The sequence below is a fragment of the Microtus oregoni genome, unplaced genomic scaffold (assembly GCF_018167655.1).
Source record: "Microtus oregoni isolate MIOR12 unplaced genomic scaffold, Mior012 000207F_ref0000254, whole genome shotgun sequence".
NCBI lineage: Eukaryota > Metazoa > Chordata > Mammalia > Rodentia > Cricetidae > Microtus > Microtus oregoni.
Genome location: NW_024544865.1, coordinates 131240 through 203328, shown reverse-complemented (window position 1 = coordinate 203328; position 72089 = coordinate 131240). Strand labels below are relative to the sequence as shown.

Genomic DNA, 72089 nt, shown 5'->3' with positions numbered 1-72089 from the left:
ATACTAATCCTGTTGTCTAACAGCCACCAACTTTTATCCCCACACACTCATGCACACACTTCTGTCACCACCAACTTTATCAGAATGCGAATATACACAGCCATGTGGCTTGCCTTTAGAGACCACCCTCTCCAGGCCAATATCAGTTGAGCAGCCATCAGCACTGGGTTTAACCATCCAATTAGATGAGTAGTTGTATAAAATGTCTGACCACCTACTACATGTTAGGCCTCCTGCTCTGCACTGACAACGCTGAGAAGGATAAGATAGGACCCTAAATTCAGGTAGACAATATGGTAACAGTGATTAACACAGTAGAAGAAGAATTGCTACAGAATACTCAGCCCAACTCGGGAGACCATGGAAGTTTCTTGGAAGAGGTGGCATATGGACTGAACCTTAAATGAGGAACACGCCCCACAGAATCAACTAAGCAGGGCTCTTAAGAGCTGAGAAACTGAAGCAACAATCATGGAGCCGATATGGGCCGCTCAGGTCCTCTACATGCATGTTATGATTATTAGCTTTGTGTTCTTGTGGGACTCCTAACAATGGGAATTCCGGTTGGTTGGTAAGGGGAAGAAGGATGTAATTCAGGCAAAGGGCACATTGTTGCAATGACACAGAGCTAGAAAACAGTCCAGTATGCCAGCCACCCCACTACACTTATCCTTCACTGGTTCTTTCTATGACAGCATGCTAGTACACTTTGAAACATACTAAAATTCAGTTACGAGAGTTGTCTCGTCTGACATGGTAATATATAGTTATTAAGAAGTTAATGACAAATTTGCCTGACGTGACTAGCCATGAGTTTGTCTGTATCAGCCTCTAATGTCTAAGACCTTGGAGCTTATGTGACAGGCATCCTGTAGACCCACCCTGGGGCCGTGACAATCCTGGAGGTTACAGTCTCTCCCAGCTCCATATGTGGAAGGTAATCTTTCTTGACTCCTGACACTAGCAAAGGAATAGAAATTCTTCAGAGAACGGAGTTGGCCTTTCTGTCTTGTCCTCAGATATTTGGGTTCATATCCCCTTGAGGCACAAACACTCATATCAAGACTGACAAGGCAACCAAGTAGGAGGAAAGGGGTCCCAAAAACAGGCAAAAGAGTCAGAGACACCTCCACTTCCATTGTTAGGAGTCCCACAAGAACACCAAGCTAATAACCATAACATGCATGCAGAGGACCTTGCTCAGACCCATATCGGCTCCATGATTGTTGCTTCAGTTTCTCAGCCCTTAAGAGCCCTGCTTAGTTGATTCTGTGGAGCGTGTTCCTGTGGTGTCTTTGACACCTCTTGTTCCTACAGTCCTTCCTCCCCCTCTTCCGTGGGATTCCCTGAGCTCTGCCTAATGTTTGGCTGTGGGTCTCTGCATGTGTTTCCATCAGTGGCTGGACAAAGGCTCCCTGATGACAGCTGGGCTAGGAACCAATCAATGAGTATAACAGAATATCATCAGGAATCATTTCATTGACTTTAGGGAGAGAACAGTCATGTTTGGTTCTACCCTAGGTCTCTGGGCTAACCAACCTCTGGTTTCTGGCCATCGAGACACTGTCAGGCATGGGCTCCCTCTCATGGCATGGGCCTCATGTTGGACCAGTTATTGGTTGGCCACCATTACCCCAGCACATCTTGTAGACAGGACAAATTGTACATCAAAGGTTTTGTGGCTGGGTTGATGCCCTAGTCCCACCACTGAAAGCCTTCCTTATTCCCTGGTTACAGAAGATGGCTGGTTCAGGCTCCTTAGCTTCCATTACTAAGAGTCTTCACTAGGTTCACCCTCATATTGTCTAGAGAATTTCTACTGTACTAAGTTTCCACATTGCCCACCTCACATTGTGTCCCAGTTCCAGTTGTCTCTCCCAGAACTCTCTCCCTTCATCCCCCCCCCCCATTATGCCTGGTCCATCCTATTCCCATCCTTACCTGCCCCCAGCCTACCTGCAAATCTGTTCTATCTCCCCTTCCCAGGGAGATCCATATACACCCCCTTGAGTCCTCCTTATTACTTAGCCAGAGGACAACTTTTGCTTTCAGGACTTAGTTCTTTCCTGTGGCTTCTGGGCGTTGAACTCAGGCTTGTGCGGCAAGAGTTTTTACCTGGTGAGCCATCTTACCAGCCCTGTTATTTTTTTATTTGCTGTGTGCTTCTGAGGAGCAAACCGAGAAGCCCACACATGATAGGCAAGCAAGCATTCTCTAACACTGCGCCACCTTCAACAGGAGACAGACCAACCTGCATCAGCCCGAAGCTGGACTTCCCAGGTACACAGTGTTGAGCACGCGCAGCTGCAGTGCTGGCCCACCCCCTCCAGTGCTGCAGCAGGACCGGGTGTAGAGGGGCCTTTTCCACAGTAGTCCCTCGCAGCAATCTCCTAAGGAAGAAAGCTGATCGTAGGAAAGCTACAAACAAAATCGGAGCAACCTGTTCCCTTACCAACCACAGTTACCCAAAAACCAACTTCTGCCCCACACACCAGTCCTGCTGGTGACCAGCTTGGCTCAGCTATCATACAGTTTTAGGGAGCTGAACTGTTTTTGTTGTTGTTTTGGTTTTGGTTTTTTTTTTAAGATTTATTTATTTATTACATATACAGTGTTCTGCTTGCATGTATACTTGCAGGCCAGAAGAAGGCGCCAGATCTCATTACAGATGGTTGTGAGCCACCATGTGGTTACTGGGAATTGAACTCAGGACCTCTGGAAGAGCAGTCAGTGCTCTTAACCTCTGAGCCGTCTCTCCAGCCCAGGGAGCTGAACTTAATGATGAACCAGAGACTTGTCTCTCCTCAAAAGGAAACACGGGTGGTGCACGACTTTAATCCTAGCAATCGAGAGGTAGATCTCTGTGAGTTCGAGGCCAACCTCATCTGCAGAGTGAGTTCCAGGACAGCTAGGACTGTTATACAGAGAAACCCTGTCTCAAAAAAACAAAGAAACAAAGAAACAAAATGTTATTTATGGATACACAGATTTGATAAGTAAACTTTCATTCAAAGCTCCTGGTATTAACTGCTGAGCCATCTCTCCAGCCCCACGTTTTTTAAAATAATTAAAATATTTTATCATTACAGTTGTGTTGTGTGTGCACGCACGCTCACACGTGGATGAAGGTCAGAGGAAAACCTGCAGGAGTTGGTTCTGTCCTTCAACCATGTGAGTCCCTGGATTTGAATTCAGGTCCTCAGGTATGGTAAGCGCCTTTCTTCTCTGAGCCATCCCAGAAAACCTCAGTTTGATTCCCACACACAGCTCAGGTGTCTCAGAACTACCTGCAACTCCAGCTCCAGGGGAGCTGAGGGCCTCTCCTGATCTCCACATACCTGCACATGCATTCACAAACCCATGAGACACACATACATACATAATTAGAAAAAAAATAAGTTACTGGGTGTGCTGGTGTACACCTTTACTCCCAATATTAGGGAAGCAGAGACAGGCAGATGTCTGAGTTCGAGGCCAGCCTAGTCTGCTCAGCAAGGCCCCAGGCTATCCAGGGCTAAATAATGAGATCCTGTTTGAAACAAACAGGTAATAAAAATAAAATAAAACATAAAATCCTTCTTGGATTGGGAGGATCAACATAGTAAAAATGGCAATTCTACCAAAGGGAATTTATAGATTCAATGCAATCCCCATCAAGATCCCATCAAAATTCTTCACAGATCTGGAGAGGACAATAATCAACTTTATATGGAAAAACAAAAAACCCAGGATAGCCAAAACAATCCTATACAATAAAGGATCTTCTGGAGGCATTACCATCCCTGACTTCAAACTCTATTACAGAGCTACAGTGATGAAAACAGTGTGGTACTGGCATAAAAACAGAGAAGTCGACCAATGGAATCGTATAGAAGACCCGAATTTTAACCCACAAACCTATGAACACCTCATTTTTGATAAAGGAGCCAAAAGCATACAATGGAAGAAAGAAAGCATCTTCAACAAATGGTGCTGGCACAACTGGATGTCAACCTGTAGAAAAATGAAAATAGACCCATATCTATCACCGTGCACAAAACTCAAGTCCAAATGGATTAAAGACCTCAATATCAGCCCGAACACACTGAACCTGATAGAAGAGAAAGTGGGAAATACCCTACAACAGATGGGCACAGGAGATCGCTTCCTATGTGTAACCCCAGCAGCACAGACATTAAGGGCAACATTGAATAAATGGGACCTACTAAAACTGAGAAGCTTCTGTAAAGCAAAGGACACTGTCACTAAGACACAAAGGCAACCTACTGACTGGGAGAAGATCTTCACTAACCCCGCAACAGACAAAGGTCTGATCTCCAAAATATATAGAGAACTCAAGAAACTAGACTTTAAAATGCTAATTAACCCAATTAAAAAATGGGGCACTGTACTGAACAGAGAATTCTCAACAGAAGAAGTTCAAATGGCCAAAAGACACTTAAGGTCGTGCTCAACTTCCTTAGCAATCAGGGAAATGCAAATCAAAACAACTTTGAGATATCATCTTACACCTGTCAGAATGGCTAAAGTCAAAAACACCAAGGATAGCCTTTGCTGGAGAGGCTGTGGAGGAAGGGGTACCCTCATCCATTGCTGGTGGGAATGCAATCTTGTGCAACCACTGTGGAAGTCAGTGTTTCGGTTTCTCAGGAAATTCGGGATCAACCTACCCCTGGACCCAGCAATACCACTCTTGGGAATATACCCAAGAGATGCCCTATCATACTACAAAAGCATTTGTTCAACTATGTTCATAGCAGTATTATTTGTAATAGCCAGAACCTGGAAACAACCTAGATGTCCTTCAATGGAAGAATGGATGAAGAAAGTATGGAATATATACACATTAGAGTACTACGCTGCGGTAAAAAACAATGACTTCTCGAATTTTGCATGCAAATGGATGGAAATAGAAAACACTATCCTGAGTGAGGTATCCCAGACCCAAAAAGATGAACATGGGATGTACTCACTCATAATTGGTTTCTAGCCATAAATAAGGGTCACGGAGTCTACAATAGGTGAACCTAAAGAAGCTAAGTAAGAAGGTGAACCCAAGGAAAAACATATAGATATCCTCTTGGCTAAGGGAAGTAGACAAAATTGCCGGGGAGAAAATTGGGATCTTGGGGGTGGGGTGGGATGGGGGTAAGGGGAGATGGGGAGAGAAAAGTTAGAAGGGAAGGAGGGGGGGACTTGGGGAAACAGGAGGATTGGGATAAAGGAAGGTTGGACAGGGGAGCACGGAACCACAATTCTTAGTTAAGGGAGCCACTTTAGGGTGGGCAGGAGACTTGACCCTAGAGGGGCTCCCAGGTGCCCAAGCTGATGTCCCCAGTTAGTTCCTTGGGCAGCTGAGGATAGGGAACCTGAAATGACCCTATCCTAGAGCAATACTGACGAATATCTTGCATATCATCATAGAACCTTTATCTGGTGATGGATGGAGATAGAGACAGAGACCCACACTGGAGCACTGGACTGAGCTCCCAAGGTCCCAATGAGGAGCAGAAGGAGGGAGAACATGAGCAAAGAAGTCGGGACCACGAGGGGTGCACCCACCCACTGAGACAGTGGAGCTGATCTACTGGGAGCTCACCAAGGCCAGCTGGACTGTGACTGAAAAAGCATGGGATAAAACTGGACTCTCTGAACATGGCGAACAATGAGGGCTGATGAGACGTCAAGGACAATGGCACGGGGTTTTGATCCTACTTAATGTGCTGGCTTTGTGGGTGCCTAGCCAGTTTGGATGTTCACCTTCCTAGATATGGACGGAGGGGGGAGGACCTAGGACTTACCACAGGGCAGGGAACCCTGACTGCTCTTTGGACTGGAGAGGGAGGGGGAAAGGAGTGGGGGGAGGAGGAGAAGGGTGGGAGGAGGGGGAGGGAAATGGGAGGCTGGGAGGAGGTGGAAACTTGTTTTTTTTTTCTCCTTTTCTCAATAAAAAAAAAAAGCTTATTACCAAGAAGAAAAAAAAACATAAAATCCTTTTTTAAAGTATATAAAAAACATGTAGAGAAGAAAGCAAAAATTCCCCATATTAGGAGACAGGAAGGACTGGATGAAGGTAATAGACATGAGTTATGTAAGTTAACTGTTTTCTAGTTCTAACTCGTCATGAATTTTGTGATGGATAACTGCATAAAAACATATTTGATAGTGAAAGTCTAAAATCCATCATGAAGCTCCACAGCTTCCCTTTCAAATGGCTACTCTGCCTGTGTAGAACTTCCCTGAGTTCTACAGTCTGTGCATCTGATTGCTGTCAGAATGTAATCGTATTAGTATTATTAGCGACCTCTAAACAATAAATTTAAACATTTTTAAAGATGCTCTGCGTAACCACATATACCATCAGTGAAATGTAAATTAAGAGAACAATGACATACCACTATATACCTACTGAAATAACTGAAATCCAAAGTGCTTCCGCCAAACACTGAAGATGTGGCACAACCAGAACTTAGGTCCTCTGTCGCTGGTAGGAATAGTAAAACAGTACCATCACTTTGGGAAAGTGTCCCCAAAAGAAACATCCTCTTACTGTGACTATCCAGCAGTTCCATTTCTTGATAATTAACTTGTGAGTTAAAACTTAGATCCACAGGAAAATCTGCACACACATGTTTATAGAAGCCGTATCGCAATTGTTCAAACTCAGGCCTGATGGCATATACCTTTAATCCTAGCACTCAGGAGATGAGATGGAGAAAGAATTACAATTTTGAGGCCAACCTGGGATACATAGCAAGCGCTAAATCACCACAGGTACCATGCAGGAGCAACGACACAAAAGTAAACACACTTTGAAGCCATGAAAAAATTCTTCACTAGGTAAGTGGATAAAGAAATTATGGCATATCCATCCAAGAAAGTATTGGTTTTTTGATTAAAAAAAAAGAAACAAGCTATCTAGTTATAAAGAGACATGGAGCAACTTTAAATGCATATTGCTAAGTGACATCAGTCTTAAGAGACTACATACTAAATTCTTTTTTAATTTTTTTATTTTTACATACAAAATTCTAAATGGTGTTCTGGAAAAAAAAACTATGAGGACAATAAAAAGATGAAAAGATGAAAGGATTGGCCGAGGATTTAGTGGAAAGGAGAGAGAGATGGGTTGGTGGAACACAGGACTTTTAGGGCAATGGAATTATTCTGTATGATGCTATAATGATGAAAATATTAATGTAAGTTTGTCAAAACCCATTGAATGGACGACACCAAGAGAAAATTCTTTTGGGGGTGGAGAGTGAGACGGGGTTTCTCTGTGTAGCCCTGGTTGTCCTGAACTCTAGAGACCCTCCTGCCTCTGCCTCCCCAGTGCTAGGATTAGAGGTTGTGCACCACCACTGCCTGGCAAGAGCAAACTCTTTTTTGGTTTTTCGAGAAAGGGTTTCTCTGTGGTTTTGGAGCCTGTCCTGGAACTAGCTCTTGTAGACCAGGCTGGTCTCGAACTCACAGAGATCCGCCTGCCTCTGCCTCCCAAGTGCTGGGATTAAAGGCGTGCTCCACCGCCGCCCAGCATGAGCAAACTCTTAATGCATTCTACGGACTTGGTTTACATGCCAGTGTAGATAACTGGATTTTAAGAATATGTACCACTGCCAGGCGATGGTGGCGCACTCCTTTAATCCCAGCACTTGGGAGGCAGAGGCAGGCGGATCTCTGTGAGTTTAGCCTGGTCTACAAGAGCTAGTTCCAGGACAGGCTCCAAAGCCACAGAGAAACCCTGTCTCGAAAAACCAAAAAAAAAAAAACAAAACAAAAAAAAAAGAATATGTACCACTGTGAGATTGAGATAGTGGGAGAGATGGTGCCTCTGTGGGAACAGGAAGTGCATGGACACTCTGTACTTTGTAAAGCTTACCTCAATTTGCTGTGAACCCAAAACTGCTTTAGTTATTCAATTATTTGTTTTCAAACTTTTGCATGAGGTTCTTGCTATGTATCTCTGACTGGCCTCAAATTTATGGCTCTCATACTTTGGCCTCCTAAATTCTGGGATTACAGGTATGCACCACCACACCTAACACAATCCTGCTTTAAAAAAACATAAATGTTGTTTCAGTCTCTGAGCCCCTTTGAGCCTGGTTAGTTGATTCTGTCGTTTTCTTGTGGAGAGTCTCTGACTCTTTCACCTGTTTTGGAGACCCTTTTTCTCCTACTAGGTTGCCTCATCCAACCTTAATATAAGGGAGTGGGGGTGTCTAGTCTTATTGCAACTTGATACGCCATCTTTGGTTGCTATCCCTGGGAGACCTGCCCTTTTCTGAAGGGAAATGGAAGAGAAGTGGATCTGGGGGAGAGGGGAGGTCAGGGGAGGGACTGGGAGGAAAGAGGGAGGGGAAACTAGTCGGGATGTAATATATGAGAGAATTTTAAAAATTAAAGCATCAGCGAGATGGCTCAGTGGGTAAAGGCTGACGAAATGAGTGCAATCCCCAGGACCTGTGTGGTAGAAGGTGAAAACCAGCCCCACAAGTTGTCCTCCGACTTCCGCATACTCATTATGACATACATGCCCACACACAGGCACACAAAAGAAAATGTAACGATAAAAAATAAAATTTAAATTTGGCATAGTAGCTCATGGCTGTTGTAGTGGCATTTCATTTGTATTTTTATAAATAAAGCTTTCGGGCTGGAGAGATGGCTCAGTGGTTAAGAGCTTTGCCTGCTCTTCCAAAGATTCTGAGCATCTCCCAGCAACCATAGCCATCTGTAATGAGATTTGGTGCCCTCTTCTGGCCTGCAGGGATACATGCAGGCAGAACACTGAATACATAATAAATAAATAAATCTTTAAAAATATATAAATAAATAAATAAAGCTTGCCTGAAGATCAGAAAGTAAAACAGCCACTCTAGTCAACCTTACAGACCAAGCAATGGTCTTTAATCCCAGTAACCACACTAGTTTGACATAGAAACAGGGTGATAGTGGTGCTGCAGCCTTTAATCCCAGCCCTAGAAAAGAATATAAAACAGGAGGAGACAGCTCTCAGACACAGTCTCATTCTGAGGTTCCTGGAGGCAGAATTGCCATTTTGGACTGAGGTAGAGGTAAGAGCCAGTGGCTGGCTGTTTTGCTCTTCTGATCTTCAGGTTGAACCCCAATATCTGTCTCTGGGTTTTTAATATTCGTGCTACAGCCTGTAATTTTGGCATAGGGCAGGCTGAAGTTCAAAGATTGACAAGAATCTAAGGACAGTCCAAGCTAAACAATTAAGACCATCTCAACAAAGCCCCAATACTAAGGTTTTAAAAGATATGCATGCATTTATTTCAAGGAAAGGGGGACAGAGTGCAGGTAATACGAAAGGACAAGAGGGAATAATAGAACCAGGGGGTTAAATGGAATGGCAGTGTAGAAGAGGGTTATAGGGAGGGATTAATAATATTAAAGACATTTCAAAAAGCCATGCAGAGACCCTGCTGCTGTAGAAGCTTCCTACAATATGCACATATGCGTATGTAAGAGGGATTCAAATGGAGTCACCCTCTAAAAGGAGGACAGTGCCTCTTCCAGCCCTCCTGTAACAGAGTTGCTGGAGACCCACTAAAGGATGGACAAAGGTTTAATCCTCCCTCAACATGATGTGCCATGCTTTGTTGACACCCATGGGAGGCCTGCCCCTTCCTGCACAGAAACAGAGGAGTAGATTGAGATGAGGGATAGAGGGGAGATGGGGGGGGGGAGTAAAAATGCGGTCAGGACATAAAATAAACAAATAAATTTAATTAATAATAATAATAAAAGAGTGAGTAGCAGTGAGTACCCATGGTCAAGGAGGATGAAGTCAACAGAAGTATCTGCTCTTATCACTTTCTAACCTGAGGCCTGTATTAGGAATCTCTAGAGTAACAGAACTTATACAATGCTTATACAATCTCTCTCTCTCTCTCTCTCTCTCTCTCTCTCTCTCTCTCTCTCTCTCTCTCTCGTCTTAGTTTTTTGAGACAGGTGTAGCCTCTGGTTGTCCTGGAACTCACTCTGTAGACCAGGCTGGCCTCAAACTCAGAGTTCCTCCTGCCTCCACCTTCAATCCTGGGATTAAAGGCTTGTGGTGTCACTGCTGGGCCTTTTCCATGTTCTGATGTAGACTTCCCCAGAAGGCACGGCCCAGGTTAAAGGTGGGTTTTCCCAGCTCAAAAGATCTGGATTCAAGGTGTACTTGAAAGATTCAGATTAGGAGTGGATCTTGCCACTTCAAATTAAGCGCAATTCTCTCAGATCTGTGCCCTCATTTGGGGTTTTAGTGAATTACAAGATGTATTCAAGCTGTCAACCAGGATTAGCCATCACACCCTTTCTGGCTAGATCTGGGGTGACCAACTACTTAGAAGGTTGTACCTTGTGACCTTAATGAATTATCCACCATCTAAAACAAAACAAAACTCTATAGAGTAAACATCTCCTTTGACCCTGCTTCCTCAAATTTATCATCTGTAAGCACTCAGGGTGAATAATTTGCCACATGTACCCATAATCTGGAGACTATGGGACACTTTTTTCCTTGGTCTGTTTATGTTACAACCCCTGGAAAAGACAACAAAAGCAGCAGGACCCAGACCAACATGGGACAGAAACAAGAGCAGGTGGCAAGGAGAAAAAACACATTGTATCTCAATGAGAGAAAAACAGACTTAGCTATGCTGGACAGAAAGAGCCAGCCTTAAGACCCAGCAGTGCCCTCGTCTTCAGCCTCCCCATCTAGTAGTTACTAGAGCAGTTTTGTCTGATGTGCTGCAAATTTATGTACCCTTCCATAGAGGCACACGGCTGGGGAAAAGAAGCTCTTAAGGCTCCTCTAACTACCCGGGCTGATTGTTGCAGTGCTGCTGGTGGAAGCCAGGGCCTGTGTGAGCTCTGGCCTGCAGCCTCCCAGCCAGTACTCTCGCTGTCATCTTCTCCACTCACCCAGCAGCCCAGAAACCTCCACAGCTCAGTGTCTTCTGCAAGGCCAGCAGAGAGCTTCGCACTACCACAGGGACATGGGGGGAACATAAAGACATGTGTGGGGTGAGCATGTGTCCTTATGCTCCTACGTAGTACTTCAGAAGTAGCCATGTGGATTCTAGACAAACAGTTAAAGCCCTTCATGACCACTTCCGAGTCCTCCAAATTTTTCAGTCAGGTGTAGACCTGGGTAGAGGTCTTCTCAAATCCTAGATGAGAGAAATGTAATGGGGGTCCTGGGGGTTGTCTGGGAGATCTCTTAGCTCATTTCCTGGGATGGACAAAGAATTGAGCATCCAGGAAATACAAGCAAAACTGCAGAGAAAAGGAAACTAACAGATTTATCTCTTTGTATGGGAGGGGCCCTAATGCCTGAAGTCTGCTCTGGTTTGGATACTTTATAGAACACCCCCCCCCCCCGGCTCTTCCTCTTTCCCTGTTGCTCCCTTTTAGATACCTGTTCTCCTGAGAAGAAGAAGAAGAAAAAAAGGAAACCTAAGTCCTAAGGGAGAACCTAATGCTGTTGTTATTCTCCTAGATGAGCATAATAATAAGCTTCCTCCTAAGTCCTTAACTTTATACCCATAGATTAGGGCATTTTTCATCCCTCATCAGAGAAAATCTTTTCTGCAGTAGCTGTGACTTAGAGAGACCTGTGTAGAGAAGAAGAATCTGTGGCGTGCTCAGCTCTACATGGGAATGTATATCACACCCCTTCCCTCAAGGCTCAGGGATCAGCATGGAAGAGAGGGGAGAAAGACTGCAAGAACAAGAGGAGTGATTGGCAGCAGCAAAACAGGATTTGCCAGGAACAGCAGTGATCGAACATATAGACCGAAAGCTGCTGCGACTACATGCTAAAGACCTAAGCAAGACCAAATTAGCAAAAATCTCAGCACAGAAGGAGAAGGGCTCATGAAGCCCCAGCCCTAGCTGAGAAGCTATTAGCAATTGCCAGCTGATGTCAGAATGAGAATCGTTTTGGTTGTTTGTTTTTCCAAGACTGTGTCTTAAAGCTGCTCCCCATGCTCCAGCAGATGCTCCCACACCTATGCCCATACAAGCTATACTGAGTGGACAAAGTGGATTCCAAAACATAGTGTATGAAGTTGGGAAGGGAAGGTGGTGGAGAAATAGGAGAGTAATTGGAGGGGGGTAATTAGGGATGAATTTGATTGATCCAAGCACACTAAATGCAGGCTTATGAACTCCTTAAATACCAAAAACAATGAGACAGGTATGGTGGTGCACACCTTTAATCTCAGCACTTGGGAACCAGAGGCAGGTGGATCTCTATGAGTTGGAGGCCAGCCTGCTCTACAAAATGAGTTCCGGGACAGTTGGAGTTACATGGCGGGACTCTATCTCAAAAACAAACAAACAAGCAAAAAACACTTTTAGGGTCATCATTAGTTAATTGGAGATATAAGAAGCATCTCTTTGTTTGTTTCTTTGTTTTTTGTTTTTTTTGTTTTTTTTTTTTTTTTGACAGGGTTTCTCTGTGTTGCTTTATTTAGAGCCCGTCCTGAAATTCACTCTAGAACGTCTAGACTGGCCTCCAACTCACAGAGCTCCACCTGTCTCTGCCTCCCAAGTGCTGGGATTAAAAGCAAGAGCCACTAATGCCCAGCTGGTTTTGTTTTTCCAAGATAGGGTATCTCTGTGTAACCCTGGTTATCCTGGAATTCACTCCGTAGACCAGGCTGGCCTCGAACACAGAGATCCACCTGCCTCTGCCTCCCAACTGCTGGGATTAATGGTGTGCACTACTACCATCCAGCTAAGAAACATCTTTATCACATACAAAAAAGTTTAAGCATGGGCTGGAGAGATGGCTCAGCGGTTAAGAGCACTTGCTGCTCTTCCAAAGGTCCTGAGTTCAATTCCCAGCAACCACATGGTGGCTCACAACCATCTGTAATGAGGTCTGGTGCCCTCTTCTGGCCTGCAGGTATACACACAGACAGAATATTGTATACATAATAAAGTAAATAAATGTAAAAAAAAAGGTTAAGCATGATCCTTATGCAGAGCTTAAGAAAGAAAAAGTAAAAATAGGGAGAAGAAAACAATTTTGATACTGTAATAATCATAATTTAAGAGAAGGCTTCAGTAAATCTTTAAAATTTGAAGGATGCTTAACAGAGAGAGTGGGGGGTGTCTCTGACTCTTTAGCCTACTCATAGTACCCTTTTCCTCTTACTGAGTTGCCTTATCCAGCCTTGATCTGAGGTCTTATGCCTAGTCTTATCGCATCTTGTTATGCTGTTTTTGGTTGATATTCCTGGGAGGCCTGTTCTTTTCTGAACGAAAATGGAGGAACAGTGAATCTGGGGGAGAAGGGAAGCGGCACACTGGATAGGGGGGAGAGATGGGAGATTGAGGTCAGGATGCATTGTATGAGAAAAGAATAAAGAAAATGAAATAGATTTGACAATCTTTCTCAATCGTCAGATTCATTATTAGACTGAGTCTTGAATGTCTCAGAAGTAGAATCCAAACCACAAGGGAGAAAACGTACACATATACACACAAATAATGACGGATTGAGAGGAACCTCAGTGGCATGGGTGGAAACTGATTCCAAATCAGAAGAAACATAATATTAGCTTGAGCCCAGCATTGTGTGTGTGTGTGTGTATGTGTGTGTGTGTGTATGTGTCATTTTAACCATTTTTGATTGTACAACTATGTGGCAATAGTTATATTAAAAAAGTTTTGCACTCATCATTTTATCTAGTTCTAAAGTTATATTAAAAAAGTTTTGCACTCATCATTTTATCTAGTTCTAAAACTTTTCATCCCTCCAAACAGAAACCCTCAAACATAAACTGCAATTTTCCCACCATATTCCCAGGCTCTGGTAACCTCTAACCTATTTTCTGCCTTTGTGAATTTGCAAGATCAAATAATATCACTTAAATGAAATCACATTTTGTCCTTGGAATCTGGATTACTTCATTTAGAATATTTTTCAGGGGTCATCTGTGACAGCCCCACCTCTTCCTGGAACCCTCGCGTTTGCTGGTAAGCATTGTTAAACACTAGCAATACTGTTAAATGCTATTAGGAGTGTTGAGTCTTTCATTCTAAAAACCTTTAATGTTTAACATTTTGTGAATTGTTAATACTTTTGAGATCAAGCTGTTTGAGAGGTCCTTCCTTCCCTTATACCTGGCTATGGAAAACAGAGGCAGCCAAACTCTTTGGCAGCTGGATACTTTACACATGCCTCAGCCTCTTTGCTTTGAAAACCCCATGGATGCCTAAAGGAACCAACACTGTAGCCACTTACTATGGAAGGACAACTCCAGCCCCAGAAGACATTGTCTTGTCCAACAGCTTTCAAATAGCTTATGCTGGTCCTTTTATTATCACAAGCCTTGGGGAACTCCAGCAGTTATCTTCATCCATGCTAGATAGGGAGCACCTCCTCTAATGTCCCAAGTAGGCCTGTAATTTATGTCACGTACCCCCTGTGGTTATTGCAAACTGTTTGGCTCATTTTTCAAATTAGCAGGGAGAAGCCTTCCTGTGCTGTCCCTCTAGTGTTGCAACATTAAAAGTAGTGGTATAGGGGCTGGAGAGATGGCTCAGCGGTTAAGAGCACTGACTGCTCTTCCAGAGGACCCGGGTTCGATTCCCAGCACCCACATGGCAGCTCACAACTGTCTGAAAATGCAGTTCCATGAGATCTGACACCTTCACACCAACAAACATAATAAAGTTAAATAAATAAGTAAAAAAAAAAAGTTTAAATAAAAAAAAAGTAGTGGTATAGGGGCTGGAGAGATGGCTCAGGGGTTAAGAACACTGGTTGCTCTTCCAGAGGTCAATTCCCAACAACCACATGGTGGCTCACAACCATCTATAATAAGATCTGATGTCTTCTTCCGGTGTGCAGGCACAACACTGTATACATAATAAATTAACCTTTTTAAAAAAAGTAGCGGTGTGTTTTTTTGTTGTTGTTGTTGGTTGGTTGGTTATTGTTGTTTTTGAATATCATCAGGAGAGTGGCCAATGTATATTGAACTAGGTGTATGCCTGTAATCCCAACATTTGGAAGACTGAACCAGAAAGATCCAAGTCTAAGGCCAGCCTTGGATACACACAGCAAGCTCCAGGGCAATCTGAGCTACACAGAGACTTCATCTCAGAAAAAAAAGTATGTGTGTGTGTGTGTAGCACTAAGAATTTTTTTTCTTTTTTTGGCTTTTCAAGACAGAATTTCTCTGTGTAACAGCCCTAGCTGTCCTGGAACTAGCTCTTGTAGACCAGCCTGGCCTCAAACTCACTGAGATCTGCCTGCCTCTGCCTCTGAGTACTGGAATTAAAAGCGTGCGCCACCACTACCCAGATGACACTAAGAATCTTTTAATGTGCTTCTTGATATTTTTCATATCTTCTTTGGAGAAATACCTATTCAAATTGTTTGCCCTTCAAAAAATTAAATCTATGCATGTAATGGTCACCCTGTCCCTTTAAGAGAGAAGCCACGCCCCTGCCACCCCCCCACTCCTCACCCCCATCCATCCTGTCTCAAAAAACCAAATAAAGGCTTCTCTTCTGCCTCTCTCCCCACTTCTCTGCTTCCCCCTTCTCTGTCTCTTTCTCTTCCTCCTCCTCTCTCTCTGTCCTCCCTTTACCCTTTCCCCTCCACAACCCCCTGAATAAATATTCAACCTCACTCTGAAAAAAAACCCAAATAAATAAATAAACAAACAAAAGACAATTTCTCTGTAGCTTTGGAGTCTGCTCTGGAATTAGCTCTTGTATACCAGGTTGGCCTTGAACCCACAGAGATCCACCTGCCTCTGCCTGTAAGTGCTGAGATTAAAGGTGTGCACCACCACTGCCTGGTTCCAACTTCATTATTTCGCATGTGGAAATTTTCAGCATCCTATGTGAGGGAGACTATTTTCTTCCTTACTGTATAGTCAGAAACTAACTGGTTGGCTGCTGGGAGAATTTAGATGACTTCAATCTCCAGCATCATTTGTTCTTTTTCAAAATTATTTTGGCTATTTATTATATTGATCCTTTGCAAGTCCATGTGAATTTAAGGACTGGGTTTTCTATTTCTTTTTTTTTTTTTTCTTATGTATACAGTATTCTCAGTGCTCTGCCTGCAGGCCAGAAGAGGGCACCAGATCTCATTACAGATGGTTGTGAGCCACCATGTGGTTGCTGGGAATTGAACTTGGGACCTTTGGAAGAGCAAGCAGTGCTCTTAACCACTGAGCCATCTCTCCAGCCCTTCTTTTTTTTAAGATTTATTTATTTATTAAGTATACAGTGGGGCTGGAGAGATGGCTCAGAGGTTAAGAACACTGATTATTCTTCCAGAGGACCTGAGTTCAATTCCCAGCAACCACATGGTGGCTCACAACCATCTGTAAAGAAATCTGGTGCCCTCTTCTGGCCTGTAGGCACTCATGCAGACAGAATGGTGTGAACAAAATAAATAAATAAATAAAATAAATAAATCTTTAAAAAAAAAAGTATACAGTGGTCTGCCTGCATATGTCCCTGCAGGCCCGAAGAGAGTACCATATCTCATTACAGATGGTTGTGAGCCACCATGTGGTTGCTGGGAATTAAACTCAGGACCTTTGGAAGTGCAGCCAGTGCTCTTAACCTCTGAGCCATCTCTCTAGCCCCTGGATTTTTCTATTTCTTATAAAAGCTGTTTGAATTTTCATAGGACTACATTGAATTTGTGGCTCACTTTGGCTAGTATTACATTTTAACATTGTCTTTCAATCCATGAATATGAGTATCTTTTCATTTCTTTAGGTATTTTAATTTATCTCAAGAACCTTTAAATATTTTTCAGAAGATGCTTTTTGTATGAATGTTCTTTCTGCATGTATGCCTGTACACTTGCATGTTTGGTGCCCTTGGAGGCCAGAAGAGGGCACCAGATCCCCAGAAATGGAGTTACAGACAGTTGTGAACTGCCATGAGGTGCAGAGACTGGGTCCTCTGGGAAGAGCAGCCAGCTCTTACCCACTGAATTCTCTCTCCAGATCTTTAATTTTTTCACTATGTCTTTCTCCTCCATAATTAAGTGTACTCCTAGGCATTTGTTCTTTCAGATGCTACTGGAAATGGAATTGCTTTCAATTTCATTTTGAATCATTATTAACGTGTAAAAACTGATTTGCATCCTGCAACTTTTTGGAATGTTTTTTTTACATCTTTCCTCATCTGAAATGTATTTTCTGTTATGAACTGAGGTGCTCATGTTTTTTCCCTTTGTTCTATTAATGTCATTTTCTTATAACAAATCACTACGGCGTTTCTACTTGTCATTGTTGCTGGATGTGACTGAAGATTTTGTTTTTATATTCATTAAAGATGTTTTGTAGCCATCTTCTCTTGTGATATCTTTATGTTTTTGATACCTTTTAAATATGGAAATAGACATTAGAAATCCTATATACATTATACATTTAATCCTAAGTATACTGTATTAGTTGAAGCAGCTATGAGTATCTCTTATTTCTTGGGCCTTTTTAAAAACTGTTTTTTGTTTTATTTTTCCATTCATAAATTTACACTTCCTCCCCTCCTCCCATTCCCCTCCTGCTCCCCCACTCACCCTCCTCCCTCCCTCTCCCTGCTTGAGAAAGGGCAGGGAACCCTGCCCTGTGGGAAGTCCCAGTCTCTATATGACAGCTTACAATTGTCCAACTGTCTGTAACAGTAAGTTTGTAAAATGAAGTTAAGATACCAGGACTTCTGTGAACAACGTAGAGAAATGCAAATGTTTAAGGCAAAAGAATCTTAGAGTTGATTAGCTATAGAAAACCACTCAACTCACTCACTACATTACCATCCCTTTCACAAGAACTGTGGAGAGTATGAAGTGTAGCTGAGACTGGCCTGGTAGCCATTAAGTCATTTTCCTCTTTCCTGAGGATAAATTCAGACTACACTTTAGTGTCTTCTGCAATTGGGTAGGTATGCCCAGTGTCTGACTTTCTAAAAACCTCTCCCTTGGTCATTTCCTCTTTCGAATGACTAGGATGTAGATGATAAAGACTACAATGCCATGTTTTGATGATTTCAGTGGAGACTATAAGATCACCTCCAGAGGCAGATTGAGTTTGGTTTCTTTAATGGAAAGCAGAACCATTGCGGTAACCAGAATTTATTGACCCGTGTAGATCTGTAGTAATGGTTAATTCAGTACGGTTTTCCTAGCACCAAAACTTATGGCAGCCTGAAAATTTAAGTCCTACTTGTGCTATTCTTTGCTGGTCCAGACTATCATTATGGTCCACCAACTAGAGTGGGATCATATTATAAATGAAGTTTTGTTCTAAGTCATTTTATTGGCCCAGGAGATTTTTCCAGTTTGTGGATACTTTATTTAAATGCACACAATATACATAATATAAAGAAAAGAAGGGCCCCGCTAGGGGAGGAAGAGTCATTTTTTGGTATGGCCAGTTGTAGGAAGCTCATGCTCCAATGGCTGGGGCCCCACATCCATGCACATACAGGCAGCACTAACTGCACTCAAAAGTATAATTTAAAGACAGGGCTTAAGGGATGGCTCAACAGTTAAGAGCACTTACTACTCTTGCAGGGGACCCGGGTTCAAGTCTCAGCATTCACATAGTGGCTCACAACCATCTGTAGCTCCAGTTCTGGAGGATCAGATGACTTTTCTGACCTCCAAGGGCTCCTACATACAGGTGGTGCACATACATAAAGCACACACATACACATAAAATAAAAAAGATGCGAAGTTTGGAGGTGGATATATTTGGGGAGGTTAGAAGTGGTAGTAGAGGTGGATATAATCAAAATATATTGCATACATTTATGAAATTCTCAAAGAATAAATAAAAATATTATATTTTAAAAAACAAATACAAGGGGCATAGCAGAAGAACAATTAGTGAGTTGAAAGATCAGACTAAGAACTTCTGGGAATTAACAGAAAATAAAGAGATACAACATTTTAAAATTATTTTTATTACATCTATGTATGTGTATGCTCACACACAGAGATCACGATAACTTGCACAAGTTGATTCTCTCATACCACATGGATCCCTAGGATTGAAATCAGGTCACCAGTCTTGAGAAGCAAGAGCTTTTACCCATCGGGCCATCTCACTGGCCCAAGATACAACATATTTATAAGACAAAACAAACAAAAATGGAGGATAAAACTGCAAGTAGCAAGATCTCAGAAGCAAAGAAAAATAAAAATAGAAAAGCAGACCTGTTTTTTCGAATGAACATCTGAGCATATGACATCAAACAGCAATGTGTTAACTGTTGTACCAGGTCCAATAAGTCACATGCAGTTCTGGAAGCTCACACCTGCTACATTGTCATCCTGTTCTCATCTGAGAAAATGTCATCCAAGTATTCTTGGGGGCCCCTAAAGGCCAGACAACTAAGGGATACAGTATTAAAGCTTGGCTTACAGAGATGCTCTGCACAACATGCTAGCATGGCCAGGAGTGGCTAGTTTCAGAGTTATAGCTCCATTTAGGGCTGACTGAAAAAAAGTGAGAAGGAAATCCTCCCAGTAGGAAAAACACCATTACATAATCGGTCAGCTAGAGAGCTGTCAGCTGATTCATGTCTGCTTATACAGTCAGGCATTTAGAAAGAACAAGACTGAAATGCTGAAAAGATATTTGCGGGAAAAGGCCTATATGGATGGTCATCCATCTTGGAATGAACACACCGTGAGAATTTTCATGACCCACATAAACAAGCACCACTAGTGAGGAAAATCTCAGAAGAGATACTGCATTCTGGAGATGTGGTCAATCTTTATACTGTCATCTTTACTCTTAACAGATTCCTGAACAATGTGACCATGATGGCAAGCGTGAGATCTAAGTAAGGGCTGCCCTGAAGGCCAATCTGGTTATAGTTCCTGCTATAATATTCTACATGCCAAAAGCCTTCTAAGCCCTTTGTCTTGAACGGCAAATAATTACATGGACACTACAAGCCATTGGCCCTCCGAAATCCTGGCAAGGAACAGCAAAAAAAATAAATAAATAAATAAATAAAAATAAAAAAAAATAAAAAATCTCAGTTGCAAACATGTGCTACTGCTTATGAAAAAGGAAGCACAGGTGGGACCAAAAGCCCAGAGAGCAGAGCCAGGAGGATGAAAACTCATCTCCAGGTCTTGGAATCAATGAACTTCATTTGCCCCGCTGGGTTTGACTTGTTACAGACCAGTTACTCCTGCTTCCAACCACCTTTTCTGCACTGGAATGCTTCTATGTGCCTTTCCCACCATATCTATTAGGAACCGGGAACTTGTGTTTATAAGTTTCACAGTTCTACCCATAGAGAAAAACAGTACTTGGGATTATGCCCAAGGCAATTCATATTTAGCACCTTAGGGGAATGCTGTAATGGGATTTAAGAGAATTTAAGGAATAAATATATTTTATATGTGGAAGACATATGACCAGAGAATGAACCATGGTAGTTCATCTCCAAGATGACCCCTCAATGAATGCCACCCTCTAGCATCTAGTCTTAATTGCTTCCTTCTGAATATAGTCTAGACTCCCCCTTTCCCTCCTACTGGCTTCTAATGAATATTGTCAACTGCAAAAATCAATGGAATGTCACTTCTGAGATTAGATTATAAAGACTCATTTCTGTCTCTTGCCCATTTTAATTGATCTCAAGAAGCAAGCTGCCATGTTGTGAGCTGTCTTGTGAAAAGATCCACTTACATGCAAGGGACTAAGTGAATTCTGTCCAACAGCCAGTAAGAAACTAAATCCTGCCAACATCCAATGACACAAGTTCTAAGTAGATTTTTCCAGAAATAAACCTGGAAATGACTGCAGTGCTCATACCTTGATTGATGCCTGTGAATGACCCTAATAACTCAGCTAAATTGTATCCAGATCTCTAGCCCACGGATATATGAGATAAACGTTGCTTCTAAGAGTTTTAGCTGTTTTTGAGACAGGGACCCACTGTACAACTTGGCATAGTTTCCAACTTGGAATCTTCCTGCTCCGACCTCCAAAGGTTTGGTTTTAGAGATATGTGCCAGGCAAGCTATTGTCTTAGAGCAATACATACCTAACACAGGCACAGGAATTATTCAGAACCTTAGCCACATGGGCTTTTACCTATCAAGCCAACATTGCTGAGTTTCCAGTTTTACTAACAATAAAGTTCCACCATGAACAATATTCTGGTGGCACACCAGTTATTTAGAACCCTTCTGATATGAAGAGTAGGGCTTTGGATTTAAAGAAGATTAAGAAACACAATCCTAACCAGGTGGTGGTGGCACACACCTTTAATCCCAGCACTCAGGAGGCAGAGGCAGGCAGACCTCTGTGAGTTTGAGGCCAGTCTGTTACACAGTGAAACCCTGTCTCAAAAACCTAGGGGGGGGGGGTTTAAAAAAAAAAAGAATCACAGGTCACAGCCTATGCTCCCAGGGATCTAAGAACTTTGCCAAAATCTCTTACATGGAGCTTAGTACCCAGGATTTAAGTGCCCCAGAGACAAAGATTCTCTACTTTGTTTCTCTCGTCACTGTAATTTCTGGTCTTCTAGGACACATGATTAATGTTTCTCCTTTAGGGCTCTGATGACCAAAGCCCAGACTCAGGCCCCACTTCCAGAGTGTCACCCTGGAACAGTGGACATCATACAGCACAGAAGGAACAGAATTCACATGCAATGTCAGGGTTGCAACTGCTGCTTGTAGCTCTTTCTCAATCAGCTATGCAAGACTGCCACCCCCATCCCCAGCCTTGAAGTAGCAGAGGACTCAGGCCTGGTTCTTGCTTTTTTTCCTCTAGGAACTCTCAATATAGAAGTTTCAGGTAGGGGGGAAGAGACTCACTAAACCTATGGTGTTTCAGCTATGATTTAAGGCACAATGGAGGCACTGAATAGCTAGAGGCAGGAAGAAATGGACAGTTGGGACAAGAGAGGAATTTAGATGCTGGATGTGGTGGCACACCTTCAATCCAAGCACTCAGGAGACAGCAGACAGATCTCTGTGAGTTCAAGGCCAGCCTGGTCTACATAACAAGCTCCAGGATAGTCAGGGCTACACAGAGGGACTGTGTCTCAAAGAGAAGGGGTAGAGGGTGAGAATAATCTGTCTTTAGTAGAGGCAGTATCTCTTTCCATCCCCCGAATACTCAGGTGCTATCCTGACAGGAATGGAACTGTCTGGTTGGATGTAGCAGCAAGGTGGTATCTGTAAACTAAATGACTCTGAGGTAAACCTTTCCCACTCATTTTGTGCTCTCTTGAGAGAGGAGGGAAACCTCAATTGAGAAAATACTCCCAAAAGACTGGCCTTTAGGCAAGCCCATGGTGCATTTCCTTGATTGATGACTGATATTGAAGGGCCCAGCTCACTGTGGGATGTGCCACCCTGGGCTGGTGGTCTTGGGTGCTATATGAAAGCAGGTTGAGCCAGTCAGTAGTACTCTACAGCCTGTGTCAGTTCCTGCCTACTTCTCTGGATGGCCGGTTGGAAGATGAAATCAACCCTTTCTTTCCCAAGCTGCTTTTAGTCAAGGTCTTCTATCACAGTAATAGAAACCCTAAGACAGTTTTGCATCAATGACAGCTACATGTACACTGAAAGGGGCAGGTGTATGAGAAGGATAAGGCAGAAAGTGCTAAGCTGAGAAAAGCTGTCTGAAAATTGGTGAGGGATAGGTCCATAACACAAGGAACCACTACCTTGGCCTAGGAACTGCCGTGGGAAGTAGTTCCTCTTTTTCCTCTTTTGGCCGCCTCTTCTAGTGCCTGGTTGCTTGGTAGAGTGGTAGTTAAATGTCAAGATAAAGCTCCTTTGGGTATTTGTCCCAGGTGTCTCTTTTGCTACCTCCAATCCTCATTGGAACCCATGATTAATGTCAATGGGTAGGCAAAGGCCAGCCTTTTCCCCTTGATTGCAACTTAGGATCAAAATAGACCCAGGGCAAGGGTATTTACTGTTGACTGGTTCACCTTTCAACAGAGACTATAAGACCAGATGAGGCAGGTCTAAGCTATGCTCCCACCAGAGAGTCACCAAAAGAGGGTGAGATATCTCTTTAACGCTAGATTTTTAGCAAGTGGAAATCCTGGAAAGGGGAGAAATGGACCAAAGTGATCTTTCTGAACATAAAATGAGAAAGGGCACAGTAAGAGTGCCGGTATGCTGAGTTCCTGAGCTAGGGGGATCAAGACTTGACTTTAGCCTAGAACACCTTATACAACCTTGAGAAGAGGAAAAACCTTGGAGAAGTCAGAGATGCCTGGAAGCTAGTTCAGGGCCTCCAAGCTTTTGCTTCCTCCTCTATTTCATAGAGTGTTAGAGAACACTCAGAACCACAAAAGAATGCTTCTTAGTCTTTGGAGTGTTAAGACCCCCTTATAAATATGATGGGTCTTATCTGGGGGGAAATGCATACAGATACCCACAAAAAAACGTGTATAAACATACTTCAAGAGGGCAGTCCCTAATCAAGTACAGTCCCTTCATTTTTCAGGTTCAGAAGGGTGAAATCTATATTGTAGGACTATTAATAGGCCTGAAGCTACTATGCCAAGTCAAAGAAGCCAGACACAAAAGGATCATATATTGTATAATTTCATTTATATAAAATGTCCAGAAGAGACAAATGGGAGTGGGGAGGGAACACCTAGGGAATGTGGGGTTTCTTCTAATAGTCATAAAAACATTCTAAAATTTTTTTGCAGTGAAGGTTCATTCAATGACTGAAATATACTAAAAGTCACTGAATTGTATACTGAATTGGATGAACTGTATGGTACTCAAATTTCATCTCAATAGAGCAATTTAACAGTGACACAGAAATTACAAATTAACCACACATTCATTAGGGGCAGAAAGAAACTAACAGAGAAACATTAAGGATAGTCTGACTCACCAAATAACATATTTAAAACAGCCCAACTTTATAGCATGGAAACTATACTTCAATAATAAAGCCATGAAGAAAAAGTCCCCTCAGAACAGGAAAACAAGAGCACAAAGCTAGGGGAAGCTGCTGTGCAAATTCCCAAGAGGGACCAGTGCCCACCAGTCTGAAGACAGGGAAATGGCTGGGGGGAGGAAGAGATCTTTTCCAAGGTTAGAGAGAGGCTGGGAAGGTTCCGATTCAGAGCCCTGACTCCCTGGACTCGGCCCTGGCACTACCACTAGCACTGCAGCTGCTCCATTAATAGGCGAGGAAGGGTCTACTCTCCTTTTGAAGAGAAATGCACTTCAGAAACATGTTTCCAAAAAACATTCCTAAGGGTTTTATTTCTAACGAGGAAAATAATAAAATAAAATTAAAATAGGCTTTAGTTGGAACAAAGTTTCTTGTTTTGCTTTTTCTTCTCCTTTTGAACAAATTAATTACACACCAACAATCTTCTTTTATTACAGCATGAACCCAGGAGGAGGAGACGGGGAGGATGGGCAGGAAGGGTTGAGGTGGGTGTGTGGACAAGCACCAAAAGCCTTCAGACCATAGGCAGCCCTGTTCAACCCCAACAAAATTTATTTCAAATAAAAAAGTGAGGACAGCTATGTGAAGTTTCCTCCTCCTGGGTAGAACAGTAAGGGGAAGGGAAAAGATGAGGGGAGAGGGGAGTAAAAAGGAGGCAGGAGGCAAAAGAGTGTGTGGCTGGGGAGGTTAGTGTAGCATGGCCTGACCAGGGCCGGAACTGGGGAGAAGGGAGAGGTCCCCCAGTTTGCATGTGCCCTGCATTTGTCTCTGGAATGGTGCTGGCCTAGCCCCAGTCGATCCCCTGCCCACCTGTGTCTATCTGCCTCTGGTGTCTGGGAATGCTGGTTAGAGGTTACCAGGGACGCAGGACTCCAGGGGCCGGCCCCCAGGAGCTGAGGTCTGAACAATACCTTGGAGTCAGAATATAAAAGTCACGGTCTTAGGGATGGTGGTGAGGGGGGAATCTCTCCACCTACCCGCCCACCTCCAAGAAGCAGGCTTGATGGTCAGAAAGGATCCTTGAGGCCAAGGAAGGATCTTTGCTGGGGTCTGTGCTAGGCTCAGCCACTGTCACAATTGTTGCCGAGATGGCTGCTGTGGGCAGGACATCAACAGCCGGGAAGTCAGAGTAGAGAAAGGGGCTGAGGTGTCTGAACCAGCCTCTAACACTGGTTCTAAGCCATCCTGGTCCTCCTGGGTGCTGGGGCTGCCATTGGTGGGGAAGGGTACAGGAGGGACCTCACCCCCAGACTCCTCCTCCAGTTCTTCTTCCTCCTGGACTTCCTCGGCTTCTGGTTCTGAGCTCCGTACCCTCTTTGGCTCTAGCTCGTCTCTGGCTGGATCATCAGCCTCCCCACCCCGATCCACCTTCCTTCTCCGCCTCCTCTCTAGGGCTCGGCCTCGCGTCCGACTCCCATGGCGCTCTGCCTTCTCCAGCTGTGAACACAAAAGGCCAAAAGCCAGCTTTAAAGAGATGCCTGGTAGGTGGTGCATGACTGTAATCCCAGCACTTCCAATGCTAAGGAAAGGGTCAGTCTGGACTATATAACAAGTTAAGTTACCAGGCCATTCGGGGCTACATAACAAGATCCTATCATTGCCCCCACCCATCTCAAAAGACAAGCACAGGCAAGTAGTCAGGGCCCTGAGAGCTCTCTGCCTACTTGACCTGACCTGGCCATGTCAATGACTCCTATTCCTTACCTCCAGAAGTGTGTGGACTCTCTCCAAGTCTGGAGGCTGTCCAGCCTGCAGCAGCTGCCAAATGCTTTGATTCTCATCTAGGGTCACCTCAAGTAGATCCCCCTCCATCATAAGTTCCTCTAGCGGGGCTCGGGTTGCCTCAGGCAGTTCTAACACAGGGCCAGTCAGCTGTGGTAATAGTGAGGATAGCAGTTCCAGATCTGAAAATTGTGGGCGTAGGCTGGATTAGAGGCTGTCCTTGGTCTTATCCTATACCAACTAGAACAGAGCTGAGGACATTGGGGGCCACACTGGTAATAGCCATTCAACACCCCACTCATACTACAGCTAGACCTACCTCTCTTACCTGAGCCCTCCTCTGTGGCTACCTTTTCAGGACTGGTCACACTGTCCCCATTCTCCAACAGCCCCTGCACCTATCAAATATCAAGATCAGGAAAAGGCAGGGGGTAACTGAACTGAAGAGCCAGGCCCTACTCTTCCTTCACCCACACCAAACCTCAGAGACTCTACCTCCTGGAGGAAGGGCAAGCATGGGGCACCAGCAGAGAGCAGGGTCTACGAGTATGGACAGATATAGGATGGAACAAAAAGGCTGGGCCAAAGTGTTAAAACTGGAGCACAGGGATAGAGCTGAAACCTATGTACAAGTCAGGGGACAGAAATTTGAGGCTAAGAGCTGGGCTAAGAAGCTCACCTTCGGCATATTGCCAGCGCCCTCTCCAGCGTCTGAAGAGTAAGCAAGGGATTCCTCAGGCTTGGATTCAGCCTGTAGCTGTTGGCGGAGTTCAGCCAGCCGTCCCAACAGAGCAGTCACTTCCTCAGAGGCCAAAACCTGTCTGGCACGGCCTTGCCAGCTGATGGCTCTCTCTGTGAGACACTGTAGTGCCTCACCCTCAGGCAGCCGTACAGGCAGTCTCTGTAGGGCTACCAGCAGTGCCAGGATGGTTTCCAAGCGTGGGCGCCGTGAGCGCATACAAAGAGGGCACAAGAATTTGGTGTCCCATTCCCACCAGGCCAGCAGTGGGGATGAGGTAAGACTGGGCCTCTGGGAGCCGAGGAGGCGGGGTACTGTCACACACCGCCCATGGAACCAGTCCTGACACAGGTCACACTGCAGAGCTCCCACCCCAGCTGGCACTTGCCCACACACGCAGATAGAGGCTGTAGAGGAGGGTGTGGTCAATGATGCCAGTGGACTTGGCTTGGCTGAGTTGGTGCGACGAAGCTGCAGGATCCCTTCCTTCTCCTTCTGCTCCCCCTCTTTGAAGGCCACGATCTGCCGTGCCCGGGAAAGGGGAAGAACATAAACAACCTGATTCCATTGCTCTCTGGCCTCCTCAACACCCCACTCCCAAAGCAGGAAAACTGAGCTCAGGGAGCAAGTGGTCTGCCCACGGTCACAAGGTTCAGACAATCATCACCAGGCTCTTTCCCCATCTGTATCTAAGCTTCTTACCACAGAGCCTGGGTCCCTGAGGTCCTGCGCAGACAGCCCCAACAGCTCTGTGTCAGATTTGTACAACCCCAGCTCCTTCTCCATCCACCGGCTGCGTTTGGTGCTGTCTGAGCCGGCGTCTGCACACGGGCAGAGCACCTGAGGCAGGCAGACAGAGGCAAATGACCAGGCTTCCCTACCTCCCATATCTTCTCCCCTCCCCTGTGCCCCCTCAAAAACTCTTATTCTCACATAAACTACCTCGAAACAGCCAGTCTAGGCAAAATAGAATATAGGTAAATGCGTCAGGCCTCACCTCCAATAATGTGTAGCAGGAGTTCTTCTTGAGGAAGGTCTTGGAGGCCTTCTCTCTCCAGGAGTGTGCTGTCAGTACCTGCAGCTCTAGCTGTCTCAGTTCCTCCAGCCCCACAGGGAGGTCCCGACCCACAGCTACTAGGCCCTCCAAGTCATCCAAGCAGGGGTAGTGGTCACCATTCTAAGCACAGGCGAGAGAGAAAGGCAAGATGAACTTGCAATTATCTACTAATTCTCCATGTCTGACCTACGATAGGAAGATGCTCTGTCTAAGTAGAAACAACTGACGCTGTCCTCAGAAATACCCTCTACCATGCATGACACCTGTATCTACTAACTGGGTCGGTCAAAGCAGTCAGTCAGTCTTCAGAGGTACCGGGCTAGCTATGCTTTTGTGGTCTTCCTTTCCAGGTACCTATCCTTTTGTACTCACATGTTCTACCGTCCTCACCCTGACCAGAACCCTACTTCCTTCAGGCCTCTCTCATGAACAATTGCCTCCTCACAATATGTGGGGCCTCATTCCTCTCTAGACATGCAAACACAGCACAACCTTGTATGTCATCCCTTCCAGCTACATGGAAGGTCTAAGTGTGGATGGGGAGGTCCTTACTTGGATCTCATCCACATCAGCAATCCATGCCCGAGCCTTAGCAAGAGCCTCCTTGAGAGACTGGATATTGGGAAGGTGAACAGGGATGTTTTCTGCTTCATGGATTATGGCCTCAAGTGTGGCTGGTGGATGCTTCTGCCTAAAAACAACAAAAGAAAGGGCGGGGGAGCAGGCCAGTTTGGCACATAGCCTATGGATCAGAGTCCAGTCTGATCAGTAGCTATATACAGCTGGGCTCTTGTTATTCCCCCTTGTTACACTTCTGTGATTTTATGTTGGTAAAAACAGTTGCCAGGCTTCTGCCATAGTTCTTGCACCCATGTCTGATACTCTGTCAGCCTGCTAAAAGCTCACATACTAACCACTTGCGTATCCTGTAACTGAAGTCTATCAGACACCCCATATGTATGGTAGCTTTTTACCTATATTCACTCATCCACTTGTTTCCTGTGCTTCTGAGCATGTATACATGCTGGCCTACTGGTACTGGGTGGGCTACACACCCACATCTGTTCTCAGCTTTTCCATCAGCCTACCTCTGCCTCTACGTATACAGACTTCAAAAGAAAAAAAACGAGACAAGGAACAAAAGAGCACAGAAACTCAATGGGGGTAGGTGTGATGCCCAAGGCCACCCACAGCCATTCTCTTCAGATTCTCTACTAAATTTTGAAGGTAAAGAATGGCAGGGAAGGGAAGGGCTGAACTTACCTGGCCTCCAGGCAGAGGTGGGCTTTCTCTTCCCAGCGTTCAGCGATGGTCAGCAGCTCCTGAAGCTCTGCCTGGGCCTTATCCACAGCAGGGCTAGGGGCTACACTGGCGCCCGCAACCAACAGTCCCCGCATGATGGCCAGGGTACCCCTTCGGGCAGAGGGAGCCAGCGTGCGTTTTACCTCATCCAGCCACCGTGCCTGTTCCACTTGCCGCTGGAGCTGCTGGGCTTCAGGTACCTCCACCCCCAGTTGCTGCCCTCTCTCCAACAGGGTCTGAAGCAGCCCTGGACTGGAGGGTTGTGAGACCAGGGCCTCACGGGCCTCAGACTGATAGGCTTCCACCTGTTCCAGAATACCCTACCAAAATAGAGGGTGAAGAACGAATCCTTCAGTTGAGGCCACTTAAGAGGTCCCACTATATATATAGCCTTGCTCCAGCATCTCCCAACACAACCTCTGAGAAAAAAAAAAAATCTACCATGGACTGAACTCTGGTTCTCTGAAATCTAAAACAGCAGTTCCTGTTAACACTTAACTGCTCATTACGATGCCCTGGGGGGTGTATTAAAATGGACATTCATAGGCAATTTTATACATGATTGATCAAAAAATCTGTACTTTTACTTTATCTTTACATGGGGTTCTGTTCTCAAAGCACTAACAGATCCTCTACCCTAAGAAGTACTATGCTATATAAACCCTCTTGCTCACTCTGGGGTCCCCTGTCCTCTCCATCCTTTTATTTTTATAAACCTTAATCACTGTTTCAGGCCCAACAAACACCCTTATTACTTTTCTTTTTACTTCCTTGAGCAAGCCCTCTCTTGACTCAGCATCTTAGACTCACATCCCTGTTTCAAGTCCCAAATCTAAAAACTTGCTCATACTTCCCACTATTTCCTCACACATGCACTCTGTCTTACCTAAGCCCACCTCTCCTCACCTTGACATCCCCAATCTGGTGCATGGCACAAGGCAGGTTGTTCATCTGGCCCAGAAAAGCCCGTAGCTCTGCCAGGGTCATCTGTAGACCAGCCACCCTGTCGGGGCTATGGAGTTTCATGTGTGAGATTTCAGATCCAAACCCAGGTCCCTCCTTCCATTTGTGCCAAAACCATTCCTCACCATATCTATTCTACTTTGATCTTTGTACCTCAATGTTTCCACAACTGACCAGGTTACAGGGAGAGTTTTTAAATCTAAGCATATTCACGGGATGAAGGGATAGAAGGAGAGAGGAAGGAAAACAGCTAGAGGATGAAAGCGCTTATAAACTAACCAATGGTAACAAAAGCCAGACTTTACATCCTCAACAGACCCACATGGAGTCAGAGATAGAATCCAGGGCCTCATATACTAGGTAAGCATTAAGTTACATCACCAGCCCTTACAAATCCACCCTCTACTGCAACTTGTTCAGGTTTTCTTGTCTGTGTCCTATTCCAGTCCCTAAACCTCCCACACTCTTCCCTGCCCACAAACTCCCTTAACCTACCTCTCAAATCTTCTAGACACTGATAAAATAAATACTTCTAAGTTTTCTTATTGCTAAGGCTCTCCTTTATGAAAAGCTGCCTGTCTTCCTTGTACTCCGCAGTACTTCCCAGGCCAGCTCATATTTGGCAATTTCCTGATAATACTCCACGGACTTAAGTCTATTTGGACCCCACCCATTGTAACATACTTTTCAGTGGCAGAAGCTATCTGTGCTGCAACACCTCATACCAACATACCCAGCTTCCTGGCCACTGACCAGTCCCAGAGCCCGAGACACACAAGCCTCTGCCTCACTCAGGCAGTTCTTCAGTCGCTGTAGCAGCTCACTGTTAGGAAACCTTCGCTCTCGGGCCTCAGATTCCAGTGCTCTCAGTTCTTCAAGGCCTGGAGGAAGAATGAGAGCAGCAAGGAGTATACAGCATATGTAAAGGCAGAAGGAAAAGGTCAGGGATACAAAAGAAAAGAGGAATAGAACTTGTCTGTAGAGTCCCTCCAACCCCACCCCCACCACCCTACCCCAGCAATCACTCACTGCGCTTCCGCCCATCTTCCACCTCCAGAGCCACTCGTACTTTGTTAGCCCACGTGTCAAAGGATTCAGCTCGAACTTTCAGTTTATGCAGCATGGCAGGGAGCTCATCCAAGGTGTATCGGTACCTGGAAAAGGACCAGAAAAAGCACATTTTAGCCCAACTTTGCACCCTCCTACTTCCTTCAGGTAGGCCCTATACTTACCGAAGGTACTGTCGGCTACTGGAGCACTTGCAGAGGTCATTGATGTGAGAAAGGCAGACAAGGCCATCTGGACAGTCATAGCAAGCCAGGGCAGATAGGAAACATGTGGTCTTGCACTTTATGCACTGACGTTCATCATCTGGAAGCAGCTCAAAAGCTTCTCGCTCAGCCTCAGTGATACCCTGGGGGTATACAACCCATACATTATTCAGAACCAGAGAGGATGGCAGAAACCCCCACCTCAGCTATCATAGAGTAATTTAAATTTATGATGATGGTCATGAACACTGGGAAAGCCAAATTTCACATCACATTTGCCCTCTGTCAGGTCCACAATCTCAAAGCAGGTTCAGAATGATCAGGATTGATCAGATCAATGTGGATTTTAAGACCCCCCCCCCCAAAAAAAAAGCATAAAGATAGAAAAATCTGGGTAAGATTCAGATTAGGAGCTAGGCAACATGACAAATGCTTGTAATTCAGCCTTCAGAAGGCTGAGGCAGAAGGATTACTGTGAACTCGATGCCAGCAAGATGTAGTCTCACAAAACCAAGGGCAAGGGAGATGATGACTGAGCAAGCAAAGGCACTTGTTATACGAGTCTGGAAATCTGAATTCAATTCCCAGAACCATGTTTTTAGGTAGAAGGAGAAAATAGACTCCCAAAAAGTTGTCCTCTGACCTCCCCAGGCTCACCACTGCCTAGATTAGACTAAAAGGCCTGTAAGTGAGAGAGATAAAGAATGTGGACCTGAGCAGCAGAGAGGTGGAAATGTAAGGTTTGTCCTAGGAAACAATGCTGGGTTTAGTCACTTACATCCACTATGTTCCAGACACTACTGCTTAGTAAATGGAAACACTATGCACCAATAGAACTTACAGAAACACAATTACATGGTTTTTTAATATATAAAAATAAAGCAATCCATGCGTAAAATGAAGAAAAGTCAAATATGCAAATATACTGAAGTCACTAAAAGACAAAATTACGAGCAATTTTAGGAATTTTAAGAAGAAATGCTGGCTCCAATAAGTTTTGTCTTACATACCAACTTTAAAATCAAACTGCTGCTAATGTGGCTGTGATCCCCCAATCTTCATAAAAAGTTATTTAAATCTTTCTCAATCTGTTTGTTTCTCTTGTCTGCAATAACTATCATTCTTGTTCAATTGTTCTAAATATTTCAATTAAGGACTTAATATATTAACACTATGAATTATGAAGTACTCAACAAACATTATTATTAGTTCTAGTTTTTAGGTAAGAATATGCATCTCATAAGGATATCTCATTTACTAAAGGATAACAGAGAAAGCCAGCAGCTTGTCAAAGTAAGGATTTGACTGCAGATAATTTTGAATTCAAAGCTAGAGAATGTTGGAAGGGTGAAGCCCCTAGATTTCTTCAGATCACAGACATATAGACATACTAAGTCATCTCCATAAAAATATTCAAAAACACATATCATATCTAAAAGATCTCAAGATTGGGGGGGTGGTGGTCCAGAACCCATCTCTGAGTTAAGTGCCAAATGTACAAAATTCTGTCCAAATGGGAAGGTAGCCTCTTTTCTTTCAATCTTGATTTTGTTTCTTTTCATATTGTGGTATAGCATGGGACCATCATTGAATAATAGAGTAAGTCCATGAAAAAGCCAAACGATTTATTTACTAACAACAAATGAGAAGCCCCAGGCTTCTAATATTACTATAGCTGAAACTTGGCCTATATCTAACACTCACACAAAGTTATGAGTATATATCTATATGTGTATATCTTAAGACAAGCCTCGCTACTTAGCCTGGACTGGCCTGAAACTTAGGGTAATCCTCTTCTCCCTGCTTACTGAATGCTTAGATTATAGGCATGCACTACCATAGCCAGCCTGTATATGAACTTTACACTAAAAAATGCATTATCCCCAAAAACAGGCCTCTCAGGATCCCTTAGGACCACCATTCTTTTGTGATCTTTTCTTTCTTTTGTAATGCTGGTGATCAAACCCAGTGTGTTCCACATGCTAGGAAGCACTCTGCCACTAAGCTATAATACTAAACTTCCTACATCATCTCAAGAGGATCTTCATTACATCCACACACAACTGACACATGTTTATGGAGAATCTATTGAAGTAGGATCACTTTCTATTCGACATTATTTTAGTCAAGTTAACGGAACATTAGAAATTGAGAAAATAGCTAAGGATGCTGGAGAGATGGCTCAGCAGTTAAGAGCACTTGTTGCTGTTGCAGAGAACCTGGGTCCAGTCCCCAGTACCCATAAGGCGGCTCACAACTATAATTTCAGTTCCTGGGGATCTAACACCCCTCTTTTGGCCTCCATGAATACTGCATGCACACAATACACTCACAAATGTGTAGGCAAAATACGCATACAAATAAAATGCCCATACAAATAAAAATAAATAGAACTCGTTCCCCCTTTGAGACAGGAGCTTACTATGTAGCCTTGGACTATATAGACCAGGCTGCTCTCAAATTCATAGAGATCTGCCTGCCTCTGGCACTGGAATAAAAGGTGTGCACGCACCATTACATTCCACCATAAATTACAATAACAACAACAACAAATTTTAAAAAGGAAATTCAAGAAAATAGCTAGGTATGGCGGGGCAGACCTATTAATTTCAGGACTCAGGAGATTGTGAAGAAGGATCCAAAAATACCGTCTCAGTAAGTAAATAAAATAGAATTTCCTAAAAAACATTCCATACTTCATTTTCTTCATGCATTATTACTACTAAATTAGCAGCTACTACACTGAAATAGTAATAATAGATTCTTTTACAAATATCAATTCACTCAAGCTTTACAACTACCATTACAAATACCAGGTTGAGCTGGAAGTGGTGATCCAAACCTTTTCACTTGGGAGGTAGAGACAGGGATCTCTGGGTTAGATGCCAACCTGGTCTAGAGAGTTCCAGGACAGCCAGGGCTGTTATGCAGAGAAAGTCTGTTGTCTTAAAAACAAACACACTGAAGCTTAGGAATTTATTACCATTTTACAGAGTGCGAAAGTGAGAATATTACTTAATTTTAAGTAATTTGATCAAAATGATCAGCAACAGGGGTTTCATATGCCTGCCTATTTTAGTGGGTCATTTGTATAAGGGTAATAGCAACTATAACTATAGCCTGCAATTACTGAACAAATATCCATAACTCACAAACAAACTAAAAAGACAAACAGAATTTCCACTTTTTCAGATGAGGAAGTTTACCCTCAGGGAAGCAAACTAACCTGTATATGGTTGTCAGGCACTGAAACACTAAAAATAGAATGTGGCTTTCAAGTCAGGTGTACCAAGCTCTTTTTTCATTACACTCTAAGAATAAAGGTTACATCTATACTGGAAGTTAACCTTGTCTTTCCCAACCTTTACCAGGCTGATGAAAAGCACCACCACTCACCTTTTCCAGTAGTGCCTTTCGTAGACGACGCTCCTCCTGCACCATAATGAACATCTCTTTATGTACAGCTGCTGCTAGGTTCAGATCCAGCTTCTCGGGGCAGGCAGCCATCTTGCAAATAAGCTCCTCATGAGAAAAAACACAGTATCTTCGCAGCCGGCGGTAGTGCTCAATGCACTGGCGTCCAGCAGGCAGCTGTGAACAGGTTCAAAGCTGAACTTGGCCAAGTCTGAAGGAAGCTGTACTTTGGCTTCCCTATAACTTTCTACTTCTCCCTACCAGCCGCCACACTCCAGACTCACCCAGTCAGCAGTGCAAAAGTTGACTGCCTCAGCGAAGTTGTAGCCTTGGTTGAAACCACTGTGGTAAGCACGAGGAAAAGTGATGACGAATTCTCCTGCACACTGATTTGTTCGAACAACCTAAGGGTTGAAAAAAAAAAAAAGGCTAAAACCATTGAGATAAATCAAGGCTTTCCAGTTGTCAGCAACCTAACCTAAGAGTGGGATCCTAAAGGAGACAAAGGAAAGCTTCAAGGAACAGAGTATGACAACAAAATCCCAGGCATCCATTGAGTCACAAGAGGTAGGAAATATATGCATCAAATCACTTCACTTCAACTTTCCTGTTAATATTTTAATACAATTATAAGAAACACTTTCCACTAAGATGACCACGATTTCACATTAATATTCATTTGTTTTATTACATGGTTTTGGGAGTCAAATGCTTCTATGATATTGATTACAAAACCAGCAGGTGCTGTTATTCTCTTTCCCAGGGCCAACCATATTCATCTCTTCTGACTTTCAAATATTAACCTTAAGCACTCTAAATAATATGGATCTGAGCTGGGCAGTGATGGCACACACATTTAATCCCAGCACCAGTACAGTCGGGCTACAAAGAGAAAAGTCTCAAAAAATAATAATAATAATAATAATAATATGGACCTGGACTATTGTGCTTGCTCTGGCAGCACACACACTAAAAAATTGGAACGAACAGAGATTAATAGCCCCTGTGCAAGGATGACATACAAATTTGTGAAGCGTTTCATAGGTTTTAAAAGACCATTTAGACATAAAAAAAAAAATAGCATTGTCAGCCAGGCATGGTGGTATATACATTTAATTCCTTCCTCAAAAAAAAAAAAAAAAAAAAAAAGAGTGCCCAAATTAGTGGCTCATAACCAAATATAACTCCAGCTCCAGAGGATAGATAGCACTTTCTGAATTTGCTTAGTTTTGTATACATATAATAACTTGAGCCCTAACTTTCTGGTACAAGCCCAAACATCTTTTCTACGCATTTTTTGCCTTTCTGTAAGTCTCTCAGCTTTGTTTTTTGGGGGGGTTTTGCTTTTGGATACGAGGATATTACTACATACATAGCACAGGTTAGCCTTGAACTAAAACTCCTGCTTCAGCCACTCCAGTGCTGGGATCATGCAGATTTCTAATCTTTTTCATCTGAACCATTTATCTTCCCTAGATCTCATTTCCTAGAACCTATGCTCTTCTCTTTGCTGACTTATTCCTTTGCTGTGTTTGAACATGGTCAGAAACAGCTTATTTGGAAGAGAGGTGTTTAGTCTCTTACACTTGATTGCATATAGAATTCCAAAATGAAAATCATTTAGAAGGGTTTGTTGTTTAAGACAGTCTTACTACCCTAGCCTGGCTGGCCAAGTATTTATTCGTTATGCAGTCCAGGGTAGCCTTGAACTTGAGGCAATTCTACTTGATTCTCACAACTACTGAGATTACAAGTATGTATTACCATGTCCAGCTCATTTGGGACTCTTTCTGAAGTCTTTTAGATTTCAGTACTGTTAAAAGAATACTGAATTAAAATTCTTTTTCAAGATGCTTATACAATGCTCAGTGTCTGACAAAAATATATCTTGGTGTGGATCTGTCTTATTTGTATATTAGGTAGGCTACTTTGATTCAAGAAACAATCCTTCAAGAAAATTTTCTTTAGGGCTAGAGAGATTGATCAGTGGTTACGAGCACTGATTACTTTTCAAGAGGAACCACATTCAATAACCAACACTCACATGGTGACTAATAAATTTCTGCAACCCCACACCCTCTTTTGGCCTTCACAGGTACCCGTAATGCATATAGTGCACAGATGATATACATGCAGGCAAGGCACCCATTCATATAAAATAAGAATAATCTCATTTTTCAAAATTTCAACAATTTGGGGGCTGGAGAGATGGCTCAGGTCTTCCAGAGGTCCTGAGTTCAATTCCTAGCAACCACATGGTAGCTCAAAACCATCTGTAATGAGATCTGGTGCCTTCTTCTAGCCTGCAGGCACAAATACAGACAGAACACTGAATACATAATAAATAAATAACCCTTAAAAAAACTCAACAATTTTATTAATGATTCTACCATTCTGTCTATTCTTTGTAACTTCTATTATTTGAATGTTAAACTTACTATATATTCTATAACTTTTTTTCTACCTTTTCTCATTTTTATCTTTCATTCTATTATTTATTATTCTTTTTTAAAAAATATTTATTTATTTATTATGTATACAATATTCTGTCTGTATGCCTGAAGGCCAGAAGAGGGCGCCAGACCTCATTACAGATGGTTGTGAGCCACCATGTGGTTGCCGGGAATTGAACTCAGGACCTTTGGAAGAGCAGGCAATGCTCTTAACCACTGAGCCATCTCTCCAGCCCTATTTATTATTCTTAAAGCAGTAAATCTTAAAACATTTCTTGCTTTTACTATTGCTATAGCTTCCATCAGCAATCACCAGAAATGTTCTATTTAAAAAAAAAAAATCTAACTCTGAACATGGTATGCCTCACCCAAGCCCCTCTGAAATAAACTCCATGACTACATGGGTAAAGAAGCCATGAGTCTGGCAGGCAAATTCTTACTCTTTTATGAAGGACTATGCATTGGGCATTGAATATTGAATGTTCATCTTTAAAACTTTTGTGAAACTTGTTTTTTTTTTTTTTTCGAGACAGGGTTTCTCTGTGGTTTTGGAGCCTGTCCTGGAAACAAATTAAACATATTAAATACTTTATAAACCTGGTCCAGATACCCTAGTCCTAAATGACTCAGTCTGTTGTTCTATAATGTCTTATAACTTATTTTAATTGTTTACTGTTCTCTGTCTTCCACTAATGGGTACACTCCCAGGGCAGGAATCACTTTATTGATCTTTAGGGTGGTAACCAGTGGCCTTGCACACAGAAAGAACAATCAAGCAATATCTGTTGAACAATCTATTCTCAGACTTTCTAATTTCATGGATGCAAAAGCCAAGTTCCAGAGAAGCCCCAGATAGCAGACCCAGGAAAATAATGCTCCCGATTTCCTCTGAAGCTCACTTTGCTAGTGTTACTTTACTGTTTCCTAGATGGTGGTTTAAACAAGGCACCTCTATCCGGATGTGGAGTTAACATGCCTACAATCCCAGCATCTGGAAGGCTGAGGTAGGAGATCATAAGTTTGAAGCCACCTGACAAATTTAAGGATAGCCTGGACTATCTCAACTTACACTATGCTATCTCAACAACAAAACAAACAAGAAGTAGTTATTCTATTCTACAGCTATTAAAAAGGAGTAACGGTTCTTTTCTTCCATCATGTGGGCTCTGGGAATCAAACTCAGTTCTCTAGGCCGGGTGGTAAGACCCACTGAGACATCTCACAGGCCTGAAAATGAGAAATATGAATAAATAACAACAACAAAAAATTTAAACTCAGAATGAAGTGAATATTATTGAGCCATAAAGAGAATGAACTTCAGATACATGCTGCAACATGGATGAACCTTGAAAACACATTGAGAGAAGCCTCCCATGAAAGACCAAGCAGTATTCTGCTTGTATGAACTAACAAGAAAGGCAAATATAGAACAAGAAAATAAAATGAATGGATGCCTAGTCCCTACAGGCTAGAATGGAGAGTGACTGTAAATAAGTATAATGGGTTTTTCTGGGGTGGCAAAATGTTTTTTGTTTTTTTTGTTTTTTGTTTTTTTGGTTTTTCGAGACAGGGTTTCTCTGTGGCTTTGGAGCCTGTCCTGGAACTAGCTCTGTAGACCAGGCTCGTCTCGAACTCACAGAGATCTGCCTGCCTCTGCCTCCCAAGTGCTGGGATTAAAGGCGTGCGTCACCATTGCCCGGCGTGGCGAAATGTTTTAAAATTGGATTGCAGTGACGACAGCAAATCTCTGTAGGGACATCAAGATTATATAATTAAAATGGATGAATTTTACAGAATGTAAAAACCATATTGCAATAAAGCTGGTTTGAAGAAAGACAATGGCAGTCATAAAACCATACTTGAGGGGCTGGAGAGATAGCTCAGTGGTTAAGAGTACTGACTGCTCTTCCAGAGGATCCGGGTTCAATTCCCAGCACCCACATGGCAGCTCACAACTGTCTGAAGATCCAGTTGCAGGGGATCTGACACCTTCACACGAATGCACATAAAATAAAGTTAAATAAACCATTAAAAATATTAAAAAAAATACTGAACAGCACTGTCCAAGAGAAATATACCAGGCTCAAAGGTGCTTAGAAAAAAATAGTTCTTCCTTTTCTAGTACTAAGTTCTGACTGGATCCAGGGCCTTGCTAGACAAATATTCTACCAAGCTGTAGGCCTTGAACTTAGGATCCTTCTGACTCAGCTTGTCAAGCAGCTCAGATTATAGGGACATAATTTCAAGTGAAGACTGGTCACTTGTAAATTTTTTAGTAGCCACATCAGAAAAGAAAGAAAAAAAAAAACCCAAGTAAAATAACTTTATTTTGTTATGTGACAAACCCAGAATGTTGAAGCGTGTAGGTGTTATATAAAAGTGTTCGTGAAATATTTTACATTCTTTGTTTAAACCTAAGTCTCAATTTCAACATTCATTTTATAGTTGGTAGATTTCATCTGGGACTAGACATATTTGAAATGCTCAGTGGCCACAGGTGACTAATGGCTATCAAATTGGACAGTACAGTTCTAGATCATACATATAAGAGATTATAAAATTCACACAGTTTACTGCTTCATCAAACTTTACATAAAAAAAGTAACATGGACATATAGCAAATGTTTAGGATGTAGGGATTAGGAAATGACCTATTTCCCATTTTTTTGGAAAGGAGGTATGCTTCCTTAAAAGAAATGGCATTTCACAAAGGGAGCACGGGGGGGGGGTATATGTGATACACATGACATGACATGACACAAGGACCTAAACATAGCTTACTTACTAAACTGTAGCCTGCCAAGTAGGAACATGAAGCTCACAGGTAATTTGGACTGGAACGTATATTGACAATCCAAAGAGCCTAGAGATACTGAGAACTATTCAGTCTAGAAGGGCAGGATGGTCAGAGACAGCAGTGAAGCAACAGCTGGTCAGAGAAGCTGGTAAACCATGAACAAGAAAAATACTGTGGAAGTTGAAATAATGTGTATGAGCTGGGCAGTGGTGGCACATACCTTTAATCCCAGCACTCAGGAGGCAGAGGCAGGAGGATCTCTGTGAGTTTGAGGCCAGTGTGGGCTACAAGAGCTAGTTCCACGACAGGCACTAAAACTACAGAGAAACCTTGTCTCAAAAAACCAAAGGAAAAAAAAGAAAAAATAATAATGTGCATGTTTGAATGTCTGTGATAATTTTTTAAAAAGAGGTTAAAAGGGGTCAGCTCTGACTCCTGTCCCACTCTATATCTTAGTTGCCCTAATCCTTAAGCGAATCCTCTTTTACTCTATAGTTTTCCTTTATATTTTAGACAAAGAATATGCTATGGATGAGGAAGGAAAAAGTCTGAGGAAAGGTTAGACGCAATAACTACTTGTGAATCAGCAGAAATGAAGGGCCCACAATCATTTTGTTTGGTGGTGTGGTATTTCATGTATACCATAAACCCAAACACTAAACTATATCTCCAGTCCTTCTTTACCACTTAAGAGTCCCGGAATCTTTAAGTAGGGTCAGGTAAAGAAGAAAAAGGAAAGTCCCAAGTAGAAGAATAATATCTGTACTATTGTTGTAGAATGCCCTTTTTCATGTCTAGTTCCCTAGATATTCTGATTCTTGGTTAAATGTCATTAAAAGTTAAAAAATATCATTCAAACATATATGAAAATAAGGTAAAAAAATTCACGTGGGAAAGCTCTTCTCTACAAATGTCCTAAGATACCTCAAGAAGATGGTTGGGCGGTGGTGGTGCACACCTTTAATGGGGAGGCAGAGGCAGGCAGATCTCTGAGTTCGAGGCCAGCCTGGTCTACAAGGGCTAGTTCCAGGACAGGCACTAAAACTACAGAGAAACCTTGTCTTGAAAAACCAAAAAGACATACTTGAGGTTTTCCAATTATCTACCATATCCTACTATAGCTACCACAATACCTATCACATTAATTTGAGATTTACCAACTATCTACCACAGAGCAGGTGGAAAAGAATAGGACGAATAGTAGAACGGAGTCCAAGCAAAGTGGCACATCTCTATAATCCCTGCACCTGGGAGGTAGGAGTATTAGGCAGTGAAGGTTATCTTGGGCTACACGAGTTTGTCTGAAATAAAAATTAGGGGGCTGGAGAGATGGCTCAGTGGTTGAGAGTACTGACTGCTCTTCCAGAGGATCCGGGTTCAGTTCCCAGCACCCACATGGCAGCTCACAACTGTCTGAAGATCCAGTTGCAGGGGATCTGACACCTTCACACCAATGCACATAAAATAAAGTTAAATAAACCATAGAAAATATTTTTTAAAAAAATTTACACCAGCACTTGGGAGCAAAAAGCAGGCATATCTCTGAGTTTGAGGCCAGCCTGGTCTACAGTTCAAATTCCAACACAGCCAGAGCTACACAGAAAAACTATTCCGTCTTGGGGGGGGGGAGTAATAACAGAATTAGAGCTAAAGTAAAGATAGAGGATACACTAATTCTTTAAGATCTACACCAGGGGGCTGGAGAGATGGATCAATGGTTAAGGGCACTGGCTGCTCTTCTAGAGGTCCTGCTGAGTTCAATTCCCAGCAACCATATGGGAATTGTAGTGAGATCTGGTACCCTCTTCTGGCCTGCAGGCATACATGCAGACAGAACACTATATACATAATTGTAGGCCCATATTTCATATGAGATATTTGCAGCTAGGTTCTCTGGCCATGCTTAGCTTCCAAGGGCAGCTGCTATCCTGCCAGACACCCTTAGCCACCTAACAAAAGGCTCAGGTTGGACTGCTCCTTCTCTTTGTTATTATGTAGATCGCCTGGGAAGAGGTGTGAATTCCAAGCTGGTGACTAAGTTACAGGTGTGCTGGTACTGGCACTCCTACATCCCGGAAAAAGAATATTAATGAGTTTCCACCTTGGTTTACCTGGGGGGAATAAAACGTTTAAGGAATAAACACAGGTAGATATTCAGGAATGAATGAAGCCTGAGATGCCCTTCTGATATTGCTGTATGAACAGTGTCTCATTATTTCCTGCACCTCCATATCGGTCCAGTTAGGGGGAAAAGTAGTTTTTATGTTGGGGCTTTGGACCCCGACACATAATAAATAAATTAAAAAAAAAATCTACATCAAAGGTCAGGCAGTGGTGACACACAACTTGTACAACAGTACTTGAGAGGCAGAGGCCTGTGGAGCTTAGTGAGTTCAAGTCAGTCTGGTCAACAAAGCATGTTCCAGAACAGCCAGGACTGTCAGACAGAGAAATCCTGTCTCAAAAACCAAAACAAAAATCTACACCAAAAACAATGACCGAGGCTACTAAATGCTAAAAATTCCTGATATAAAATAGGTCTTAGCCAGTTTATTTACCCAGCAGAAAGTTTTACAGGATGAAAGAATTATCCAGAGAAAGAGGACAGACCCAGGACCCTAGGTTCAACTTATACCCTTTCAATACGTAAAACACATAACTATTACCCCAGGTTATCAGTATAAAAATGTAACAGACAAGCTGAGTGTGATGGCACATGTCTTTAATCCTGATACTCAGGAGGTAGAGGCAGGCAGATCTCTCTGAGTTTAAGGACCGCCTAGTCTACACAGCAGCTCTAGCTAGCCAAGGCTACATAATAAGTTCCTATCTCAAAAAAAAAAAAAAAATGGACAGGCATGGCAGCACACACCTTTAATTCCAGCACTCAAGAGGCAGAGGTAGGTAGATCTGTGAGTTCAAGGGCAACCAGACCTACATAAATGTTTTGGAACAACCAGGGCTATATAGAGAGACCATCTCCAAATTCCCCAAAACAATTAATTAATTAAAAATAATTTATGCACATACATTCAGTAACTGTCCTGATATTTAATACCTTCTTTCAAAAAACATGACCTCCAATCTGTTGGTAGTATTTGACAACGCAGAATAAGAATCCCATTTTCCAGTATTTTTTTTCTCTCTCTTTTTTCCTTCCTTCCTTTATTTCTTGTTTCGGAAACATGGCTCAGCGGATAAGGGTACTTGCTGCTGTTGCAGAAGATCTGAGTTTGGTTCCTAACACTCACATAGTGGCTCATAACTACCTACAGCTCCTGTTATAGGGGATTTAACACCTTTTCTCTGGCCTCCACAGAGATACGCAGGCACACACATAAAAACAAATAAAATTAAAGACAAAAGCAACACTTTCTAGTTCTGTCCTTCCTTCATTTCCCTTTGCCACTAACTGGAACCTAGATATGATGAGGCATCCCTAAGGTACTTCCCCCAAACACATGGCCCAGAGAACTTTATCACATTGTATATTTAACCAACCATGATGACCATGGACCTCAGAGCAATCAAACCTACAGCCCCATCAAGGTAGAACAGGAATAAGAAAAGGCAGTGATACTACCACAAAAGTCATCAGTGTATCATTCCTATCCCTTGCTTACATTCCTGGGTACTCACCGGCACACCATGGGACATGAGGGTGTTAGGATTCATGAGGGTGACAAGCTGGTGAAGGAGATCAGGCTGGCTATCAAAAAGCTCAGGTGTCAGCTTCTTCATCACTTCTTCCAAGTGTTCTGCTGCAAGCGATGGGACCCCATACCAGGTTTTTGGCTCACCCCTGCTCAAGTTAAAGGCAATACAGAATGGTCATATACATGGTTATGTAGAGAGCCCATCCTGACTGCCTCCCCGCTCACCATGGCCCCACTTACCAGTGGAGGTAGTTAATGGAGTAACTCCAGTGATCCTCAATATGCCAGCAAAAGGCTGAGAAGACCATGCCTACATAGAGCCAGGGTACCTTCATGCCAGATATATCCGCATTGATGTGGCACAATACAGACTGCTCCAATACAGGCATCACGTTCAGGTTCCAACCACTCTTAGCATACTCCTGTCAGATCAAGTATTTGTACAGAAGGATGAGGATTATGCTACGGAACTGAGTTTTCCCCTCCAGTACTGAGGATTAAACCTTGGGCTTCACAAAGTCGGGGCAAATATTCGGCCACTATATCCTGAGTCTTTTCTACTTCTGATTTTGAGATAGGGTTTTACTAAGCTGCACCAGTAGGCCTTGAGTTTGTAATCCTCTTGGCCCAATCTCTTGAGTAGCTGGGATTATAGGCCTAAATTACCAAACCCAGCATTTTTTTTGTTTTATTTACTTTGTGTGTGTGCATGTAGTGTATTGTGAGTGTATGTTTTTGTAGGTGCACATGTATGATCATACACGTGGAGGTCAGAGGTATCTTCGTCTATCACTCTTCATTTTAATTTTTAGACAGGGTTTCTCACTGATTCCAGAGGCTACCACTTGGCTAAACTGAGTATGCTGATCTCCCTGTCTCTAGTCACTGTTACTCAGCACTAGAGTTTCAGAGGCAAGCTGGCACATCTATAATTACTACCACAAAAGTCATCAGTATATCATTCCTATCCCTTGCTTACATTCCTGGGTACTCACTGGCACACCATGCATGGGACATGAGGGTGTTAGGATTCATGAGGGTGACAAAGCATCTCATACATACACACTTCAGATACTACCTAGGCTGTGTTCTTTATATATAGCACTTCATCTAATTTTATGCGGTTGTTGGAGATCCAAACTCAGGTCCTCACACTTGCACAGCAGTAACTTTACCAACTAAGCCACCTCCTCAGCTCCATTTGTTTAGTTTAAGACAGGATCTCACTCTGTAGCTCAGTCCAACACCAAAGTCACAGTAACAATGCCTGAGTCTTTTAAGTGCTGAGAGCGAGTGATCACATTCAACAAGAACTTAAATTTTAAGTTACTTGCTTTTATATTCTGCCTCCCAAGTGCTGGAATTAAAGGTGTGGCCACCATAACCCAGCAAGATTAGTTTTTACTTTTAAGTAAGTGTATGCATATGTATCACCTAAGTACCCCTGGAGGCCAGAAAAGAATGTTGGATCCCTGGAGTTTGAGTTACAGGCAGGTGTGAGCTGCCCAATGTGGGCACTAGGATGGAATTTGGGTTTTCTGAAAAATCAGCAAGTGCTCTTAACTAGTGAGTAACCTCTCCAGCCCCAATATTTTAATATTCATATTTTTAGTATTTTTATGCACCAATTTTTCAAGTTTAAATTAAAACATAGGGGGCTGGAGAGATGGCTCAGTGGTTAAGAGCATTGCCTGCTCTTCCAAAGGTCCTGAGTTCAATTCCCGGCAACCACATGGTGGCTCACAACCATCTTTGATGAGGTCTGGTGCCCTCTTCTGGCCTGCAGACATACACACAAACAGAATATTGTATACATAATAAATAAATAAATATTTAAAAAAAAACAAATAAATTAAAACATAGGTACTGGAGAGATGGCTCAGAGGTCAAGAGCACTGGCTGCTCTTTCAAAGGTCCTGAGTTCAATTCCCAGCAACCACATGGTGGCTCACAACCATCTGTAATGAGATCTGGTGCCCTCTTCTGTCGTATAGGTAGACCGTCGTATACATAATAAAATCTTTAAAAGAAAATTAAAACCTAACAAGCCAAAAACAAAAACAAACAAACAAACAAAAACAAAAAAACAAACCCAACAAAGGAAAATACAAAACAACAAAAACAAAAGCAAAGCCCTGAACCCAAACACATTCTTCCCTCAGTCAAACCTGGACTCTCAATTCTACCTATGCATATAAATCCTATTTACTGAACAGATATGGAAGCACCCAGTACTTCTTAGGTCATTTTCCTACTTCTCACATAATCCTTACAACAAATTTGCACAGTAGGTATAACCCCATATTACAAATTAGGAAATGGGGTTTGCAGGGGGGAAAAAAGCATCTCATACATACACATTTCAGATGCTACCTAGGCTGTGTTCTTTTTTTTTTTTTCTGGTTTTTTCGAGACAGGGTTTCTCTGTGGCTTTGGAGCCTGTCCTGGAACTAACTCTGTAGACCAGGCTGGTATCGAACTCACAGAGATCCGCCTGCCTCTGCCTCCTAAGTGCTGGGATTAAAGGCATACGCCACCATTGCCCAGCTAGGCTGTGTTCTTTATATATAGCACTTCATCTAATCTCAAAGCAACTACTTAAGGCAGGTATAATTATCCCTGAAAGACACGGGTCTTTCAGAAACTAAATGACTTGGCCAAGCTCACACAACTGACATATACAACCATAATAATAACCCACTCACCTCTTCTTCTGGAGTTAGATGCCGCTTACTGTCACTGACAGGGAAACCGCTGCCAAATTCTTTGGAATGGATGTCAGCCCCATACTCAACAGTCACATCTTCCTCAATGCTATTCACCAGCCGCCAGAACTCTTTCTCTACAAGTTCTGTGGGTACCATCTGGGTAAACAAAGATAGTAGATAATCAGAGCCCATTTTATCCTGTCACATTAACTTAGGGGAGGTACAGTACCAATGCCCATGAAAATAGTCCCAGCCCTCCATCACCTACATGTACAGGCATGTTGAAGTAGTCAGCTTTAAAGGAGTCAGCCATCTCCCCAAAGCTCTGCAGAGTATATTCCCGGGTAGCCTGCTCAAAGCCAAAGGCTTCAGGGGGCCGCTTACACTCCTAAAACCCAAGGGAGACAGAAAAAGTTATAAAAATAGAGGCAAAGAGAAAATCATCTAAAGTGGACTGAAAATATGGGATAGGAGCAGGGAGGGAGACCAGCCCTAGGTATGCCTTCAAGTCTCCTGAGACAAACCTTACTTTACAGTGCTACTTTTTCCTTCTTACCACCTCAACTTATCAAATCTACTCATGTCACACAGCATTTCTGTCACACTTCTGCTCCCTGTTCGGGTTTGGGTATGAAGGGTCCTCCCCAGAAAGTTCATGCATTAAATAATTGCTCCCAAGATAGTGGTGTTATTTTGGAAAGCTCTACAGACTTTAAGAGAAGTAGGTCAGGAGTTGGGTTCTCGGAGGCAGTATCTTTGCCCAGCCCAACACAGTCTTTCTCTCTGCTTTCTAGCTCTCATAATGTTAGTTGTACCCTAAGCACTTCCCCACCATGATGGACTGAATCTCTAAAACTGTAAGCTAAAATCTTTAAACTGGTTCTCTCAGGGTCTGGAGAGATGGCTCAGCAGTTAGAGTACTTGCTGCTCCTGCAAAAGATACAGGTTCAGTTTCTAACACCCACATAGTGTTCCCAACCATCTGCAACTCCAGTTCCAGGGGATTCACAATCCTCTTCTGACCTCTGTGGGCACCAGGCATGTACACGGTGCAAGGTACACACAGGCAAAACACTCATACATATAAAATAAACATAACTAAATAAATAGTAAACTGTTTCTCTCAAGTACTGGAAAGTGACTAACATAGAGTTCAATCTCCATGGGAATGTCTTCTAATACTACTTTTGTTGTTTCTTTTTTGGGTGCTAGGGTTTGACACTCTACCATTGAGCTATACTCTTAGCCCCTTTCCTCCTTATTTTTACTGCCTTCAAAATACAACTTTTAGAACACTTGCCCAGAATATGAAACTCTTGGTTGGATCACTTCAACACTGAAACAAACAACCAAACTCCAAATCAAGTACTGTCATATAAGCCTATAATCCTAGCTACTGAGACCCCAAGGCAAAAGGATCAATCACTTGAGGCCCACAAACCCAAGATTAGTTTGAAAAATGTAGCAAGATACTTCTTAAGAAAATCTTGTCTCCAACAAACAAAAGCCAACTTGAAGGTACTCTGGCTCACATCTTAATTCTAGTACTTGGAAAACCTAAGACAAAGACATTGTGACCTGGGCTACTTAACTGATTTTGAGAAACCAAGTGCTTACAGCAATCAGGAAACACAAACAGGTGGATCTAAGTTAGATGCCATCCAGGTGTACATGATTTTTACAAACCAGCCTGGACTATACAACAAGACTCTGTCTCAAAAAACCAGAACAATAAAAAAGTTGCTGGGTGTGGTAGTATATGCTTTTGATCCCAGCACACGGGAGGCAGAAGCAGGAAGATTTTTATGAGGACTGCCTGGTCTGCATAGAGAGATCCTGTCTCAAACAAACAAATAAAACAAGAAAAGGACTAAGGAAGGGAGGGAGTGGGAACTTGGATTGGTATGTATAATGAAAAAAGATTGTTTTCTTTTTTTTTCTCTAAAAATAGGAAGGAAGGAAGGAAGGAAGGAAGGAAGGAAGGAAGGAAGGAAGGAAGGAAGGAAGGAAGGAAGGAAGGAAGGAAGGAAGGAAGGGTGGGCGGGCTAAGGATTTAGCTCTGTGGGAGATTACTTTCCTAGTGTGCATAAAACCTAATTTTGATCCCCAGTAACACAACCACTATTCCCCCCACCCAAAAAAAGAAAATAAAACACAGAAACTCAGTGTCAGTCTCCTAGCCTGTAAACAGTCCTCCCTCATCACTACAGTTCATGATCTTCTCCTAGGACTTTACTATCTAAAGTAAACCATGAGCTCTAACTTCAACATGCTCTTCTGTTGCTATATTATCTCTCCAATAAAAATGTGACTTGATGCAGATTGCTCAGGAAAACTTTTCCTTAATGCCTAGGCTGGAACCAGTACAGTATCCTAGTCCTTTTTCATCCTTTGTATGTATGCATGTGCACACCTGTCTTGTCTAGAATAAGGCAGGACCACCAATGTATGACCTCCAGAAACCCAGAGGGAAATATAGATGAGCATGGAGAATATGGATGAAGGTAGGAATGACATGAAATGAATCTGTCAGACATCCTGGGTACTTAACCCTCACTGCTGCTGTCTCTTCCTTACTACACTACACCCACAAGCCCTAGGCACTTTCTCTCCGGAATATCTCTGTTCCTGCAAAATCCTGTTTCCCTATCTGAAACACCAATGAACCTCTTCTACAGCCAAATCTAAATACCCTAACAGAAGGAAAGCAAGTAATCATTATACTTATTTGATGAAAACTTTGTATCTTTAATTCATTTACTACAGAAAGGGTATGAGGTATAAAAGTCTTTATAAAGTATAGAACAAGACTTTTTAAGTGTCTTAAAGGTAATTATATATATGATGGAGAAAAGAAAATACTTGAGAATCAAAAGGACATTGATTTTATTTTATTTTCTAGCCAGGACTGATAGTGCAAGCCCACAATTCCAGTTAACTTGGGAGGCTGAAGGAGGACTACAAGTTTAAGGCCTGCCTGGGCCACAAAGTGAGTTCAAAACATAAATTAAATAATAGGACACAGGCTGGAGACAGAGCTCAGTGGTAGAAAGTACTTCCTTAGCACGATCAAAGCCCTAGCTTTGAGCTAAATGATCTATCTATAGATAGTTAATTCTGTCATTTAATGCTCATTCTTGAGATCTTCCGTAATCACTACTCTTAATTTTCCTTGATCTGGGCATGGTAGCTCATACCCATAATCCCAGGTTCTGGAAGACTAAGGAAGGAGAATTGATCTGAGTCTGAGGCCAGTCTGTGCTATAGAGTGAGATACTGTATCAACAAAATGACAAACCAAACAAGCAAACAAAAAGCCACCTTTCCTATCTGGTCAACTACTACAACTCAGAGTTTCTTTTTACTTTTCTTTAAAGAATTATTTATTATGTATAGTGTTCTGCCTGCATGTGTGCCTAGACGCCAGAAGAGGGCAGCGGATCTCATTCTAGATGTTTGTGAGCTGCCATGTGGTTGCTGGGAATTGAACTCAGGACCTCTGGAAGAGCAGGCAGTGCTCTTAACCTCTGAGCCATCTTTCCAGCCCCAACTCAGGGTTTCTAATATGTTTTAACATCTGCTTAAATGTTGAGACACATAGTTCATCATCACACACAGTCCATCTAATCATAACACCCCATAGGTAGTCTGGTAACTCCCACAGGACAAGAGTATAAATTACATTTTCTCTTCCTCTTTCTCACAAAGCTCCGCAAAGCCTCGTCTCACTCTAAAGTCCCAAAAGATAATACTATAGCTAAGGAAGGAGCCTCCCCTTAGATTACACATAGGAAAATAAGGTATCTCACGTGGACTGGAGAGGCCTTACCGCCATGACACATTTTGGACACCTCCAGACACCTTTCGGGATCTCAGGCAAAGGAGGCAGCAGGCAAAAGATGTGGTAATTGTCATCACAACCATCACACAGCAAAAGTTTGTCATCTTCATCTCCTCGGGAACACATTCGGCACACATATGACTCAATCTGCCAGAGAGAAGCAACGAGTTATATCAATACAGGCCCTGCCCAGCCTTCAAACACAGGCCCCTCCAGACAATATGCTATTCCAGAGAGTTCTCCATTGGAAGTCAGAGGTGTTTGATGGCTTGGTTGTTCACAGCCCTATACCAGGTCTGCATGCATGCACTATTTCCTCCAAACAAGAAGAGATGAGAGCCGGGTGGTGGTGGTGCAAGCCTTTAATCCCAGCACTCGGGAGGCAGAGGCAGGTGGATCTCTGTGAGATCAAGGCCAGCCTGGTCTACAAGAGCTAGTTCCAGGACAGGAACCAAAAAGTTACGGAGAAACCCTGTCTCGAAAAATAAAAAAAAGGCCCCGAGCTGCAAGCCGCGACTCTCCGGTGCCGGGGGGTTGAGGGCTCGCTCAGCAGCGGAAGCGGTGTCCCGGGTCGGCTGAGGGGAACGAGCAGGAGGAGGCGCCCAGGCCTGCGGGCCGCATGGCTGGGGCTCCGGGCGGTGGCGGGCCAGGCCCAGCGGCGGGGAAGCCGCTGCTGCAGCGACGCGACTCCGGCCAGGGCTCGCCCGAGCCGCCGGCTCACGGGAAGCCCCAGGAGGGCTTCCTCTCCGGCTTCTTTACCCGGGACCAGAGCTGCCCGCTCATGCTCCAGAAGACGCTAGAGACGAACCCGTACGTCAAAGTTCTCCTTGATGTTATGAAACACTCAGGTTGCCCTGTTAACAAAGGGAGACACTTCTCCTGCGAGGACTGTGACGCAAACGTCAGCGGAGGGTTCGATGCCTCAGCGTCTCAGATTGTTTTGTGCCAGAATAATATCCGAAATCAGGCTCACATGAGCAGAGTTGTTACCCACGAGCTCATTCACGCCTTCGATCATTGTCGGGCTCATGTCCACTGGTTTACGGATGTCAGACATTTGGCATGCTCAGAGATTCGAGCTGCAAGCCTCAGCGGAGACTGCTCACTCCTGAATGAAATCTTCAGGTTACGTTTTGGATTAAGACTACACCACCAGATTTGTGTGCGGGGCAGGGCTGTTCTTTCAATTGTGGCTGTGCGGAACATCAGCAGAGAAGAGGCCCAGAAGGCTGTGGATGACGTTTTTGAGTCCTGTTTCAACGACCGTGAGCCTTTTGGCAGGATCCCCCATACTAAGACGTATGCCAGATATGCTCACAGGGACTTTCAGACCCGTGATCGCTATTACTCGAACATATGAAGATGGTGGCCGTCTGTATCCCTGAGCCTCAGGACCGTGAGGGAGATGTCCCTCCCTAGACAGAGTCTACAGTCGTATGGAATAAAGTGCATAAGGAGCTGGCTTTAGCATTTGACTATAAAAATAAACATGGCAAAAAAGGAACTCCTTAAACTGCAAGGCAAAATTGGATCTTTATAGTTAATCATTTAGTAAATAAGGGAAATAAACGACATTTTTATATTTAAAAAAAAATAAAATAAAAAAAAAGTACAGATGAGAAAGTAGTCTTTTTCTTTTTGTTTTTTCTAGACAGGGTTTCTCTGTGTAGCCTTGGCTATCTTACAACTAGCTCTATAGACTGCTGGCCTTGAATTCAGAGATCTGCCTGCCTCTGCCTCCTACAATTAAAGGTTCACATCACCACTGCCCCGCGAGAGCAGTCTTATTAGTCTTCAATCCTCTCATTTTATTCATTCAATAAGCATTGCATTCTATGGCACAGAGATGTGGAAGAGCTGGTAATTGCCTTCAAAGGGCACATAGTACTAGAATGTTCATAAAAACTAAAAACTGCCATAGTAGCCAGTAAGAAATATTATGGGAAATAGCACTCATATTACTTAGAGGTGAGGGAGGACTTCCAGGGAGTACTTCATTCTGAAGGAGACAGTTTTTTTTTAAGATTTATTTATTATGTATACAGTGTTCCGTCTGCATGTATGCCTATTCCCCAGAAGAGAGCACCAGATCTCATTATAGATGGCTGTGAGAATTGAACTCAGAACCCCTGCCAGTGCTCTTAACCTCTGAATCCTCTCTCCAGCCCCCCTGAAGGGGACATTTGAAGCTAACTGAAACTTGAAAGGAAACTAGTGTTTGGCAACTGAAGCAGAGCACAAAGAGAAATTCCTTGAGGCAGAAGGAACAATATGTGCAAGGAATGCAGGATTACAAAAGAAATAAGGGCTCATCTCTTTAATAAAAAAAAAAAATGAATATACCTACAAGTAGTTCAGAACAGCTATAGCAGAGAAGTGAGGTAGGCAGCGCAGGGCAATGAGGTTAGAGGTCAACAGGGACTGGACCATGCATGACAATGACGATAATGAAGATTTTAGCCTTTATCCTGAAGCACTGGACAGTAAGAGTCATCTCTGGACCCTTCTAGCACTTTGTGGACAGTAGCTGTGTACTCTTGTTCTTTGTTCCAAATTAGCTGGCCTTGTTTTCCCCACTTAAGTAAGCTACCTGCAGACAGGGCTCTCTAGACCCACTTTTCTACTTAATGCAACCTAGTCCAGTGCCACGCTGGAGAAATGCTCACTGAAGGGATGAGAAGCAGAGCTCTAGGAAGTCAGGGCTGGGTCCTTACAAACTGGGCATTGCTGTGGTTCCTTCGCAGCCTCATGGTCATCTTGGTGCAGGGCTCGGGACTATGACTCAGTTCCTCCTTGCCTTCTAGGAAGGTCTTGGGTGAGGCTGATTCCATCTTCACATCCCCACCTAATTCTTCCTTTACCACCACAGTGGGGGGACACTCAAGTCCTTCCTTATCTGTAGAGAGAAAAGTGGTTCCAAATTTAATTCTGAGACATTAACAGTCCTGAAATCATCCCCAGTATCTTAGGCCTTACCTTTTTTCCGAAGAGTCTTATCCTTGGCCATAAGACCTAGCCCCATCATCTTGGGACCTGCTCCATATATCTGTAGCTTCTTTAGTTCTGGATTTTTCTCAATGTCTTCCTCTGTGGGTTCCGGCTACAAAGAAAGCAGGAAACAAAATGAATCAAGAATACTATCTGGGGGCTGGAGAGATGGCTCAGTGGTTAAGAGCACTGGCTGTTCTTCCAGAGGTCCTGAGTTCAATTCCCAGCAACCACATGGTGGCTCACAACCATCTGTAATGAGATCTGGCGCCCTCTTCTGGTGTGTGGGCATACATGGAGGCAGAATGTTGTATACATAATAAATAAATCTTTGAAAAAAAAAAGAATACTATCTGGGGGCTGGAGAGATGGCTCAGTGGTTAAGAGCATTGCCTCCTCTTCCAAAGGTCTTGAGTTCAATTCCCGGCAACCACATGGTGGCTCACAACCATCTGTAATGAGGTCTGGTTCCCTCTTCTGGCCTGCAGACAGACTACTGTATACATAATAAAGAAATAAATACTTTTTTAAAAAAAGAATACTATCTGGAACAGGCTGCCAAACACTAAAAGTTCAGACTATATCTATAGTCTATATATCTGTATCTACACACACACACACACACACACACACACACACACACACACACAGTTTGTGCCAAGAACTCATGCACAGATGGGCCACAGCAAGAATTCAGAGTTACTCTTTGAAGACAAGGGATAAGTCCTAAGTTTGTTTGTTTTGTTTTTTTTGGTTTTTCAAGACAGGGTTTCTCTGTGCAACAGTCCTGGCTGTCCTGGAACTCACTATGTAGACCAGGCTGGCCTCGAACTCACAGAAATCCATCTGCCTCTACCTCCTAAGTGCTGGGATTAAAAGCGTGAGTCACTGTCTGGCTCTAAGTCTTAATTTTAAAGGGCCAACAAAATGACTCAGAAGGTTAAGGCGCTTACTTGCCATCAAGCCTGAACCTCTGGGACCCAGGTGGTAGAAGGGAAAAACCAACACCAGTAAATTGCCCTTTAGTGTATGTTTGCCAAAGCAGGAATATACAGATATGTACACGCACAAACATACACACACCCCAAATCTAATAATAATAATAATGAAAAAATTTAGGGATTTATGAGTTATGAGGTCCCATCTCTATCTGAGAAGCTATTAGTAGTTGACAGTTGCCAAGGAAAGGAGAGAGGCAACTGGTAGGTTCTTCATGCCCTGGTGGATGACCACGCACCCCTGTGTAAATGAGCAACACAAATTTTACAGAATTCAAGCCAGGCGGTGGTGGTGCACGCCTTTACTCCCAGCACTAGGGAGGCAGAGGCAGGCAGATCTCCGTGAGTTCGAGGCCAGCCTGGTCTACAAGAGCTAGAGTTCCAGGACAGGCTCCAAAGCTTCAGAAACCCTGTCTCGAAGAACCAAAAGAAGAACTCAGAAGATCAAAAAACATCAATTAATTAAAAAGTGTAAAAGGAAGATATGAAGTTGGGAGATATGATAAGTATCCTAGAAGAAGTGGGGGGTTGAAAGGTATATATGATCAAGATATACTGTATATATATAAAATTTTCAAATATAAAAATTTCAGGAGCTAGAGACCCATGCAGGCAGCTCACAATCACCTGTAACTCCAGCTCCAAAGAATCAAGACTCTTCCTTCTGGCCTCTGTGGGCAATTATACTCACATGTTCATATGCCTCCACAAAAAAACACATGTGCATACACATAATTAAAAAACAAATCTAGGGGTTGGAGAGATGACTCAGTGAAGAGCACTGGCTGCTCCTCCAGAGAACTTAGGATCAATCCTCAGCATCCAAATAGCAGCTAACAATCCATCTACAACCCCAGTTCCAAGGAATCTAACACTCTCTCCTGGAATCAACAGGCACCAGGCACACACATGGTATATAAACACACATGTAACTAAACACCCACATACATAAAACTCTAAAAAGAAAAAAAGTCCAGGTCTTCAGTTTTAAATTGCTGGGGCCGGGCCCCAAGGAGGGTTTACTGAGGGGTCTGTAGGTTTGTGACATATAATAATGTCTAGGCGTGTTTGATGTGCTTTAAAAAAAAAAAAAAAATTTAAAAGAAAACCAAAAAGGAATTAAAGGCAGACTCTCAGTGTTGCCAACCATAAAATAATAATATTAATTTCTATCTCATAACTTAAGGATAACATATTTGAAGAAGCAGAGTGGTACTCGAACCACTTTTCTCAAATAGTTATTCAAAGAAGCTATTCATCCCTTATCAAGGAAGCCTCTCTTTACAGCAAATGAAAACCATCACAGAAAACCACAACTGGACATAATGAAGAAAGGTCAATGGACTGTGGGGAGCCCAGCCCCAGTGGATAAATCTACATCATAGTTCTTGCATCTACAGCTCAGGGAATATTATGAAGGAGGGCTGGAAAGATTCTAAGAGCCAGAACAATAGGAAATCTGCTGTGAAAGTCTCTCCTAAAAATGGCTGCATAAGCCAGGTGTGGTAGTGCATGCTTTTAATCCCAGCACTTGGGAGGCAGAGGCAGGCAGATCTCTGTGAGTTCGAGACCAGCCGGGTCTACAGAGCTAGTTCCAGGACAGGCTCCAAAGCCACAGAGAAACCCTGTCTTGAAAAACCAAAAAAAAAACCCCAAAAAAACAAAAACAAACAAACAAAGCAAAAAAGACTGCTTAAGACCAGAATGGTAATATCAATAAACATGTTAACATGGGGGAGGGGGCGAATTCCATGGTGTTCCACTCCTAGACAAAGAACTATATTAAGCCCAAATCTGTGGGTCCCCATGAAAGCCAACAAAGGAGACCGAGTCCCATATGTAAAAGCAAAGAGCCTTTATTTTAACCAAGTTTGCAAACTCGGTCTCTCCCATGTCCAATGTATTAGAATATCTGGAGAGCCCCGAGCTCAATTAGAATTGGGATTTTATAATAGTAAAGGTGGAGGTGAGGGGTCTCTGAGGTCCAGGACCCCTGACTGACATTTGTCTAGGGGTGTCCTGGTGAAGTACTGGCAGGTGTTTCTATTTACAATGCTTGGAATGCCAGGAATTTCCTTTGAATGGTCTGCTCTTGAGTGGGGATCAGGTAATCTCAGCCTGCCAGGCATTGTCTCAGGGTAAACTATTGAGACTCTAGACTCCATTTAAATTCATCCATGGCCAGAGTCCCAGGTGATAATGGTTGGAGGAAGTAAAGAACTTCCTTTCTCCCCAGACTTAGATTATCATGGCTGGCCCACAAAAACTACAGGCAAATGCTGATTGCAAGAATTAGCTTCTCCCAGGGATGAGCCCCTTTATCTGACTTTCCAATGCAAAGTGACCAGCTTTGAGATCATATATTTATATGTATATTTATTGCATATATGCATGAACATACACAAAAAATATAATCAAAGAAAAAGAGGTTATCAACTTGAGAGGGGTCATAGTTTGAAGGAAGATACCTGGGAGAAGATGAAGGAAGGAAAGGGAAAAATTGTGTAAATAAGTCAATTTCAATTAAAAACATTTAAAAACTTTCAAAAAAAATAAAAAGTAGCATTATTGCTATATGTAGGAGGTACATGCCTTTAACCCAGCACCTGGGAGGTAGAGACAGGTAGATCTCTGAGAGTCTGAGGCCATCCAGGTCTACACAGCAAGTTTTAGGCTGGTCAAAGCTACAAAGTAAGACCCTGTCTCAAAAAAAAAAAAAAAAATTGAGATTAATATGGCCTGCTAAATTAATATTTCTCAGTGAGAGCCAGGCGGTGGTGGTGCACGCCTTTAATCCCAGCACTTGGGAGGCAGAGGCAGGAGGATCTCTGTGAGTTCGAGACCAGCCTGGTCTATCTACAAGAGTTAGTTCCAGGACAGGCTCCAAAGCTACAGGAAAACCCTGTCTGGGGGGGGGACCCCAACTGAAAGACCTGGATAAATCCAGACCCCCCCCCCCAGCAGGAAGAAAATCTAAGCAGGAAGAGAAGAATCAGAAATCCAGGATTAGCCAGTTCAGTGACTGTGTTTCAGGAACTAGCTGAAGATAAAATTAGATAGTAATCTTGAGAAACAGGGAGTCCCGGGTCCATGTGTCCCTTGCCCCCCCACCCCCCCACCCCCGCCTTGTGGTTTCTTCCTATAAAAACCCCTTCTCCAAGCCGGGCGGTGGTGGCGCACGCCTTTAATCCTAGCACTCGGGAGGCAGAGGCAGGCGGATCTCTGTGAGCTCGAGCACGGCCTGGTCTAGAAGAACTAGTTCCAGGACAGGAAACAAAAGCCCCAGTGCACTGGTTCCTGTCTCATTGAATAAAGCCTCATGTGATTGCAGCAAGGACAGTCTCTCGTGAGTTACTGGGGGGGTCGTGTTATCCTGAGACTTGAGTGAGAGTCTCCCCAGCACTGGGGGTCTTTCACAACCAAACAAAAAATTCCTCAATGAACACATAATGTATATACTGTTCTCTGTTGTCTCCTTCATGCCACCCCCCCCCCAAAAGTACGTAATCTTCTCCGCCTGAAGGTAGGGTATAGAAATAAGAAGACTTCGAAGAAAGGAAGAAACCAGGCACAAAGAGCAGACATATAAAAACCTACAGTACAGGCCATGTAGTACTAATGCACCTTTAATTCCAGCACCTGGGAGGGAGAGACGGGTGGAGGATCTCTGTCAGTTCAAGGCCAGCCTGATCTACAGAGTGAGTTCCAGGACACGTTCCAAAGCTACAGAGAAACCCTGTCTCAAAAAAAAAAAAAAAAAAAAAAAAAAAAAGTACACTCTTTTTATACTTAAGAGCACAAAAGAATGCATAGCTTCAGTCAGCAAGCAGCATTCTTCCTACTCAAAAGCCCCTGTTAAGTGGCAATAAGAAAAGTACTCACATCAGGCTGTAGTCTCTTTGCCCGTCGTCCATAACTGTTGAACTTGGAAGGCTGTACAGACTGTCGAAGAGGGATGCTATGGGGTTTATATTCCTTGTCTTTTTCCTCATTATCAAACGGGCGTGTGTTACACTGCTAGGGATAAGTGAAGAGTTAGGTCCAGAGCATGGAATTTCAGTCCCCTAAGCAAGATTGTCCTTTCACCTTCACCCAATGGCCAAAGTTGTAGCCTAGACTCCTGACCAAACTAATAGCCCCAGTTCAACTGGTCTTTATCACTGACACCTTACATACTTTCAGAATTCCTTTTCCTTTTCTTTTTTAACATTCCCTTGTATGTGTAGCATCCAAGCCACAGTTAGTATGTGAAGGTCAGAGAGTCAGTTCTCTTTCTACCATGTGCATTCCAGGTCAAACTCAGGTCACTAGGCTTGGAAGGAAGCACCTTAACCCAATGAATCATCTTCCTGCCACTGACAAGGCTCCCCCCACCCCACCCCCGCAGTTGTACTCAACTCAGGGGTTCAGCAGATAACTAACTATAGGACTTGACAATAGATAACATAAAAACTATAAAAAGGCAAAAAAAAAAAAAAAAAAAAGGTACCACTAGGAAAGAGTAAGGTCTAGTTTCCCAGTCTCCAGTACATGGAACCAGTCCTATTAAGAGTATTAGTATGGGGGCTGGAGAGAAGACTCAGAGGTTGCTCTCCCAAAGGTCCGGAGTTCAACTCCTAGCAACCACATGGTGGCGCACAGCCATCTATAATATCTGGTGCCCTCTTCTGGCATGAAGACAGAACAACAGTATACACAACCATATACAAAAATAAATCTTAAAAAAAAAAAAGCTAAGATATATGTTATATATAAAATATAAGTTATATGGTGGTATACATTTGTAATCCTAGCACTTGAGTGGCTGAGAAAAAGAGGATCAAGAGTTCAAGGCCAAGGGACAAGCAAGATGTATCAGTGGGTACCTGCTGTCAAGACTGAGAATAATCTCAGTTCAATCCCATGGACCCACACGGTGGAAGAAGAGAATGAAATCCTGAAAATCATCCTCTGACCTCCATGTGCATGTATGTACATACCATAATTTTAAATGTAATTTATAAAGTTCAAGGTAAGGATGTGGAGACACAACTCAATTGGTAAATTATATATAACATGGATATATATAGCCAGAGATTGATCCCCAGTATTGCTTAAACTTAGTATGGTAGTGCATGCCTGTAATTTCAGTGACCTGAAAGGTGGAAGCAGGGGGATTAAGAGTTCAAACTCATCCTTGCCTACAAATTTGAGACCAGCTTGGGCTATAAGAGGACCCTGCTTCAAAAGAAAATAAAAAAGAATCTAAGGGTTTGGAGAGATGGCTCAGTGGTTCACTGGCTGTTCTTCCAGGAGACCTGGGTTCAATTCCCATCACCCACATGGCAGTTCATAACTGTCTGTAACTCCAGTTCCAGGAGATCCAACACCTTCACACAGACATATATGCAGGCAAAACACCAATGCACATAAAATAAAAATAAATAATTTTTTTTTTAAAAAAAAAAAAGAAGAAGAAGAAGATTCTAAGACAGCAAGGGCATGGCAGTTGAAATCTAGTTGGGGGACTGAAGTAGGAGGACTTATTAGTCACCTCTGGACTTCCCAGCGGAGGAGTTTTAAGTGTAGTCTGAGCTACATGGTAAGTGGGCTAGCTGCATGGTGACTTCTAGGCCAGCCTGCCACATACCAAGACCCTGTGTCAAATATAAACAAACAAACAAAAAAAAAAGAAGTGTACCAATATGTGCCTGAGGATAAAGACTTTTTTTACTCCACCATAGCCTGGCATCCTTACCACAAGGTTGGCTCCAGACTGATACATTTCATAGGGATAAACAATGCGTTCATAGTGAGAGCGTAGCAGGGAACCGATGTTTTTGCCAGGTGGGTAGTTGAGGCGCTGGGCCACACGAGCCCACCGACGATCCTTACAGATAGTTTCATAACCACCTTCTTCCACCACAATCTGCAAGGAAGAGCAAAAAGGGCCATGATGGATGTGAACATCCAGCAGCAGGCCTACAGAAAGATAAGAAAGACAACTGCAGCCTCTCGCTTCTCCCCATCTCAAACTGCTGTAAGAGGTGAGAAAATATTCTGCTGTGCTACCAGTCCACCCCTTCCATACAGCCCAGAGACCCAAGATCCAAACCAGAAGGGGTCCTAGCATAGCAAGGGTTTATTGAGATAGAGAAAAACCTGTTCTTACTTTGCTGAGGCTATAGAGGTCCAAGATGCGTCGTTCTACATTGGGAATCTTTAAGGATGAGCCCTGGATCTCCCAGAATTTGGCAATCTGGTCCAAATAGTTCAGTTTCACTCTTGTCTGGGCCTAAAGAAGAAATGGCTCAAAAACACCAGCCACCTCCTACCACCACCCATCCATTACCACCAACACTCCATCCCACCCCCCACACTCTGCAGTGTCCCATTTTCTGGCTCAAACTTAGGGGAGAAAGGGAACAGAGTAGACTTCGAGTGAAATGAGCTCTGGGCTTAAGACAGTGCTTGGCCCCACTTTTTTCTCATTTTCCAAAAGGTCATAATAGTCTTTGTCTCATTCTCTTGACAAGGTTATTTGTGTATTATTATGTCTTATACAGATGAAGAAATAGGGCCAGAAAAGAGTTAAGTCACACAACAAGAACTAAGATACATAAGTAATCAAGTAACTCTAAGCTTAGCCTTCTCTCCACTGATTTGCTGATTGAGCAAATGCGCACCACTCACTGCACCCCATATATTTTTATTAGAAAATAAGTGCCAGGTTTGGTAGCTCACACCTGTAATCCAGCACTTGAAAGGCAGAGGCAGGAAGATGAGGAGTTAAACTCCAGACTCCATTACATAGCAGATTTGAGGCCTGCCTGGGTTACTTGAGACACTGTTTTGAAAACAAAAAATGGGAAAAGGAAAATAGTACACTTACCCCAGAGATATGGACTTAATTAAGAAGAACGGTTAAGACCCTCTAGAAACTTCAGAAATGCCCAGCAGTGGTGGCGCACACCTTTAATCCCAGCACTGGGGGTGGGGCAGAGGCAGGCAGATCTCTGAGAGTTCGAGGCCATCCTGGTCTACAAGAGCTAGTTCTGGGACAGGCCCCAAAGCTACAAAGAAACCCTGTCTCAAAAAACAAAAACAAATCACTTGAGACAGAGGCCCTTTTCTAGTCAGTCCTCTGAGTCCTAGGTAGAGAAGAACTAAGGTGTACCCAAGGTAAGAAATGAACTAAAGTTCCTTGGCAGTGAAAATCCTAATGGGATTAAGAACACCATCCATACGAACCCACCCCTTACCTTTATAAACTTGGCCTCGCCTCTGCTCCTTCCCTTATTAACTAGCAGGAAAACTCTAGAAGACCTACGCTTGTTCAGTGCTAGGTAATACCTGTCCACAGCTATACCAGCCAAAGACCTGGTCAGATTTTATTTCTCTAAGGAACTCACACTACTCACAAGAGATTAACTCTGGTTCTGACTTGAACAATATCTAGACTGAGTTTAGGGCAGTAATTCTCAATGGAGAACAATTTTATGCTCCATGTATATCCACATACAACTACCCCATGACCAAGATTAGATAGATAGATAGATAGATAGATAGATAGATAGATAGACAGACAGACAGACAGACAGACAGATAGATCTGATCCAAATTGTTAATAGTGCCAATGCTGAAGAATTATGGTCTTAAAAAAAGCAATTTGGGGGTAGCGGTATTCAGCTGGGCCCAATACTCCACTAGAATACTGAAAAAGGCTCAAAGACACATATTACTGGAGGAGGAGGAGTGGGAAGGGAACATGCATCTAACTTGTATCTTCTATGGAAAACTCCAGGACCGTGCGTGCCTGAAACCAGCTTTAGGACACCCACTCTCACCATCCCAGGGCATTCTCAAGCTCCAATGAAAAATACCACCTGTCCTAGGGGCCCAGATGTCCTATACAGAACAAAAGGGAGGGAAAAGGCTACCTGCCTGACCCCTGTCCATGTCTCTAACAATTCCAGCCTCTACACAGACCAGTTCTTGTGCTGTTTTTGCTCTTCCACTCTTCTAAGTATCAAAAAAGGAAGGTAGGAAGCACAAAGCCATGAATAAATTAGATATATGAGGCCACATTGAGCTGATCAAGGAAGAGGTTTCAGCCAGCCACACAGCTACCTTTTGTTGACCCAGGTAGGTAGGACAGGTATTAACAGGAAAAATTCATAAGTAGAAAAGTTTTATGGGAAAGGAACATCTCCAGCCTTTGGTCTCACACGCTTTTAATCCCAGCATGGGGGTGGGGGTGGAGGCCAAGAAGCAGGCAAATTTCTGTGAGTTCAAGGCCAGCTTGGTGTACATAGAAGTTCTAGGACACCCAGGGCTACAAAGAGAAATTGTCTCAAAAAGCCAAATTTAAGGGCTAGAGAGATGGCTCAGTGGTTAAGAGCATTGCCTGCTCTTCCAAAGGTCCTGAGTTCAATTCCCAGCAACCACATGGTGGCTCACAATCATCTGTAAAGACGTCTGGCGCCCTCAACTGGCCTTCAGGCATACAGACAGAACATTGTATACATAATAAGTAAATAAATATTTAAAAAAAAAAGCCAAATTTTTTTTTAAAAAAAAAAAAGTGAATTGTCTTTGCCCTTACATCTGGAACTCCAAAGCCTCTTTTTTGTCCTGGGCACACTTAAACCCTCTCCAAATCTCACCTCCAGTTCATTCAACCTCTGGATTCGGGGCGTAAATCTGAAGTTGTCCACTTCCACAGCAAAGGGTGGCTGCCAATCCTAGAATAGAAAGAGGAAAGGAACTTGGGTTATCCCACTTTAATGTATGACCAGAGGGAACCTAAACCCGCTCAGTGCTCCATTAATATTTCTTAAAATTTCTTGACACCTCAGATCCATTAACCTGGCAAACATATAAATGGATCCACTTCCAACTCTCCCCAAGACTTATAACAGGGCATAAGGACCCCTCAAGCCCATATGCAAGGCCTCATGTACACACCCTTGTAAACTTCTAAGTCTTTCCCAACAGTAAAGTGTTAGGATTTTGAGAATTATAAAAAGCTCAAAACAGTTAACCACAAACCTTCTATACACCCGCATCACCACCCTTCCCTAGGCAGGACATATAACCCAGAGTTCTGGCAACCACACAGGACCTGAAGTCAAAAGACCTGGGTTCACAATGTAGCTCTACTAGTTACTAGCTATGAAATCTTATTACCTTTCTTTCTCAGTCTGTTTTCTTATCTGTAAGGTGGGCATATGAATTCTGGCCCTGACTTACTAACAAGACATTTGATCTCTAAGTCTGACCCCATCAGTGAATACCCATACAGGGTAGCTCAGCTCTGGTTCTGGCAGGGACTAATAGTTTAGGCTGTCAATGTCTGTTCTCTCAGTCATAGAAGACACTGCAGGAAAGACAAAGGAACATGCATCTGCATCTCTTACTCACTCACCAGGTTTGAAAGGCTGCCTGTGGGTTCTCTCTCATATACTTGCATGGTATAAGAGACAGGGAAGGAAGTCTGGAAGTGGGAAGCCCAATAGTTGTGGTAAAGAATGCAAGGATTTACAGAAGGGAAACCAAGAAAAATTAATGAAAGCAGGGAAAGCTTTACCATGCCAAGTTGAAGCTTTTTCTGTTCTACCCAAAGGACAGCTAAAGACTCCCCTTCTCAACAGACTCATCAATACTTCCCCAGACAGTCCTCTCTTTCCTGGAGCTCTGTTGTGTAGGAAGTGGTTTAAAAAAAAAAAAAAGACAAAAGACCCTAGAATAACCTAGATCCATGCCTTCATTTTACAACTGGGGAGAAGAAACTACATGCTAGTTAGCAATAGAACCAACACTAGAATCCATGTCCTCTGATCAATGGTTCTTTGCACTACACCAAGCTACCAGCATCCATACACAAGTGCATACATATGAAAGGAGGGTAAAGGAATGGGAAAAGAGGCTGTTGATCTCTTCTGCATGCATGCTCGCCCTCTTAGAAAAGGAGCCAGAGGATTCTTATTTGCAAGTATACATGTTCTTCCCCAACCCACAGTAGTAGAGAGAGAAAGCACCTGAGGCTGAGTAAAGCAGGAGAGAAAAAAAATTTAGGCTAATAATGGTATAGCTTAAGCCCAGTGGAGCTCCCCATACTCTCTTACCGTCCACCACACTCCCATCAGCACAGATAACCCAGACAGAAAGGTGCTCAAACACAAAACTCCAGGTATCCCTTTTTCCTGCTCAGCCAAATTCTAAAGAATCAGTGCAACATCAAGCACCTGACAGGAGATTGCAGAACTGAAATCCTAAAGCAGGAGCTACAACAGAGAGATGGGGAAGGTCCAGCAAACCTCTCATCTTCAGTCCCATACCCGTACAAAATGCTCAGGATGAAGGCATTTGGAGTGTGGTGACAAACAGGATGGCTATCTAATTCAAGAAGCTATGAAGCTCCCATATGGCCCATCCATCTATACCAAGTGTAGCAGTCATATGCTCTGAAATTCAAACCTAAAACCACCCCTCTAAGACAAACTCCAATACCTACTCGCACACAGATTTGCATCCTGAACTCAAGCATCACTTGTGTGAGCCAGGTGCTTTAGGGCCTAAAGGTGTTTTAAGCCGGGGGGGGGGGGGGGGGCACACACAAAACCGTCAACAACAAAAACAGAGTCAGGTCTCTTGGACTGGAAAGAAGCAAGCTATTGGAGCAGAAAAAAAAAAAAACCTACCAAAGGACAGTCCTTTCTGGCCACACACGGACACACATGACTACTACATACACACACCATGGGCTTGTCATTCTTTCCCATCCTGGTCCCCCAAAGCAGGGTAATCGCACCTATCTAAGGCCAACCTGCCCAAAAGCCCGAGGGAGAAAAAGGGAAATTCAGATCTCAACTATCCCTAGGTCAAAGGTGCCTCTCCAGACTACTTCAAAGAATTTTCCTCATTGCGATCAGGCGTCCAACCTTTCCTTTCTGTTGACCTTCCAGGCCTGTTACTACCAGTTGTGACTAACTCACCAGAGAAAAGCATCCTCAGACACTGTAGCCAGGCTCCAACAAGGAAAAAATTAGCTTACCTAACTCTTCCTAGACCCTAGAGGACCCATCTAAAGCCAGCCAATGGAAGGGCACCAAAAACATGAGGTCAGATAAGGAGACCTGTGGTGGTCTTCTCAGGTGGGAATGAGGCTCCACATCCTGGATAACCTCCTCAGAAAAACAGTGCTGCAAGAGAACTCAATCCAACCCATCAAATCCCATGTGGCCACTAAACACTGATCTCCATCTCTCCTCTCCTCCAGTGTCAGCGAGGCAGCAGCCTGTCCTAGCCTTTGGAAAACTTCTGGTCAAGTCAGGACTAGTACCAAAGATATGGTCCTTTTTGCTGACGTTTGGGAACCAAGAGAGATTTCCATAGCTCTGCTCTGTTTCTGGGGACCCAAGAAAGCCTTATCTTATAGGATCACCAACATTCTGGGCCAGAGGTAGAGTAGAAATCTTCTGAGAAGGGACATACCAAGCTAACTGGTCTAAATTTCTTCATAGAAAGTCTGCAGAAACCCTGCACAAGTTCTGACATTGCCTTCAACTAGAAAACGGAACCAATTCCTAAACCCATCTCTGAGGAGCCAGAAAAAGCACCCAGTGTGAGAATGATTTCCTCACTGACCCATCAGGCCAGGATATTATCATAGATGAATTGGCCTGACAGGGTGTGAGTAAACATGAGTCAACACACACAGGAGCAAACCCATGACCACATCAAGCACCTCCAGAGTCATGGTAATTACCACTTACCAGAGTGTACTATGTTACCTAGTTTAATCTCATTATTCCCCAGTACACAATTTCACAGGCTCAGAGATTACCTTACATGCCCAAGGTCATACAGATGTTAACCTTCTAAGTAGTTTTAAATTCTGTCTCCCTGAATTTAAGAGTGTGATCTTTCCACTACACCACACAGCCTGCCTTAAAGAAAATGACACAGTAGTCATTACTGAGCCTAGTCTTGATGTAGAGGACACAAACTACCAGATGTATTTTCCGTGCCTCCCAGCGAACTCTCCCCAGCCCACTAGCATCTCAAGAGCAGGGTGGGTGGGAGTGGGCTGAGACCCCAGGTCTCTGGCATGCCACAAAACGGGAGAACCCCTAACTCCAGCACCCTTTCTACGATGAGCAAGGCACCCACAAGATCCCAGTCAATCCATCTTCCCACACCTGCTGCCCTCCGCTCGGGACTTAACCACGGGCTACCCGGATCCACCCACAAGCTCGCCGCTGGCGACCATCAGCTCCCGGCCTTACCGCAGGTGGGCGGATCTTGCAAATGCCGGACTTCTCGGCGATGGGTCTGATTTTCGCGATGTAGCCAAGAGGGTCTCGGAACTCGGCCCAGCTAGGCTCGAACACCGGGCACTCCGGCGGCGGTAGGAAATCGTCGGACCCCAGCTCCATGGTGGGCCCGAGGGCTGGGCCAGAGATCGGGAGGGCTCAGACCGCCCTTAAGGACTCATGGCGCCGCCGCTGTCTGAAACCGAGGCACTTCTCGGAGTCTAGGCCCTAAGCAGGACGGCCACCGCCCGTCAGGGCCTAGGGGGGCGGGTGCCGTACTCTAAAAGTCTCAGGCTGAGGTTTCTATTACCGACCCTTAATCCTGTTCCGTTTCTTCCACACCCTGCCGCTGCCTACCGACTACTGCAGCCTTTGCTACTACAGTTAAGTCCCGGTCGCCGCAGGTTTCATCGCCGCCACCGCCATCTTGGTTTGTCAGCGTCTCCTCCCCCAACCTCTGCACCTCACCACAACAAATCGGATCCCTCCGCGAGGTGTCTCTCCGACTTTTGTCTACTTTGAGCGAGGATAAACCCTAAGAAGCTTTCATTATGTGGTGACTGAGATAAATCGGGTGGTATATGTTCCTTATTTGAAGGTGGTTAGTTAAAAGTATTTACCAGACTGAGAGAAAATAGTTCCTCTCGGTGGCGGAGGAACAAACTCGTAATTTGTAGGCCGGATCCTTTTACCGGATGGACCGGCGGTGCACGTTTAAAGGCCAGTGATGCGCATGCGCAGTCTCTAGACAAACCGGAAGAGGAGCTCGTATTCATAGATAGTGGCCCACGAACTGGTACGCGCCCATGCGCGCTCGCAACCATTCGCGCACGCGCACGCACACACCCTAGTTCGCAAGCAGGCTTTCAGCTCCTCCCCTATGTCCTTTGCTTCTTCTCCCGGGTCTTTCTGTGAGAACCACGCCACGCAAGGCGGCGTTTTCTAGGAATCTCCGCCCCCTCCCGTCTTCCCCCCCCCCCCACACACCCACACCCCGCATTCTGTGTGCCCGCTGCTTGGGGAAGACTTAGCTGACTTACACCTCTGGGTTTTTTGTTGTTGTTGTTTTGTTTTTAAAGGAAAACAGGAAACTCCTTACTCCATAGAGAATGTGGATTTTTAGACGCTTTGGTCCCGCTTAGAGTAAAAATACATTATGCTTACCCCAGTATCATTGGCCATCAGCATTTTAATTAATGCTTTCAGCTGTTCTGTATGCATTGTAAATGTATAAACACTAAGTGTGTATGTGTGTATATACTTTCGTGGCAACTACTGCTACCAAAAAAAAAGGCCTGGATGTTTACATTTTTGTTTATTCCATGTCTATGCACCACATGTGTGCCTGGTACCAGTGGAGGTCAGAAGAGGACATCCAATTCCCTGGAACTGGAGTTATGGATGATTGAGACCCACCACATGGGTGCTGGAAATGGAATGTAGTTCCTCTGCAAGAGTAGCAAGGGCTCTTAACCACTGAACCATCTCCCCAACCCGTTTTTATATTTTATGCATTTTATCCATCACCTACCAGTGACGTCTGTGCAAAACACCTGTTTGCCAATTTGCCAATTTGTGAGCCTGTAGTGTACTGCTTTTCAAACATTTACATACATAGAGGTTATAATTATTGTGGTACCTGCTACATGTACATGTACCGTGTGCAGGTTCCCTAAGCTGTTTCTCCATAGGTTCATTGGTGACAACTATGTATTGAACCAGTACTTTGGAACTTCAGCTCAGTGGTAGACATTTGTCTAGCATATGCAGGGCCCTGGATTCAAATCATAACACCACAAACAAAAAAGTTCTTGGGAGGGGGTGACATATATCTGTATTTGGTGATCATCTAAATTATTCATCAGGTCTGTACCTATATGCACAGATTGTGTGTCCACTGTTTGAGGACCTGTGCACATGCTAACTAAATTTATATTCTCACATCGGACTGAATTAATTAAGCACAGAGACCCTTTGTACCTTGTATAGTAAGCAATACATGTTGAGTAAACAAAAGAAAAATGAATGCGTTTTATAACTGGTAGCTCATATTGACTGAAAATAATTACACTCTCTGCAACATTTCTTGTATACTATAAAGCCTCTACCATAGCTTGAAAGTGTCTGAAGAGGAGGAGGAGTGTTGTTCCTCCTCTAGTGAACTGCTCCTAATTATATACAGAGACAAACTAAGTAGATTCTACTTCAGGACTAAGCTTCGGTCATCCTAGCAGAAGGAGTAGGGTACTGAGCGGGAAGCGCACCCTGCAGTCCCACAGACCTGCCTTCTCATCTCTCTAGCTCTGCTATTTCTAGTCCTACCTGAAGCTGAAATGAGGATGAAAATGCCTGCCTACAGTACCTGGTGCATAGCAGTCCCCCAGTTATTTGGTAGTTGTTTTTTTGTTTTGTTTTGTTTTGTTTTGTTTTTTGAGACTGGGTTTCTCTGTGTAGCAGCCCTGGCTGTTCTGGAACTCACTTTGTAGACCAGGCTGGCCTCCAACTGAGATCTGCCTGCCTCTGCCTCCCAAGTACTGGGATTAAAGGTGTGCACCACCACCACCCACTTTTATCTTTTGTTTCTTAGAATCAGCACGTCATTACAAAGTAAAGCTCAATGAAGATCTCACTGTTGTCGAAGTGTGATGGCTCCTGACAGCAATCCTAAATTGAGGAAGAAGAACTGATTTCTCAGGCCAACCTGGACTACACACCAAGTTCCAGGCCAGCCTGAGCTTCAAGAGCCTGTCTCAAAACAAAAAGAATAACCCTTCTGCCCAGCTAACATTTCATATTTTTTTCATTTGTTGTTTGGGGATTTGTTTAGTTTTTTGGTTTTTTTGTTTTGTTTTGTTTTGTTTTGTTTTGTTTTTTTGGTTTTTCGAGACAGGGTTTCTCTGTGGTTTTGGAGCCTGTCCTGGAACTAGCTCTTGTAGACCAGGCTGGTCTCGAACTCACAGAGATCCACCTGCCTCTGCCTCCCAAGTGCTGGGATTAAAGGCGTGCGCCACCACCGCCCGGCTTTGTTTAGTTTTTGAGACTGGGTCTGACTACATAGCCCTAGCTGGCCTGAAACTCACTATACAAATATGGCTGGCCTCAAACTCAGAAAGATCCTCTGCCACCTAAGAGATGGGGCTGGCGAGATGGCTCAGCAATTGAGAACACTTGCTGTTCTTGCAGCGATCTGGGTTCTATTTTCAGCACCCACATGGCAGTTCACAAACATCCTCAACTCCAATTTCAGGAAGATCTGGTGCCCTCTTCTGGCTTCTGAGGGCACCAGGCATGCACACAGTGCACATACATGCAGGCAGGCAAAACACTCACACATGTAAAATAAAAATAATAAATAAATAGTCCAAATTTTTTTTAAAGGTTCAAGGCTGGTGAGATGGTGTCATGGCACTTCCTACCAAGCCTAATAACTCAATTTTGATCCCAATAACTCAATTTTGATCCCCAGGACCCATGTGGCAGAAGGACAGAACTGACCTCTATATGCATAGTGTGGCACAAACATGCCCAGACACAAAATGCACACAAATAATTAATAAATGTGATTTTAAAAAAAGATTCCAGAGCAGAGAGATGGCTCAGTAAAAGCAATTGCCACCAAGCCTGACAACCTGAGTTCAATACCCCAGGGCCCACAAGATGGAAAGAAAGAACCAACTCCCATAAGTTTTCCGCTGACCTCAACATGCACAACTCAATGTGTGGTATATATGCACTCAGAAAGATGAACAAGTGTATTTAAAAGGTTTTAAAGATTCAAGTGGTTAGCCAGGCGGTGGTGGCGCACGCCTTTAATCCCCACACTCGAGAGGTAGAGGCAGGCGGATCTCTGTGAGTTCGAGGCCAGCCTGGTCTACAAGAGCTAGTTCCAGAACAGGCACCAAAGCTACAGAGAAACCCTGTCTTGAAAATCAAAAAAAAAAAAAAAAAAAAGATTCAAGTGGTTAAAAAAAACTTTTTAAAAAGTGGCTCTGCCAGCAATTCTATCACCTAGGAGGCTAAATAAGGAGGATTTTGAGTTTTAGGCCAACCTGAGCTATAAAGCAAGATACAGTGTATAATGACACTATAAAGAGGAACTAGGCCGGAGAAACATGAGTCAAATTAAGGTTGGCGAGTTTGCTGTTCCTCAGCTAAAGACAGTTTGGCTTTTCTACCTGGAGGAGCTCAATAAGTGGTAAAGAACATCAGGCCTTTGGTCTCAGCACCACCCAGTCTTCCCACAGTCTTCTCTAATGCCCTTAGCCCAGACACATCACTGGGCAAAAGGAAACTGCACACTCTTTTAAGTCAGTGAGACTGTGTCCACGAATTCCTATTTGTGAAAATCATACTACACACCAGGAAGTTTGTGAGCATGTGGAAACACAAAGGCATGCCTTCCTGGAGCAGAAGGTATTCACTCACGGAGATCTGCCGAGTACCACACGTTCCTGATTCTTGATTTTCTTGTTCATAAAAAGAACTTAAATAGGGGGCTGGAGAGATGGCTCAGTGGTTAAGAGCACTGTCTGCTCTTCTAGAGGTCCTGAGTTCAATTCCCAGCAACCACATGGTGGCTCACAACCATCTGTAATGAGATCTGGTGCCCTCCTCTGGTGTGTGGGCATACATGGAGGCAGAATGTTGTATACATAATAAATAAATAAATCTTTAAAAAAAAAAAGAACTTAAATAACAATTTCATTACTTCGGAAAATTAGCGGTAATGATGTCTGCCTTTCTTTAAGGGCCAGGTGCTATGAAGTAGTATTATCTCTGTCTTGCAGATGAAGAGAAGGAAACTCAAGCGCAAGTCACATAACTAGAAAGTGACAGAGCCAGGATTCAAACCTACAACTATCTTTGTCCCCTAAAATTCTACCTATGAAAGTTTCGGATGTTGTTCCTCACACAGAAAAGTGTTTAGGAAATAAGTTCCTTTCCAAGATTCAAGTATTATTGGGGACCAATCAAAGACTGGGCACTGAAGGCTTCAGAATTTGGAAGCAACAGGGATCTGGCCTTGTGCTGAAAGCTGGCTTGGCCTCACCCAGGCACCTGGGAGAGAGGGCTGGAGTAGAATGTGTGCAGAGCAATAACTTGAGGTCTTGGCTGGGCTCCCAATAACACCCCCATATATTCTGTAGATAAAGTGCATGAGAACGCCACTGTGCTTTAGTGGTAGGAATGAAACCCAGGGCCCTGAACATAGGGTCTCATACACACTAAACAGGTGCTCGGCCCCAAACTCACTACCAACCCCTAGGCCTCCTTTTAATTTTGGTCTGTAAAATTCCAAAATAGGTATACAGTATCTTTTGTCATTGTTTATTTGATCTTTGATTGGGGCTGTTTGCTTGTTTATTTGTTTAACATGCGGTCTCACTTGCTATATATCCAAGGATGATCTTGATAAACTCCTGATCCTCCTGCCTCTAACTCCCAAGTACTGTGTTTACAGACAGGAGCCACCATGCCCAACTCCCAAATACCTCTAGACTCCATTTCCTTCTCACCTCTATCCCCCTCTTCTCCATGATTTGTGAACCATTTACTATCTCTCTACCATGGAAAATTCTTAAAAATTTATTATTATCATTATTTTATTTTATGTATTCAGATGTTTTGCCTGAATATAGATAGGTTTGTGTCTTTGGAGGGCACTGGATTCCCTGGAACTGGAGTTACAAACAGTTGTGTGTTGTCACGTGGATGTGGGAATCGAATCTGAGTTCTCTGCAAGAGCAGTCAGTGTGCTTAACTGAGGCACCTCTCTCCAGCTGTTTCTTCTTTTTGTTTGTTTTTCAAGACAGGGATCCGCCTGCCTCTGTCTCCAGGCGCACGCCTTTAATCCCAGCACTCGGGAGGCAGAGGCAAGCGGATCTCTGTGAGTTCGAGGTCAGCCTGGTCTACAAGAACTA

The 72089-nt window shown here is 43.5% G+C and overlaps 2 protein-coding genes and 1 non-coding gene across 9 annotated transcripts; 2 read left to right on the top strand and 1 right to left on the bottom strand.

Moving 5' to 3' along the window:
* Positions 1–24370: 24370 nt before the first annotated feature.
* Kdm5c (lysine demethylase 5C) lies at positions 24371–66626 on the bottom strand. Of its 7 annotated transcripts, none has more exons than XM_041647667.1 (26): positions 66142–66626; positions 62518–62595; positions 60024–60146; positions 59610–59780; positions 57755–57889; positions 52863–52986; positions 52601–52782; positions 49875–50033; positions 46314–46433; positions 46043–46201; positions 43578–43759; positions 43321–43483; positions 34716–34835; positions 34414–34608; positions 30979–31160; positions 30776–30900; positions 30480–30627; positions 29690–29795; positions 28745–29103; positions 28034–28172; positions 27422–27601; positions 27127–27264; positions 26365–26946; positions 26005–26083; positions 25668–25867; positions 24371–25400 (listed from the first exon to the last, which is right to left on the bottom strand). In XM_041647667.1, exons 1-26 carry the CDS (start codon positions 66289–66291, stop codon positions 25035–25037), a joined length of 4665 nt encoding a protein of 1554 aa, XP_041503601.1. In that variant the 5' UTR covers positions 66292–66626; the 3' UTR covers positions 24371–25034. The 7 variants fall into 7 exon arrangements, with proteins under 7 accessions (XP_041503601.1, XP_041503604.1, XP_041503603.1 ...); XM_041647670.1 differs by having other exon boundaries at positions 26014–26083; XM_041647669.1 differs by having other exon boundaries at positions 26005–26077.
* Positions 35377–35479, top strand: LOC121445564. The gene has a single exon (XR_005973963.1). It is a non-coding gene; the product is annotated as a U6 spliceosomal RNA (small nuclear RNA).
* Positions 50447–51292, top strand: LOC121445557 (mitochondrial inner membrane protease ATP23 homolog). Its single transcript, XM_041647674.1, has one exon. It carries the CDS (start codon positions 50506–50508, stop codon positions 51244–51246), a length of 741 nt encoding a protein of 246 aa, XP_041503608.1. The 5' UTR covers positions 50447–50505; the 3' UTR covers positions 51247–51292.
* Positions 66627–72089: the final 5463 nt, after the last annotated feature.

Bases quoted from the DNA above. Each gene is read 5' to 3' on its own strand.
- LOC121445557 (XM_041647674.1), top strand. From the start codon at position 50,506: ATGGCTGGGGCTCCGGGCGGTGGCGGGCCAGGCCCAGCGGCGGGGAAG.
- Kdm5c (XM_041647667.1), bottom strand. From the start codon at position 66,291: ATGGAGCTGGGGTCCGACGATTTCCTACCGCCGCCGGAGTGCCCGGTG. The intron at 46,434-49,874 runs GTAAGGCCTCTC...CTTGGGTTTTAG, and splicing joins GTCCAAAATGTGTCATGGCG to GAGTGTAAGCGGCCCCCTGA. The intron at 30,628-30,775 runs GTGAGTGATTGC...TTCTTCCTCCAG, and splicing joins GGAAGATGGGCGGAAGCGCA to GCCTTGAAGAACTGAGAGCA.